Source organism: Brachyhypopomus gauderio, chromosome 14 (genome assembly GCF_052324685.1).
Source record: "Brachyhypopomus gauderio isolate BG-103 chromosome 14, BGAUD_0.2, whole genome shotgun sequence".
Classification (NCBI taxonomy): Eukaryota; Metazoa; Chordata; class Actinopteri; order Gymnotiformes; family Hypopomidae; genus Brachyhypopomus; species Brachyhypopomus gauderio.
The window spans coordinates 11766109-11838197 of record NC_135224.1 but is presented as its reverse complement, the minus strand read 5'-3'; the positions used below and the strand labels follow the sequence as shown (position 1 = coordinate 11838197).

At 42.1% G+C, this 72089-nt stretch overlaps 3 protein-coding genes across 4 annotated transcripts; 1 reads left to right on the top strand and 2 right to left on the bottom strand.

Annotated features, from left to right (window-relative positions):
• The first annotated feature begins 7977 nt into the window (after positions 1 to 7977).
• Positions 7978 to 11475, top strand: cd248a (CD248 molecule, endosialin a). The gene has a single exon (XM_076972749.1). It carries the CDS (start codon positions 8178 to 8180, stop codon positions 10260 to 10262), a length of 2085 nt encoding a protein of 694 aa, XP_076828864.1. The 5' UTR covers positions 7978 to 8177; the 3' UTR covers positions 10263 to 11475.
• Positions 11476 to 38009: 26534 nt separating this feature from the next.
• Positions 38010 to 51221, bottom strand: sstr1b (somatostatin receptor 1b). The gene is made up of 3 exons (XM_076972687.1): positions 51068 to 51221; positions 50186 to 50498; positions 38010 to 40623 (listed from the first exon to the last, which is right to left on the bottom strand). Exon 3 carries the CDS (start codon positions 39937 to 39939, stop codon positions 38824 to 38826), a length of 1116 nt encoding a protein of 371 aa, XP_076828802.1. The 5' UTR covers positions 39940 to 40623; positions 50186 to 50498; positions 51068 to 51221; the 3' UTR covers positions 38010 to 38823.
• Positions 51222 to 55701: 4480 nt separating this feature from the next.
• On the bottom strand, positions 55702 to 60236 carry znf16l (zinc finger protein 16 like). Of its 2 annotated transcripts, none has more exons than XM_076973214.1 (3): positions 59464 to 60236; positions 58958 to 59155; positions 55702 to 57593 (listed from the first exon to the last, which is right to left on the bottom strand). In XM_076973214.1, exons 1-3 carry the CDS (start codon positions 60203 to 60205, stop codon positions 56878 to 56880), a joined length of 1656 nt encoding a protein of 551 aa, XP_076829329.1. In that variant the 5' UTR covers positions 60206 to 60236; the 3' UTR covers positions 55702 to 56877. The 2 variants fall into 2 exon arrangements, with proteins under 2 accessions (XP_076829329.1, XP_076829328.1); XM_076973213.1 differs by having other exon boundaries at positions 55703 to 57593; positions 59401 to 60233.
• Positions 60237 to 72089: the final 11853 nt, after the last annotated feature.

Sequence of the window (72089 nt, the reverse complement as noted above, 5' to 3'; positions counted from 1 at the left end):
GCAACAGGCTACTTCAGCAGAGTGCAGAGTTGAGGTGCAGAGTTTACAGTAATCATTTGTTATAAATAAAGGATTTACAGCTGTGGATGTTTCTGGGGTTTTGTTTGTTTGTTTGTTGTTGAAAGCAAGTCAGAAAGCATGATGTGGAGACTGTATGATAGTCAAATAAGTCAAGCAATTATACCAGCATAAGCCCACTGTCCTCAAGTCATCATGGAAGATCGTGCTTGAATAGTTTTGCTTGAATATTGCCCTTTTATACACCCCAAGGCTAAATCAAGCACTTCTGCTTGAGATCTAAGAATCACCATATTTATCACTGAGATAAATATAATGAGTGAGCTGTTGTGTAGCAGATGAAAATAACTGGCAGGTAATAGCAGATTAAAGCAGTCCGTATAGAGTCCATTATATAAACAACATAAGTGAAAAAAATCTGAGAAAAGTGAAAAAAACCACCTTCCCTCTCCAGACAGTACGATACAATGTTTCAGAGTGAGTCATCTAAAAGATCTCTGCTTGGTGTTTCATAGGCAGTAGCAGGGGTGTGTATGGTCTGAAGTGGACATGGAAACAGAACTATTGTCCTGCTATGTGGAGAACTCATTTGGAGCTGTGAGATCAGTGTCTTCAGAAGGCCAGCAGACACATACACACACACACACGCGAGCGCGTGCGCGCACACACACACACACACACACACACACACATACAAACAGAGAACCATTATGGGTGAGGGAGGGAGGCTGGTGAGAGAGGGAGACAGGTCACATGTCTTGCTTTCCTGGACTGCTTCTCCAGGCTGAAGATAAGCAGGGGTTAACCTCTGCAGACACTCACTGTGTACTGATCTGAAAGCCAGACGCACAGGGAGAGTGCAAGGGGAGCAGAGGTAAAGCAAATACTTAAGAGAGACTGTGTTCAGCTCACTGTGTTTTTACAGCAAGGGTTAGAAGGAATTGTGTTGGTTTGTGTGTGTGTTTATCTGTGTGTGGGGTGTGCTCTTTTCCTCCTATCTGAAAGCTAGTGTCCCTTAAATGTCCTTTTGTTAAAAATCGGCCTTGTGATATGAACACTGTTAAGACACTTATTTCCTAACAATGACTAAGACCTCATGATAGCAATATAAAATTAAAACAGATTATGTGAATAGTTAGATGATAAATATTTTGTTAATTTAGAATATGTGACAAACATAGTTTTCATATTTTCACTCCTACATACTGTTTCACCACATTTTGCAGCACCTATATTGAATACTTTTGTGTTAAGGAATTCGATTTGAAGTCATGAAGTAATAAATCCATTTGTAGTTTTAACGCTTTGACTGATGTTACTGTACTGTAGTCCTCAATAAGAAGACAATAAAGTTCAAATAGCAAACTGAGAGCTGAGAAGTAGAAGGTAGCTGATACTGCCTTGATGTCTGGCAGCTGTTGTCGTAACTTCCAACCAATTTCAGGAAAATCTGAAGAGCAAATCATTTTGATGATCTACTGACAGCTTTGGTCAAACCCTAATGGGATACCCATGTCTAATGTTCAGGTGTCGTGTCTACTGTTACAGCCTGTGTGAGCCACTTTGTCTCAGCGAATGGAGTGATTAAAACAGGTGGATTCGAAAACGTTTGCAGACTCTTCGTCTTGCACAAAAGCACATGGCTGAGACTCAGAACAAACGCGTAAATCTTATTTTGCTCTCATTTAGTTTGGCTATAGTTGCTTTGCTTTTGTTCTCTGGCTTCTCTCCCTTTTGCAGCTCCAAATTTCTGCCCTTTGTGTATGGGTAAAGGTGCTCTCTCCTCATTTTTCACAATGTCAAACTGATAAGAGATCCTGACCTCACAAAAGCTTGTTTCATAGGCGATTTTCATCCTTGTTAAGAATCAGTTAAATAGCTGCAGAAATGATCTGGCACAACCTTGCCACAGGATTTCATAAATTTCTGTGTTAGGGGACAGGCATGAATGCACATGTATGTGCGTGATTATGAGTGTATTTATATTACGTAAAGAGCAGAAGTGAGATTCAAGCTTTCTTTTATTGCAGGACATCTGGGGACGCATCAGTCAGAGTGCTTTTGTATTGCTTCACTTGGTTGTACATGTCCCTGTGGTTTGCTGGATAACTGCATATGTGCAGTAGAGTTTGATATTTCCCTTACAGGACTTAAAATCCAGAGGTGGTTCCGTCATGTTGAAAGAGGGCGGGGCATAAGAGAATGTCTTTCTTTTTTTCCCCACCAGTCATTACGGGGGCCCCTCCTCTCTAAAGTATGTGGAAGAAGTACTGGCTTAGGTCAGTGTGGTGTTGGGAACCAGCATGGATGGAATAAAGATAAGCCTGTCTACTACCAAAACATGAGAGCAATTATCTTAGAGGGTTAATCATTGTTAATTTAATTGATTTAATGATGCATACTAACGATAACACGGAACACTCGTGGGAAATTTCTTTATTACTCTCCACTTTTTCTTTAATCTTGGGCGTACCAGCCCCAGTTGTTCTGGACTGTAATCAGGAATCAGGATAGGCCATTGGTTTATCCATGGGAAAGGCATGCTTTTCCAAAATGCTTGACAGAAGTGAAAAATTACTCACATTTTAATTCCACATTTATTTTAATAGCTACATAGAATGAAGCAACGAGGCTCTGTATTTATTATTTGTAGTTTTGGTTTTCGTGGGTGGGGCAGGGTTTTCATATTTTTCTTTACATCTGCTTAGTTTCCCTATTTCACTGCATAATCATGGAAAGACTGCATATATCAAAGGAATTGCAGATTAATTTAAATTCATCAGAATTGTTTGACAAAATAACATCCATATAACTGTTACATATAATTCTGATCCTCTGATAAACAATCATTTTGGGAGTATGAATGAGGAATATTGACATGAACACACATCTGGTTCATTTCGACAATTGGAGAAATGACTGTGGAGTAATTAGAATTAAAATGTCTGTGGATTTTCAGTGGAGAATTCATAAAGCTTAAATGGCCAATCTTAGCCTACATCAAGGAACCTGATTAGTATTCCTACTTCTACAATACTGACAAGTATGAAATATAGAGCAGCTCTTCAGAATAATGTCCAAGGCCACTGTTTGACGTGACTGTTTGTGTGACTGTACATGCATGTGGGTTTGTGTGTGTGTGTGTGTGTGTGTGTGTGTGTGTGTGTGTGTAACTTTGTGCGTGTGTGTGTTTTGGCTGCTGCCCATAAGACTGTCTTCCTGCTTTGGCAACTGTGCAAGGTGAGGGGCATAGGGGACAGCCCCAAATCATTCTCCAACAATCTCCCCCACTACAATCGAACTCAGTATGAAACATTTGTGCTTTCAATGGGACATTGTGTGACCAAGAGCATCCTGAACCAAGCTTTGTATTCCCTTGTCAGGGTACTCCATGACTCCACCTCTGGGTTGCTTTAAGGTTTCTTTAACTCACATAGTGCAGTTATGCAGTGGCGGCTGGTGCTAAAAGTTTTCAGGGGGGGGGCGCAAACAAACAGAAAAATCAAAACACATACAAAGGCACACGAAAAAGGCAACACACATATCCCAGCCATATATCCCAGCAAGATTGTACCATGTTTAGTAATAACAGAAGAGTATTTGTATTTCATAGGCTTGTTGGTGTATGTATATCCCGAGATGAGTATACATTCTAAGCATAGCTATTAGCTGGAATACACACACACACACACACACACACACACACACGCACACACACACACACACACACACACACACACACACACACACACACACACACACACACACACACACACACACACACACACAGTGAACCACACCCAAAGGAAATACATATATGGACATGACCAGACGCAGTCTACACACAACCGTAGGGAGGGGTCGCCCAATCTTAACGTCTTCACGTTCTCTCACTTCTTTTGCCCTGGAATTACAAGAGGCTTGTATTTGTAAACGTAATACAAGCAAACTATTCAGTTAGATAGCAATTGTTGTGAAACTAAATATAGTTAATTTCAAGCATTTTTCAAGTACTTTAGCCAAACGTCCAGCACGTTCAGACTTGGAAAAATGCAACATTAAAATTCAAACCTTCCAAGCATCCGTACGAACCCTGGAATTCTGTCTGTAATGCTCCAAGCTCCTTTATTAGCAAAATGCTAATGGCAATCTTTGAGGATAATCCAATCACATGAGGAAAAATAATTAACTATACTGACAGGATACTGACCCCTACCCCTAGCAAACTTTAAGGCAACCAAGTAAAGAGCTTCCCCAGATCATGTGCAAAAGTTTACATAGACACACATTAATCCACACACACAGGACGTATACGGTATGTAATGTCACAGGAATTCGGTAGATACAATTCTTGATCTTTAAAAAAAAAGATAATGGCCAGTATTACTAGTTTCATAATACTTTTGCAATATATAATTTACATAAGTGCATATATCTAAGTAGCATTTATTCTCCTGATAATTTGATTGGACGGCGCCCCAGCGCCTCCTGCTGATGAGCCGCCACTGGTTGGATGTGGTATGGCAGTCTATAGTGATACCTGTAAGGTATACCTTACCCCCCTCCCCCCCCCCCATTCCTCTCCCCCAGGATAATCAACCTCACTCTTACATCCTTATGGTTTCAATGGGGCGTTGTGCAACCATGGCAACCATGGATAGATCAGTGTTATGACATTTTAGGAGGTGACGGAGAACTGGTTTGCATTTATGGCAGCCTCCTCTATGTAGTAACAACAGCTAGTTAAGAGGAGAAGAAGAGGAATATGTAATGTGATGTATGTAGTATATACAGTCTATCTTGTTAGACTAATAACAGGAGCCTTTTTGCTTGGATCAAAAGCTTTGAAAATGTGATATTTCATCGAGGAGACAGACAGATGGCCCACATAACGTGTGGACTATGACCTCCACTGTGTGTGTGTGTGTGTGTGTGTGTGTGTGTGTGTGTGTGTGTGTGTGTGTAGTTTCTGACCCATGAATGCACTGTGCAGCTTACTCATACCAAATTATATGTTAAATGTTCAAAAATACACTACTGAATCCTGCGTTTGAAGTCTTAGATAAATAAATAAATATGCAGCTTGTAGCTGATCAAGGAGAGTTCAATGGCTATGTTAAAGTATTCTAGAGTAGTCTTAGTAGTATAGTATAAAGTAAATTGTGAAGAAAATTAAATGCTATTTTCATGGTTCTGTATGATATTCTCAATGCCAGATCATTATAGTCTACATTCTTCTAGAAGGTGGCTGAAATGTTAAGTATTCACATAATCGTATTTTTATGCATTAGGCATCTTCAAAACACAGTGGAATAGGTAGGTTAGCCGATTGCTCTGTTCGTTTTTTGCTAAACTAAAGGCTGGTGAGATTTCTCTCCAAAAGCCGAGTCCTAATTGTCAGGTTAGAGGATTAGGACCTTTGAGAAATGTCCTCATGAATTGCCAAGTAAGCCAAGTAATTGGGTTGTTGCTTTAGAGTCTGCCATTGTTGTCCTTAATACAGGCTAAACGTTTCAGTCTGTATCATCATCCTTTCCTGATTTGTTCCACGTTCTCTTGGGGTAAGAAAAAAATGCTGCAACATTTGTCACAGATTCTTTTTCTTTGGCCTGAGGGATAGGGAAACTGGGTGAAAGCTATTTTGAAATACCCAGACGGCTGTGCTTTATTTTACAACAGTTATTTTGAATGAAGTACATTAGTGCTGTCTGTAAAATGCCTGGTTCTAAAGCAGCTACATCCACAAGACCAAGGCAACAGGTGAAGGTGTATACGTGGCATCTGATCAATGAGATCTGATCAATAGCAACAGCATCAACGACTGCTGTGTGAACATGTAAAACAACAAGATCTCACAAGATCTAAAACAAGATCTCTTTGATCTGGCTTCTTGATACGTGTGGTTACCCTTATGTCTGACAAAGCCATTGTGCCTCCTTCAGCAACTCAGCCACACAGAAAGAGAAATGTTTCAGAAAATGAGGTGAACACGCTCAGTTTCGTGAGGAACTGAGGAGACGACAGGGAGCAGTTCGATACCCAAGAGAGATTTTGAGTGAGGGATCATGGAGAAGGACAGAGAATGAGAGAGAATGAGAGAGAATGAGAGAGAATGAGAGAGAATGAGAGAGAATGAGAGAGAATGAGAGAGAATGAGATTAACAGGCCACAGGTGGAGAGCTCCAGGAAAAATAAATGCACAGTGGTAAAAGATTACCTTACCGACTCCTCATGCAGGCTGCAGAACTATAGATTTGGAAACTGCAGAGCTATGGATTTGTTGTGCACAATAGGAAGGCAAAGTCAAAAAAAGCCAAACAATGTGTACCAAATACATGTGAAAACCAATACAACACTGACGTTTGTGGTCAGTTCTGTGAGTACTATCCTATTTTTTCTGAGGACTTTTTGATTTTCTAAAAAATCTTGTATATATCAGGCAAAAAAGTTTCAGATACAAGATACAGTGCACCGCAACTTTTTTGGGGGTGAGGTTATTTTTTTGGGGGGGAAGCTATGTCCCATTAAAAACTATATAATCCCAAAACATTTACCAAAAATGTTCATAAGGTGAAGTCATTGTTTATTATTGCATAACAGGGTATCAGTTCTGCGCTAATACTGTTGTGCTGTCTCAGATATTGCACAACAAAGTACATCAAGATAGTCTTTCTCTCACACATTGACACACACACACACACACACACAATTATAGGCTGGTCCTGGTGAGTTGGCTTTATATCACCAGCTTCCACAAATACCACATGGCATAGCTAGAAGGGGATGTTTAATGAGATTTCACTGATACAGCTATTTCCTCTGCATCCCAGTTACCCCCCATAGTCTCAGACTTGTAGGGTTCATTTGGAAACCGAGACCTTACTTCAGAGACAAATCAAAACAAATCAGGACCCTGTTTTCATACCTAAAACTGATGGCAATTTATATTCTCAGCTAACAAACATTACTATATTCTCTGAATGTTACACACACACACACACACACACACACACACACACACACACACACACACACACACACACACACACACACACACACACACACACACTATCTTTATGAAGGATTTATACTTTTTGGTTATAGTTTCTGTATTTACACTTTAGTTTGTAAAAAGTGAAAAAACACAATATAATACTGCTTTAGTCACTTATATCTCAGTAATCAATTGTAAAACCGTTTAAATCTTTAATTAAATCTGCATTTTCAACATGATAGATAGATCACAGTTTTCTTTTTTCCAATCTTGTGCAGATATTTGGCCCACCTGTAGCTCCTGAAGAATACACCCACATTCATTAAACTTAAATATACTTAATGAAATACATATACTTTCACTTCAGAATTCTTAATATCAAATATTAAGAATATTTTTTATTAAAAAAGCTGCAAACCAAAGAATGTATGCAAAGAAACATGTAATGTTGAAAGATGGATACTTGGCACCAGCACTCGGCTTTGTCCTATTCATAAGACTTCCCTTGACTTTTGTTATTAATGGAAGAAACAAAACTGGGTGTTATGGGTGAAGTTTACTGGAGCTACATTAATAACTTGGTGGGGGAGAGAAACTGTATGGGTGGAGGGAAGATGGGGGGTAGTGGCAGGGTCCCAAACCACTTCCATACATGAACTTATGAGAACCATACGGCATACTCAGAGAAAAGGGAGACTGTTACACCTCCCCCAGTTTTCCAACACACACACACACACACACACACACACACACACACACACACACACACACACACACACACACACACACACACACACACACACACACACACACACACACACACACGTAATCCCTCCCCCATCCCTGCCTACTCTGAAAACATACAGTTCTTTTTTTTTTCTTTTTTTTTGCAACTCTTCCTATTGCTCATGCCCCCTCCCACGAACCCTCCTCCTCCTCTCTGGAAAGTCAGGGGACAGACTGCAAGTACTCAACCCAGGCTCAAACCTCTATTAGACAGGGGAGAGTGAGGAGGGCTGACCAAAACTTGGATAAAGCTGGAGCCTGTAAATGTGGAATAGCTTTGGATTTCGTTAAACATTCACAGGAAGCAAAAGTAAAAACACTGGGTAAAACAGACAGAGAGAGGTAGAGGGGGAGTGAGAGGGAGAGAGTTTTGAAAAGAATGGGCTCTCCTGTGCTCTTTGCAACTCTGTTGTCTGTAATGCTGCATGTAAGCAGTATACAGACTCAGGATTTGAAGGATCAAGATGTGCTGTGCAACAAGAACAGTTGTTTAGTGCTCTACTTGCAGCGGAAAGTCTTCCTGGAAGCCTGGCGCAGCTGCAAAAACCTGGGGGGCAATCTGGTCACCATCAAGGGTCCGGAGGAGGCTGACATGGTAGAGACTCTCTTCTCTAAAACAGAACTGAGGGACGGTGACCGCGTGCGGGTGTGGATTGGTTTGCAAAGGCAGCCCCGCAAGTGCGCCCCAACCCGCCCAATGAGAGGCTTTGCCTGGATCACCGGAGAGCGTGAAACCCTGTACACCAACTGGCAGGACGAGGACTCCCCGGCCACCTGCTTAGCTCCACGCTGTGTGAGTGTGAGTTATAGTACTGATGCTCAAGAACTCCAGAACAACTTGAAATGGAAGGATGGCCCTTGCTCAGTCCCCGTGGATGGCTACTTGTGCAGGTATGCTTTTCCTGGCATGTGTCAACCTATTATGGGTGAAGGAGATGGGAATACACTGTACAATACTCCCTTTCAATTTGTTACTGCCTTCCTGAGCCAAATTCCTTCTGGATCATTTGCGACTGTGCCCTGTATTACTAAGGGTGACCAGACAGTGACGTGTATGCAAGATGAGGATGGGATTGTGACTTGGAACAGGGAACCTCCTTACTGCTATGATGCTCCCAAGACAAGCTGGTGTGATAAAGACAATGGTGGCTGCCACCATAACTGCATAGAGGACGGAGAGGACTTCTACTGTGACTGCAATGAAGGATTCCTCCTGGCAGAAGATGGGATGACCTGCTTTCAGATTGACCCATGCCAAGGAGCTCCCTGTGAATTTGAATGCCTGGCAGTGATGGAGAGCTATCGCTGCGCCTGCCCCGAGGGCTACATGCTGGCACCAGATGAGTGGAGCTGTGTGGATGTGGATGAGTGCCTGCAGAGCCCGTGTGAACACATCTGCATAAACGCACCAGGCAGCTTCGAGTGCCTCTGTCGCGACGGCTATCGGCCAGAGGAGGAGGGCACTTGTGAGGACATAGATGAATGTGCGGAGTCTCCGTGTGAGCATGCTTGCGAGAACATAATTGGTTCACACATTTGCCACTGCCATCTTGGATATGATCCTCTGCCAGAGGACCCAAGTCGCTGCCATGATTCTGATGAATGTCAGATTGAAGGAACCTGCGAGCAAATGTGTCACAATTACATTGGGGGCTATGAATGCTATTGTGAAGAGGGTTATGAGCTCCAAGCTGACAATTCATGTAGAATCACTGATGTTGATGAACAAGATCCCACAGTAACTGCTTCCTATCCATTCATCACGCATCTTCCTGACCGTATTTGGGTACCCAATGGTGAGGATTACTCCTGGTCTGAGGATTGGCTTTCTGTGCATACGGTTCCTACAAATTTCCCATGGATCAACAATGCTCGCCAGCAGGAGACTGAATTCACCCCACCAACTGAAAACACTCCTCTGGTCATTAATGTGGAACAAGAAACCTTTTTACCTTCCACCACAGCTCCAGTGCCTGACTACGATGACGATGAGAGCACAACAGAACCCACAGCACCACCCACTGCTACTGTGGGAGGTGGTGCTTGGATATGGCTGTGGACCAGTCCTACCCCAGACGCGCTGAATGAAGTGCAAACAACTGAACGTCCTGTCATAAATCATGACTCCTATGACCTGGATCCTGACTTTGACAGCACTGACTATGAATCAAACACCTTTGTCCAAGAACTGCAAACTCCTACCCAGTTTATCTTGTTCACTCAGGAACTAGAGGAGCTCACTAAGGGTGGCAGCAATGGCCAGAACACTGAAGGCAGCAGCTGGCTGCTGATTGGACTGCTGGTCCCACTCTGTATCTTCATCGTGGTGATGGCAGTGCTGGGTATTGTCTACTGCATCCGGCATATTGCCAAACCTCAGGACAAGAAAGCCACTGACTGTTATCACTGGATTGCCGGTGCTGGTGACAAAGCAGCAGCTGATATGGCAGTTGGTAAGGTGTAACCAATCTGCACCAGGGGAGGGATATGAACACGGACATAAAGCTTTCACAGCAAAAGGTGGGGCCAAATGGCCAAGCTGAAGAGTAGTACCACTCCAGTACTCACAGAGATGTATTATTTGTGGATATTTATATTTGAACGTGTAACATGGCAAGGGGAATTGACATTGAGGAATTGGAAATCCTCTGCTGTACCTTTAGAGATGACTGAATCTGTTCTCTTTTTGCCCACCTTGATCCAATAATACTGTTGCTCATTCATTACTTTCAAAAATATCTAATAGGAAGAGACTTTTTTCAACTTTTTCACTTATTTATTTTTGGTTTAAAACAGCATTCCATCAGAATATTGCTGTTTTTTCTCCATACTAAAGAAATATAGCCTCAGAGAGTCATTGTTATGAAATAATTTTTGAATAGGTCACAAAAATATTTTTACTCTTGGGTCCAGACCTGATGGATTATATGTATGCTGTGAATTATCTGTAAGCATCCCATACATACTGAATAAGGCTAGTGAGATGAGGATCTAGAGCAGTACTGTAAAGTTTCAAAGGCATTTTTATGCATTTTCCACAGGAGTAACAAAGTTTATCATAACACCCCCACTGAGTGTTATTCGATAATCAACTATTAGTTAGTGGTCACATCTTAAGGTCACAATTGTCTGTATTTTGGCTTCATTAGCTTGATTTAAAATAAATCAAACTATCATAGCATCTCCAGGGAATAAAGTTATGTCTTACTGTAAATTGTAAATTTTACTATACTTACTGTAAAATATGCTTGCAAGAATGTAATTGTGTCAGAATCCTAAAGAGTAATTCATTGTGAACTTATTTTCACTCTCAACTCAATTGTGTTTTTAGACATGTAACTTATGATTTGCAAACAAGCACAAACTGCCTATTGACTGTGACTCTTTTACGACTAGAATCACCTGGCTTGAAAATTGTCATTAGTTAAAAACACCTGTAAATGCTGAAGATTTTGCTTATGAACAGTCCTTGTTGATCAAAAATTCCCATTTTATTAGCTTTTGCAGTTTCTGCTCATTAAAATGCAATTCCACTTTGATGAAGATCTCATGGTGACCTGTGGTTTCAACTATTTTTTCATAACTTGTATCATATTTCATAAAATCTGAAAGGATCAGTTGGACAGCAGTATCTCTAGCTTGTCAGTACTTGAATATCTTTAATCATTATACTAATACCATACCATACCACTTTATTTATAAAAGCACTTTAAAAACAACAATAAAGCTGACCAAAGTGCTGTACACAATACAAAGCAGAGAACAGGGGAAAGTAATTAAAATGACACAAGGATATAAAACAAACACAGTTAAACAGTCTGAGTCATTATGCTGATTTAAAAGCCAAGTCATAAAAATATGTTTTTAGATGGGTTTTAAAAACACTGAGTGAGGAAGCCTGCCTGATGTACTGCGGTAACTCATTCCAGAGTTTTGGAGCTATGCATGCAAACGCTCGATCCCCTCTAAGTTTGCGATGCGTCTTTGGAACAGTTAAAAGCATCTGGTCAGCTGATCTAAGGGACCGAGATGGAACATATGGATGTAAAAGTTCAGATAGGTAGCATGGGGCAAGACCATTAAGAGATTTAAAAGCAAATAGCAAATATAATAAAAATAGCGGGTGTATTACAGCCTCAAGTTTAGGAAATCAGCAGTCATGTCATGTGCATCTTTAAATGTGCATTTAGACTGCCTGGCAATAGGTGTGAGCTCTGCCTGATACTTGTTACTTTACATGTTATAAAGCTGGAGTGAACTTCAAACTCACAAATGTCATGGTTCCTTCACTGCAGCAGACCACCTTAGTGGTGGACAACACTCTCAAACAGACCTAAAATCCTCAGGTGATTAGGCAATGTCACCAAATGAATTAAGATCAAATTGTAAAATTGTGAAAATGTGAAAAAAACTAAGTTTGAGTAAAAGTCCTCACATTACTAAATAGAATCGGATTTCTACAATAGTAAATTAAACCAACAACCTAATAAAAAAGTGAACCCTGACTTGTGAGATGGACACAAAGATAGAAGTGCTATTGTGACTAGCTGTAACAAAGACCCATGTCAGAACACAAGTGGAGAGGCACTGGGTGCAGATATTCACTCCCTCGCAGTGTAATGGGGACCTGACTGTAAATCCCCCATGTCCTTTACTCTCCTCAGTCACATGGTCACACTGCAGCGATATGCACAGTGACATGTGTGTTTTCATTGTGACAGCAGTACTATGTAAAATTTCTAAGGTCTCATTTTAGCAGGGCATGGGCTTTGCTTGGTTTTTAGTACTAATTTGTACTGATGTGATATTTTGGGACAGTACATGCAACTGCATTTGTGACCATCAGGATTTTAATCTCTCAGTAACTAAACCACATCAGATGTAGATGGATACAGTCTCAGGCTGTTATTTTAAGTATGGTACCAAAATCTTGGAAATGAATCATAAAAGAAATAATAATAATGGAATAACCAAACTATTCTGAAAAAAGGTGGAAATGGAGCAGGCACCGAGAGGCAGTGTAAACACAATATTTTTAAATGACATACTTAAATTAAAAGGAGCAAATGCAAATTTTCTAAACACTGGTAGGACATATCTCCTATTTCTCTGATGTGTTTTAAAAACACAGCGAAATATTTTCACTCAGTGTCTGCTGGGCCTCTTCGGCTTACTAATGCGTTGCCCTCAGGTGATTTCTACACCCAGCTGTTCAAAGCAAACTATAAGGCCAAAGACTCAGGCTATTTAATCACTCTATTTCAAGTATTAACCACTTTGCCTTGGTGTTTGAAATCTCAGAGGACCGCTTCACTCATATAGTTCCTTCAATGACATTTTTTGCTGAATTTCTTATGTGTAGGCCACCTGAGGTGCACTCTCGTAACTGAAATGTTCTGACAGGAAGGCATTTAATTAAGATTTCTCTTACAAATAATGGTAAGTAAATGTTTGTAACTTAACCTATCATAAAACACAACGTAGCCACATTTGTTTTAACTGCCTCACTTGTGTAAAAGCTCTGGCTCCTAGGTTACTGCCTGTGGCAATATTTGGAAAGTCTTGCTTCACTGCTTCCTGGATCAGTTTTGCTTTACTGGTTTCTGATTCAATGATACTGAGATGACTGAATGAGTAAAACAGTCTGACTTTTTATATATATAAAACAATATATATATATATATATATATATATATATATATATATATATATATATATATATATATATATATATATATATATATATATGCCATAATGCTCTATTCACTTGACATTAAGCTTTTGTTGAATATATATATATATATATATATATATATATATATATATATATATATATATATATATATATATATGCCATAATACTCTATTCACTTGACATTAAGCTTTTGTTGAATGTTAGATGCTCTTTCTCTTCATATTTATTAACAGTAGTTATTCAGCACCTCTCTTACGGCTCTGCGGTCAGATAGGAGTCATTAAAAAAGGCCCTTGACTTCAGTTGGCCTCTCCATTTCCTGTGAGACTCAGGGGACTAAGATTGGTGGGAATTTAACATGCTTGAGTGGAGCAGAAAGGCATTATTTTCACTGTTTCTTATCTACCACTCTTTATATCCCCACTGCACTTATAGCATTTGTCTGAATTTAACTTCAATGTTATTTAAAAAGCAGTGTGACACTGATACAGTAGTTTGGAGTGTTGTAGTTGGTACTGACCTAGTACTGTGCATCCTCTCATATTTCAAGGCTTTCAACATCTGGGATTCTTCATCTCTGAGGCGTGTGTAATGTGCAGACCAACCACGCTTTGTGTATTTGTTCATTCAGTGCTACCCCTTCTGCCTTCAGCAAAGCAGTTTCTGTACTGGTGTTACCATCGACATATCCTGTGAATGAGAAAATCTTAGCACATTATAGTGTCTTCTGTCTTAATTTCATTTAAAGATGTTGGTGTCCTAATTTGGAAAAGTTGCATAATAATTTGGTTTTCCAGTCTTCTCCTTAGAAACAATCCAAGCACTGCTTACACCAGGGGTGTCAAACTCATTTTCACGGCGGGCCACATAAGCATAATCGTTGCCCACAGAACTTATAAATGTAACTACTTTTTAATTTTAAATACCTCTGAATTTATTACTTATTCAAGATACAAATATTACATATATATTTACATAGATGTAAAAATGTTTGCTTGTTGCTCTATTATAACATAAATCCTTTTAATTTTTAGGTCATGAAACCCACATTACTACATCAACACCACGATCAAACTATCCAAGTGAATAAAGAAAAATATTAAAGATATTACATATACTTTGTTCAAAACTTGAAATAGGCTAACTGTGAAAATAGCAATTGGGCTTCAAAAATGCTCCCTCTGAAAAAGATTTGTTGTTTATTCTTGATGCCTAATTTTGGCATACTTAGCTCCATGTTTGGGCTCAAAATGCCGACGTTGATTGTATTTTTTGACATCCGCCTCTTAGGCTTGTCACGATACTAAGAATTACAACTTCGATACGATACTTTAAAAAATATTGAAATTCGATACCATTTTCGATACCAAAGTCAGATACTATGCTCATTTCCATTTCCAAAGCCTTTTTATTATTTTTTTATGAACAAACAAATGAACATTGTATTTTATTTCACAAATGTCAAATAAATAAAAGATGTAGTCCTTACCACATTAAAACAGAAAAATAAATAATTGCACATTAATATAAATTAACATAAATAATAGTAGTGCACTCTGGAATTCACATTTAGAAGTCTAGGCTAGTGCAAAAAGGCTAGTGCAAAAAGTATTTTAAGTATACTTTAAACAACTTTAAGTAACTTTAACTTCAGTATTAGAGTAGAGTTCAGTATTCATAGATGATTAATCCGTTGGAGTACGATCACTCTTTTTTTCTCTTCATATGCTGTCGCAAATACGGCTCTTAAACTAAGAATATAACTAACATTTGCTAGGATACCATAATCGGACACATACTACGTATGCTGTAGTAATACTAGAAATGGGAATAATCACCAACCTCTTAGAATTTTTTGTACAAATCTGGGTGCCGGTCCTTCAGGTGTTTGGCCAGATTCGTTGTGTTCAGCTAGGTTTATACTTTCGCGAGTGACAGTAGCGCGCGAGGCCACCGCGATTACATCATTTTCGCTGCGCGGACCCTCGCGCCTCTCGCAGCTGTAGAATAAACCAGGCTGTAGTGCCCTTTGTTGAAATGTTCCGAAAGCACCGCTTGGTTTTCCATCTGTATCTGCTTCGAATCCAAAGTATTTCCACACAGCACTTCTGCTGCTTTCCTTGCTTATTAAGACGAGCTGGGAACACACTGCGTTTGCTTTAGCTGCCATTTTAGCATTACAAATTGTTCTGTGCATTACGGAAGCTTGGGTGGGTCAAACGAAAGCGCATTTTATGTAAAAAAAATCGATACTTGGAGAAACTAGTATTTTACCGTTTCAGAATGTTCAGTATCGATACGTATCGATATATCAATTTTTTTGACAACACTATTGCCTCTACATTATAACACAAAAGACATACTGGTTTTTCTCCTTGAAGCACAAACGTATTCTCTTTTCCATCTTTCTTGAAACACCCTTCCATCTGCATCAATATTTCTCTTCCTGGACATTTTGGTATCATTATTTATATTTCTCAATTACACTTATTTGCATCGAAAATTGCATCGATATAGAAACACTTCAGTGTCTAGATGCCGTCACTTCGCGGGTAACAAACATAATTGAGGGAAATGTAGTTTTTGGTCACCGCACCTATTTTATTTATTTTTTATTAGGCTTTTTAAGCTCTCGCGGGCCACATAAAATGACGCGGCGGGCAACATTTGACCCACGGGCCTTGAGTTTGACACCTGTGTGTGACGCTGGGGTGCTGGAGCAAGGACGAGACACGAGTCCAGGTCTCCGGTCCAAACGACACGTTTTATTTGTGAAGTATTGCGCAACGGCGCACAGAAAACAAACACACACACACAACATGCAGACTATAGACAACGACGAGCACAGGACACTGCACGAGCGCACATTAAATAGACAAACCACATCAGCCCCATGTGATCACTAGACGATTCACAGGTGAGACTTATTAATCACACAACAAAACCCTAACCACGTATGTACACTGACGCAGACAAAGCACGTGGACAACGTTGACACACGCCCAAAAGGGAGGGTCCTCAACATGACAGACGCCCCCTCCAAGGGCACTACCCGTCCCGGGGTGCCAACAGGGCCGAGTGCCCCGAACCCACGACGATGGGCGGATCCGACGCGCTCAGTCCTGTGTCTGGGAGGTGACCGCACACAGGCACGTTCACACACATTGGCACAAGAGGGAAAAACGGGTTTGGTACACAAAGGGGAAGACTGACAAACACGGGAACACACACACGACATAGGTGCCAGGCTACGCGCCAGGAGAAGGGCGAGTAGGGGAGAAAGACCGGGAGCTACTGGCGCGGCAGGCGCTGCGGTGGGCGGTGTTCCTCCTGCCCCTGCTGCATACCCTCCACCGGGCGCAGCGCGGCTGGCAGACGTGCCCGGCGCAGCGCGGCGGGCGGACTTGCCCGGCGCAGCGCGGCTGGCGGACGTGCCCGGCGCAGCGCGTCTGGCGGACGTGCCCGGCGCAGCGCGTCTGGCGGACTCTCCCCCCAGCTGGTCGTAGGGGACGTCCTTCTCGCCTCGCGACCGCTCTCCGGAGTCGGCTGTGGGCTCTTCCACCTCCATCTCTTCCGCCTCGCTGCCCCGGCTCCAACTCATGGGCTGCTCCGGGCTGCCACCCCGAGAGCAGTCCATGTTCTCTCCTCCGGAGCGACCGGAGGGTGTACTCCACCCTCCCTTTACCGTCCCAACCGAACATTCAGAGGGGGGTGGACTGACCTCCTCCTCGGAGTACATGTCGCTGTCCGTGCACTCGGAAACGCCCGAGTGCACGGACAGAGGACGATCGTCCTCCTCATACCCCTCTTTCTCCTCTCCGTAGTCAGTGGGGTGTGCAGAGCGCTCCGACGGCGGGTAGTCCTCGTCGTCGTCCTCCTCCTCCTCCTCCTCTACGACGGAAGAGGGACCTACGGGCGGAGGGAGGTAGTCCTCTTCCTCTGACTCCTCCTCCTCCTCCCCCCCGTAGTCTATGGTGGACGCATCGTCCAACGAGGGAGCGTAGGCCTCCTCGCCCTCCCCACCGTAGTCTACGGTGGAGGCATCGCACAGGGACGGAGGGTATGACTCCTCCCCTTCGTCCTGCTCCTCCTCGGAGTCCCCCTCCCCAAACTCGTTCTCCGGGGTGGACTCGATAGCACCGCAGACGCAGGAGTCCACCTTCAGAGAAGAGCGGGCGCGGGACGGAGGGGAGTGTCGCTCCCTCCAAATCCTCACCGCGCCCTGGCGGAAGGTCTCCGCCAGCTCGGGGTCTCTCTCCTCTAGCCCCTGGGCTGTGGCCAGCTGGAAGGCGCACACCGGGTCCTTCTCCAGCTGTTCCTGCGTCGGGGTTCTCTCCTCCTCCCCAAGCTCACCCTCTAGTGGCGCGTCCGTCCCTTAGAATGCCGGGACGCTTACGCGGACAGGCGAGCTCTCCCGGGAAGACGAGGGGTGCCTCTCCTCCCACACCCGCGCAGCTGTCTGGCGGTAGTCCTCCGCCAGCTCCGGTATGGAGGTCTCCCGAGCCGCGCACAGCAGGTATGCACACTCGGGGTCCTGCATCAGCTGTGCCAGCGTCGGCGGGGCTTTGCGGCGCGGAGGAGAGGAAGAGGAGCGGTGCTGCCGCTTGCAGGGTTTCTTTCCCTTTTTCGGTTTCGGCTTGTAGCCTGGCATATTCTGGTGTCTCAGGTCGGCTCGTCGTTCTGTGACGCTGGGGTGCTGGAGCAAGGACGAGACACGAGTCCAGGTCTCCGGTCCAAATGACACGTTTTATTTGTGAAGTATTGCGCAACGGTGCACAGAAAACAAACACACGCACACAACGTGCAGACTATAGACAACGACGAGCACAGGACACTGCACGAGCGCACATTAAATAGACAAACCACATCAGCCCCACGTGATCACGAGACGATTCACAGGTGAGACTTAATAATCACACAACAAAACCCTAACCACGTATGTACACTGACGCAGACAAAGCACGTGGACAACGTTGACACACGCCCAAAAGGGAGGGGCCGGGGTCCTCAACGTGACACTGTGGCTTATCATCACACACCAAAATCCAATTCTACATCAAAGATTCATTAAGTAATGTTATATATTTTTATCTTATAGGCTATTATTGCCTGTCAGTTCTATGTCACCAGAACTGAAATAAATACTGTTGAAATAAATTATTATCCCAAAAACCCTACAGAAAATACAGCTTTCCTGGACATGAAATCATCACTTAACATGAACATCTCAGTTTAAAACATTGAGTTGTCACAGTTGAACTATAAAATATCCTTATAGATATCCGACATTCCTTCTCCTCTTCTGGCCAAGTCAAAGCATTTTGCCCTTTTTTTCTCCACCATGTGGATTACCCAATGGTGGAGTCCCCTTTTCTCATTTGCTTTGATCCAGCTTGTCCCCCTCATCTCTCTGTAGGTCACTGTGTGGGTCATGGTGGGTTTTATTCCTTTTATTTACTCCTGTGAGCTAGCCTGTGCTTTTTATTTTTGAAATGCTGTTAACTCGATTCTGGAAGACTGAAGAACACAGCAATAATAAGAACTCTCAAACCTTTCTTTCATGCAGCAAAAGGATTTTGCGTGACGTGATACTGAGTTGTTTGCTTTCCCAAGCCGCAGCACAGGTGAGCAGGTCAAGGTATGGTGATTTCCCAGGACGGCCTTTTCAATCTCTAAGTCGGTATTTTGACATTAAGGCTGGGCTGCCCTTTGCTCTCTGTCCATGAGCCTATGCAAACAGGGTAAAGAGCATTCTGTTCTAAGCCTGTAATTTAATGTAGTTCTTTAAAAATATATAAACTGAATTGATCTTGGTTCCTGGAACAGAGATAACTTCTAATGTTGCGCTGATTTTGACATGATTTTGTCATAGCCAACAAATATTCATTGTCAAGCCATCATATAAGTGTCGGGAATGCGGAACAGGCATCGTAGTGACATAACTGAAGAACTGTGATGTGGCATCTGGGACGCCACACGGCTCCCCAACGAAAAGTCTAAGATGTCATGTTTTTTTCAGCTTGCTGCCTAGTTTGAGAACTACGTGTTCCTTGACATTGACAGGATGATAGAGTGCTCTCTGGCTCACGCATGTAAACATGGTGAGGAGAAATAATGACGCTGCTCTTGCAGCTGTCAGGTGTAAAAACAAAACAGAAGAAAGTTCACTGATCTGTGACAACAATCTCAGCCCATTCTGACCTCCTCATGACACCCAGGGATGGGTCCACGATCGTTTTTTTATTGTTTCTCTTTTCAGAACATCACACTTCCAACATCACATTTCTGTAGCCATAGCTGACAATTTCTTGATCATCCTCCCAGATGACCTATGAACCTATGCAAGGATGTGAACAATGATAGGTTTTTGTTAAGTGTGTAGTGTTGCCAGTATATTGACCAAGATTTGGCATTAATTTATGACACCTGACCAAGACATAGCACGATATTGTGGTTGTTTAATTATAGTGACCATCGTGAAAGAAAAAATAACATTTAGTATTATCCTGGAATAAGGAAGACCTATATGAAAATGTTCTCTACAGGATCAGGTATATAAAAAATGCCCTGTGCTAATATGTTATATTTAAAAAAAAAATTAAATCTTAAAAAGTATAAAATATATAAATATAAAAATATAAGTATATTGAAAGGCGGTTTTTGGTCAAAGAATCTCCACATGCCAATTACTTTAAGGACCTGACTGACCGATTGTCATGGTGTCCCCAGTCCTCTACATGGTTACCTGCCCCTGTCTATTCTCTCACCTAAACCACATGCTTTTACTTTAGTTTTAGATCTGTGCTTCTCCCTGTCTACCTGCTCTTTTCGTCCCCCCAGATTGTTCTGGTTCTGCCTTGTTCCATTACGTCCCTGTTCCCCAATGTCTCCAGTCAGCACTATACAGTCTGTAGTATTCTTAGTTGTGCCCTACATTGTTCTGTTCTGCTCTGCCTTTCAGCTTTCTATAACTTTCTTAATGTTAGGATTTAGTCCTAGTTTTGTTCTTTAAAACATTTGTTTACATTTATTTCTTTTGAAGAACTCCCTATATGTCTTGGCAATGTTTTAGGCATTTAGCTTACAGCATAATTAACCATTATTATTTGAGTCTGGATGCATTTTCAAGAACATACATACAAGGTATGCTTCTGTGTACTTCTAAAGTCACTGTAGTGATGTTTTGTTACAAATAATTAGTTTGTTGATTTTTATTATGCCTCACAATATTCATTTTTACAGCTTCACAGGATTATCACCCCACTTTTAGCCTAATAGCCTAATCTTATACTTAAACATGCATATTGTATCTTGTAACTGCAAGATCTAATTAGCTTATGAAATAACAACAGCAGGAGAAAGAATAGTTTGTATGAATAATGCTCACAATCTGGTTGTTTCATTATTATCTGAACATTTTAATAATTTTTCACATACTGTATTCAAATATTTTATTATTACTTTTAGACTACCTTGGAAAAAACCATCGACTTTTACTTCATAATAATTAACTCCATTTTTGGACCTTAGTTGTGGGCTTAGTATAGGTGGACATGGAGAAACATAGCTGGTAGAGTTTGATATTCTCTGCAGTACCCTTGGTATGATGCATGTGATTCATGTCTGAGGAAGGTGGACCGACTCACCTGGGCTGAGAGAAAGCTGACACGCTGCTGAAACCCCTCAATATCACAATTTGTGGAAGTGTGCTGGTGAAGGCAAAACACTTGCTTTGCACAGAGCTTTGTTATTTTGCATCACTGCACAAACAAGATGTCTATGGGTGTTTTCCATGCTCAGAAGGTAAATGATGCTATTTAAATGTTAACCGCATCCTTAGCGATAGTCAGCTAGCCATTTCAGGGTCCTTTAGTTTTATTTTCTGGATTGTTAATCATTTGTGCAGTGGAGAAGACTGAGGCATTTTGGAGGCTTATAAAATGCCTATAGGTGTCCTGCTGATGTAGTTCTGAGCTGTTAAAGGATTTTCACAGGAATACTTCACAGCTCAAGTCACCTTTGTGCTAACTCTTGGCATACATACTGTTACCTACAATACAGCCTTTAATGCTGATAAGAGACTTACAGAGCAAAGCGGGTCAAGTGGTGTATTATATGTATGTTTGCTTGTATCTACCATGTAAACCTATACAAAGGTTTATCTTTTTTTCCCCCTATAGCATTCAAGTCCATGTACAGCTCTTCACACAGCTTAGACTGATGACACTAGTTCTTTTGGAGAGACTGATTTCCACTGTATTTGCTACATGAGTCTTGTCATGTAATTCTTGCTGTGATTCTATTCTATTAAAATCTCACCTTTGTATGCAGCCAACTATTTTTTTATCGATGGAACTTGATGAAACACTAGTTACAAAATATTTCTGAAACCTTGTAGATACATGTACTTCATTACTTGTGGTAGAAGTACTGAAAGCTATGATGAACATCAGAAAACACTAAAATATACTATATGCTGGTGAGAAAATATCAAGATAGCAATATATGTGAACTAGGGGTGTATTCAACGAAGGATTTTCATAGTCGAATCTGATTTGTCAGCTTTCCCCTTTAGTCGACTAATAGTCGAATCAGGTTAAAACATTTTTTTTTTATTTAGAGCACCTTAAACGGGATCCCGTTCTCATTCAGGACTTTTTTTCCTCTTCAAAGTAAAAACCTAAAACACTCAGATTAATGAATAAACACGGTAGGTTGGCTTTATTCAGCTTTTATTTATTTACTTATTTATTTTTTTATGAAACGTTAGAGAACATTAACTGTCAGTGCGCATTGCGCATATCGAACTGTGCAAAATGTCAAAAATATTTTAAATAAAAGATGCCTGCCTGAAAATATAAAAAAATTGCCACACAACAGCAAAAAAATATAAAGAAAGGTTCAAGTAACAGGGTTTAAAAGCAAACAACAATAAAAAATGTTTATAGGCCTACTTGCCGGCACCGTGACGAGACGAGATGACACGACCGAAACAACAAATGGCTGAACTGTTTTTTTTTTGCCTTACGCGTTTTAAATGGTATGCCATGTTGGTTGTTGTCGTGCGAAATGAAAGACGTTGATGACATAACTTGCACTTTACTTTGTTTGATTCATCTTTATCTTTTTCAAAATAGTTTTGAAGCTTTTTAGTAGCCATTAAAAAAGATGCTGATCCTGTAGCGTGTTGTAGCTGGATCCTTGGGCATCCCCATGCAGTTAGAATGGTACATTCGACTATGACGTTCATAGTCGACTAGGGGGTATAGTCGAATATAGTCGAATCAGCGACTATTGCAGGCCACCCCTAATGTGAACCCAGATCCTTTTTAACCTTTACCTTTAAATATTTAACCTTTAAATTATTACTTTACTAATATTTTGATATCACTTTTGTTCTGTATTTCTTTTTCTCAAATATAGTGTATTTAGTTCCAGCCCATCAGAGAACTCTGACAACAGAGAAGCAGTCTTAGAAACAGTGGGAGACAGAAGGTCAACAGATATGAGAACCAGATGTGGTTAGAGGAGCCAGGAGCCTCCAAACACCACCAGTTACCTTCACTCCCAACTCATGGAAAAGAGAAAGCAAATTAACCATTGCTGGATAAAAGGCACTTCTGTTTTTGTCTCTGCTCAACTCCCTTTGTCTTCTTTTGTGTTGAGCTCTGTCTGCATTTAATTTTTATGAATGTCTTCACTTTTTCTCCCCATCATCCTTTGTGGTTGTGATGTGATTAGTGTTATTGGCCCGTTTCACTCCAGTTGTCCAATTGTGAGCTTTTCTGTCTGCCTGCTTATCCTCCTCAGAGAGCGTGGACCCCGCTGATAGTGGGACATAATTGGAAAAATCAATGAGCCTGAAACGATACATATTTAACATTCAGCTTCATTACTCGTTGCCTCTCATGCTGCTTGAGTGTCTTCAAACAATGTTATGACATTCCTGCCTGTGGCCAGAGATGCCAAATCCACTACACGTGTTATCTGGGCGGGAGCTCATAGGAAGGCACTGGCACATCCTGCCTGTCCTGCCAACCACAATTGGTCCAGAGCTCATCCCTTTGCCAATTATCCAGTCACCTCTCGTACCCTTACCTTTGCACTTAATACATACGTTAGATTCTTTAATAAATGGGGTTTTTTTGCACTAATGGCCTAACCCATTAAATTGGTCTGAAATATTTCCTCCATGTTCCTTTTTGTGTGTGTCTGTATATATGTGCGTTCCTGTCTAGACTGTCTTGCACTGGCGTGGCTGAGGTGGATGAAGTGGATATTATTTTGTAAGGCATGGAATGCTGCATGGGTTCCTTCTCTGCTCCTGAGTTCCTGGTCTGACCCTCTGCCACTCAATGTTGAAAACAGATGCTGCTTCTGCATCCCAGGGAAGGAAATGAATAACGAAAAGACAAGTTGCTACACTTCAGGGTAAGCTGCTTCTAAAACTACAAGGCTCTCTTGAAAATTTGTCCTCGGGCTAAAACTCCTTCTACAACATCAAACAGTGGTGTACAGTGGGGACCAATGAATCACTAATGGATTTCAAGGCGTGCAACAGACCAAAAACTATGTTGACTCACTTCACTTAATGTAATTTGGCTCAAAGCCGCTGTATTTATATGCACTTCAAGAAGCAGACTTGCTTACTTAGCTTAGAACATTCATGAGGTACAATCTCCCTCATTTTACTGTCATTAAGGTAATGCAAATGACATGGGAATATGTCAGTGAAAGCAAATAATGCAAGGGTCTGTGAAATACAATGTTTATATAAAGGACATTGATGGCCTATGCTTGATTCATGGTAAATGGTGATAAATTAGCTTTTTGATTATCTTTAGGGGAAAACAATTTTGCCTTTCCCATGCAATTTTGTTTATCTTAGGAAACATATTTATCATCATTATGGGTATCTTGTGCATTGATTTAGGTGGTAGACACGTATAGGTTTTCTATAAGCAGGAAGGAGACTAAACACATTTGAGAACTGTAGCCACAGTGAAAGCAGACATGTTCTGAATGTGGTACCAGTGTTGCTGTGTGTGCACATGCATTTTTTAACAATCATTTCTGTACTGTTCTTTATGTGACTCTTTTGGCTATTAAAATTTTTGAAAACAGAAGTATTACACTGAGAAGGAGTATGTTTGACAGAGAGGGAAAGAAGATAAGTGATTAGTTTATAACTTCCTTTGCAGCTGATCATTAAGCATTTTAATAGATTTCTCCTGAAAGCAATGTGTTGTGTATCTACCCAAACTCACACAAAGAAATTCCTCTTTGGGTTCATAAGAACAGCGACAGCATTTCTGTTGTTTTATCCCTGTACTCCAGTAAACTAGGTTTCAAGTGAAAAGCCGATTGCAAGGTTGAAGTTCAGACTATCTGCTTTAGACATGGTCTCCCTTTTCAGTAGATCACTAGTGAAATGGACAGTTGACTGCTGGTTTTTCCTGTTTGCATTTGAGTTGCATTGATTAGTTCATGCAAAAGGAAGTTAACAAAAGGTCGAGAAAGGTCTGCCAAGATAACTATTTTTTCTCCACTATTCTTATGTTGTAACTGCAGATTTAATTCAGTGTACAGAGGCATATTGGCCCTAAGCAAAATGTCTTGGAAATCAGTGCAAGGCTCTTTGTCTCGACATAGAACAATGAGCTGAAATGCTGAAATCCTTTTGTGAAGTTCCAAAGAATAAACCAGTGAATCAAAATGATTGTTAGAGACATGTACTGTTTGATATTAAAACCTTATTTATATAGCTGAAATCCATATTGTACTATCTCAGTTTATGAAAATGATTTTAATGTCCTTACTTATGAACCTTGTTTATTGTTATGATTGTTATAAGATGTATATTTTGTTCCAAGCAAAGTCCATGTGATGTCACTTAATTTGCTCAATTACAGGGTTGCCAACTCTCACGCATTGAGCATGAGACACACGCATTTGACTGTCTTCACACACTCTCACGCCACACATCCGATTTCTCAAGCCGAAAAAAAATCTAGTTTATTTACATCCGATCCATATCTATGATTCAATGAGTTACTAATTCGCTCTGGCGCAAATCTCACTCCAAGTGATCTTGAAAAGTTGGCAACCCTGGAAAATACCTGTTGACTCCAGTCGTGGAGACACTCCTACTCAGCATAGGCATAGGTGTAAGGAAAGAAATATACATTTTAAGAGTAGTTTTAAAAGTTTTACATTCTCAAATCTACACACATTTCATTCAGTAATTGGAGCCAATTGGTAGGATGCTAAGATGCTAAGATTGTTACTGTAACTCTCAATAGCACAATTCTCATTTTACTCTGATGTTGTTGCCAGGATAACAGTAGTCTAGTACCAATCCTAAAGAGTACTAGTTTGCATTATTTTATTTGGCTATATCACAAAATATCTTTCTGAAATGCCTAGGCAGTTATATCGGTGATATTTACGTGTGCCTTGGCTCTCACTGCTACATATACTGAGAAGTGGTTTAGGAAGTTGTCTAGCATGATTCATGATTCTGTTGTCAAACATTAATGCACTGAAAAAAGTGCAGGCAATTTGGTGATTACTTTGTGATTAGTATAATTTGTGGGAATGTTCTGGAGCTCTTGTCCAAGGTAATCAGACATTTTAGTTTTCATGACATTTATGCCAAGGGTCTGGATGCAAATGCCAACTGTGAGGCTTTTCTCTCCTGTGGAAGCTGCATGAGTGTGAGAGAGAAGGTGTCAAAGTGCAAAGAACATCTGACATCATCACAATTACAAACAAAGACCGACAATGAAGGGCAGAATATGAAGCTTTAATTAGACACATTAGCGAGGCTAAAACAAGAGACAGGTGAAAAAGAAGGCAGGCTAACAAGTTTTCTTTATCTCTGCTCCTGCACTCCCTTCCTTCTGTTCAGCTCAGCTCTCTGTCTCGTCTTAGTGCTCTGACGCCGCTCTTCAAATTTTAACAAGAAAATGGATTTGATCAGGCGGTCTCTCAACGCAGTTGATACTATTTTTCCACGAGGAGTCATGGTGCGGGAGAACCCACATGTCCGGATGGAACGTTCTCATCTGGATATGTGTTTGACTCATGGGGGCCATGACGTGGTTTGTGTCTTGCGCCTCTGTCCCTGGAAGATGTTGAGGACGTGTTCTTATTTGGAATGTTGGTCACTGGGTTTCTGCTGATTGAATTAGGTGTTGCCCTGGTGTATCGGAAAACTGATAGAGTGGGGTCAGTTATCGAAATCCCACGCCAAGTGCCCAACTTGATTGATGCGATGGGTAGAGCTGTCGGAACACAGACTGTGACTGTTAGTAAAAGCTTGGAGTCGATCGTGGATGGAATCAATGCTCTACGTGAAGTTGGATCAGTTGGGAGACCGCTGACTTTGGAGGTGTTCGTGTGCTCAAATGCCCAAGGATGGGCTCCTTGCTAAATTCTTCATTCTGCTTATCTGCATTGGCGCCCAAACAAATCTCTCCCAGAAGATCGTCGTCTTGGTTACCTGCTCCTACCACACAGAGACTGTCAGAGATGGCTCTCGCCTTCCACCGCGAACTTTGACACAAAAACTGTGTGCCAGGCTTCTGGCCCCCTCTCCCCATCTGAATGAATCATGCCTCTCACTGCTTACTGTCTGTGTTATCAATGCTGTATGTGCGATGGAGATTTTTTGCATGCACACAGACTGTTGAGAGAATAATCTGTGGTCATATTTTTTTCATCTCCTCCTGATGTTATCTCTCGTCGTTCCTCCTCCATTCTGTGGAGCCGGCGGCACACTACGTTGCAGGGGCCGCTCTGGGTTCCCGGTGCTTTAACACTGGGCCCCAGGGAACCTTCATTTCATCTTGTACTTGTACAATGTATGACGAATAAAAACTTTCTGAACTTCTGAAGTAGGTGTGGCAACACAACAAACAACCACAAGTGAGTTGAGCCTATATGGGTGTAAGTGTGTCATACCTTTACAGTACCCTTCCCCAAAGGCGGTCTCCCAACACACCTCTCGTGGGCACAGCTTACCCCAGGCTCATGGTCCAGCAGAGCCTAGGGGCCAACAAGGAGTGCCCCATACACTTGGTACGCAAAACAAAAGGATGAGCCACGGTTATTTGCGGCAGCAGATCTGGGGGTGCTGCCTGAGGTAAAGGCACGGCGGCAGGTCTGCTCCCAACATTTAACAAAGTCTCTTTTGTCCTTGTGCTGCGGTGACCGATCAAGCCACTGGCGACCAGTCAAGCCAGCGGCTACCGAGTCAGCACCAGCCAGTCAGTCAAACCTGTCACGGCGTGACAGAGGGGAAGCTGAGAGCGGTGCAAACATAGAACACTTATTGACAACGTGACCCTAACCTTAACCCTAACCCCAGACCATCAACTGAGTTTTACATACACACATTAACAAGGGTAACGAGACAGGTGAAACAGAGGGCAGGCTAATAGGGCTAACAACCACAACAGCAACAAACACTACACTACTAATACACACACATTGGACCGTACAATAAATAGCGCAAACCTAACCTCTGTCACCCATAGTTTTGTATGTTCTAGTGTACTTGCACATTATTATGTACTGTATGGAAAAACAGTACAAAAGAGAGTGGAGCCCTTCTATGATGACAAACTGTTATATATAATATGATGTGTGTGCATATATATTACTTAAGAGTAAATCATATTCATTTTTGTCTGTATAATTATTATTGGGGTGCTGTGTACTGTACTGCTAACAAGAAACTCTATTTGAGCTTAATTGCAGTAATGTTCTTGGCAGGCCACAATCATTTTCTATTCCTGAGTGCTTACTGAGGATTCCCTGAGGCACATATAGTCTCTCTAGGGAGAAAAAAGCTGCAAAAGGCATCAGTCAGTGGAACAATAGTGTTTAGAACAATAGTGTTTAGAACAATATTGCTGTCCATATGTAATTGCTTATGGTTATACAATTTTTGTTCCATTCAGGATGTAATGGCTAGACTCTATTCAAGTAAAGGCACACTGGCAGAATAGTGATGACACTTCAAGAAATGTAACATTAGGTTGTCATTGTGGTTCCCCACAGTTGATGCAAATAAAGCAATTAGCATTCTGTCTATGGGCAGTTCTGTTCATGGACAAAACGAATGAGGTAAAAAGGCAGTTTTTGCATTTCCTACAATGTTTCATTTTTGTTACAGAGACAAAGGATCATGGAGACAGTTAAAAAGCTTGCCTAAGCTGTGACTTCTGGGCGATAAGATTTGTTTTGGCCCATGTGTGACTTCTGGGGAGTAAAATTTGTGTTGACATCTACTCCTGACGTCTGATAAAAAACACATAAATAAATAAATAAAAACAACTCCCTCAATAGCTATATAATAAAGCACAACACACAGAAAATATATTGCAATACCGCAATAGGGGAGTGAGGGTCTGAAAGAATTTAGCTATTTTTTGGCTGTCTGGTTCATTTTTTGGCTGCATGGATCATGCTGCCAGCCAACTACCCTGCCTTTCTGGATTTCAATAGGACTACTGCGAGTCCAGACAAACCATCTGGGCTCACAGATTCAGCCACCTAGTTTCAAAATACAAGTCTCTTTCATTCCAATAATTGGCATGCAACAACAACAATGTGAGGTTTTTTGTTTATGATTCTAGACCAGGCTTAATATGTTGAGGCGTCGGCATAGAAGAACAGCCAGAGAATGCCATTATCAATGCAACAAACATGTAGAAAAGACTGAAGATTAACAGGGAAAGTGGGGGGTGGGGGGACTGACATGAATGTAGACATAAATCTAGAGGGTGACACTTTGAAAGTGCTAATTAAATAAATGCACACACACACACACACACACACACACACACACACACACACACACACACACACACACACACACACACACACACACACACACACACAAATCAACAATTTTACATTGTACAGTACAGTCCACAAGGCACTCAAGTCATTGTCCCTCTGTGGTCCGTTCCACTGCTGGAGGGAGTCTGTTCCTCTTGGCCCAGCAGGGTCTCCTTTACCAAGTGCTGGCACAGGGTGAACCAGTACCAGTCCTGGAAGACCACAACAGACCTGTTAGACCACCTTGCATAGGTGCTATCTGATGATCCATGGTGACTGGAGCAAGTGACAAAATCCCTTTCAGTAGTGCAGGAGGATTCAGACTAGCTTCTCTGGTGAAAGCTACAGTCCCTGGAAGTGCATGTCAAAGGGCCATTTATGACAGGCACTGGTTTCACCCTGGTGGTCCCTGGTGAGCTGGTGACCAATATGTACATTTTGGTGGAGCTACTTGAATACTACCTGCTCTGTGTGTAATGTCCTCCTTAGTCACCGGTGGACAGTCGAAGATGAGCTCTGTGGACGTTTTGAGCTCACAGCCAAACAAAAAGTGCCAGGATCAAAGCCCTGTATGTCGGAGCAGAATGCCCACAGGACCAGGAGCAGGTGGCAGTTCCAGACACGCTGGTGTTTTGCGGTCTGCTAATGTAACGATCCATGCACCACTTCTAGTGTCTTGCATACCTCTTTAATTGCACTTCATGCTTCCTGCGTTCTCCCTCATAGACGCTGATGAGGGTGCTGCTTATGTGTATTGGCCTCAGCTCCACCAACCCGTGTGAATCCACCAACCACATTAGCACCACATGTTCTCCAACACTGGCAGCTTCACCTTCGAAAAACTGACGTGTCTGTACCACTCCCTGTCTACAGAGGTCCACAAATCGACTTTGACACTTCATCTCCAGACTCTGCAGCTTCCCCCACAGAGAATGAAGGCCACAGTATAAGGGAGTACTGACTCTCTGCCTTGTCTTTAAGCCCAGTGTTTCCTTCTTGAGGTCAAGCACTGTCCCAGCCACACGATGAAATCTAAGCCAAGTATGCAAGCATGCAACAGGCCAAGCCAGAATTTGTGCACTTGACTCAGACCACCCAACATGACCGGCTGCTGCTTCTTCCCCCTCATATTGACTTGGCTGCTGGTGACAGACGAGAGCTGGATGGTCATCGCTTCTCAGGCATCCACATCCCAGCACACCTGGCCATAGATTCATACACACACATCAGCCATTTTAAAACAACATTAAACATTTATTTTTGGCACACAGGCTGTAGGGAGGTGCACAGCAAGCTGGGAGTCATTGCAGTGGTTTTCTCAGCTCTCTCCCTTCTGCCACATCAGCCTTAGCCAAATGTGGTAATAACCTGAAGAACTGGTGCGTTTATCAATGAGAAGCTCTCTGTGGTGTTACCACAATACAGTGATACACAATAAGACTGGATTGCTTTTGAACATTTCCGTGGGACTTGTGATGGCTGTAAGTAAACTGTATGGAGTGTTTGGGCTGTTACTGATCTGACAGTTTCCACATTGTCTCCCTAATGTGTCTGGATGAGGGACAATATGCACTTATTGGCAGACGTGTGGACTCGAGTCACGTGACTTGGACTCGAGTCCGACTCGAGTCACTAAACTGATGACTTGTGACTTGATTCGACAACATCACTGAAGACTTGCGACTTGACTTAGACTTACCTTTACTGACTTGGACTTGGAATCGGACTTGAACTTTAAGACTTGAAAAGACTTGAAATCCTTATTTTAACATAATAAATAAGTAATATAGAATCACATAACTGGATCATTTTGTACTAAATGGTGCCTTAAAATGTGAACTGCTCAGCTCAGTTTATCCGTAACCAGTCGGGGGAGAGGGGGAGGGGGGCAGCAGCATTGAATTTGTGCAGAGAGGACAAGCAACATGCTCCCAAAAATTATCCTGTTCAATTATAAAGATTATGCTGTTGTGAATAAAAGAAGAACTGTGACAGGCAAGACTTGTGGAGTCAGGATAAGATATGTGTGACGGACGGGGGTGAGCAACAAAAAGGAAGCGATCACGCCAAGTCTCAGGGAAAAAGGATGGTTTAATAGAAAGTGTGCAAACCTAAAACCCGTGCACTATCTCCAAATTAAGGATATAATGACCAGCGGTCAACTGGTACAAAGACAAGACATATATAGGCAAACAAACGACCCTCAGGTGAGACGGATCACGGGCTCCGCCCACCTGAGGGACGCACATGACGTCACCAAACAACAACAACAACAGCCGCTGTGGACAGAGGCGGCCGGTAGGGGGCGGCCTCACCGTGACAGACCCCCCCACCAAGCCGCACTCCCCTCCACTGGGTGTGTGGCACACAGCGGCTGCACACAACATGAAGGGGCAGGAAGGCAGAGACAGGCAGGAACACACCTCCTGCCGTCCGGGAGCTGAAACATAAAACACAAAACATTACACAGCTCACCTCCCCGGGCGGGACCCTGGACCGACCGGGCCGTTAACAACACAAAACCACGCCCCGGTCGGTCACAGGGCCATCACGCCCTAACCGGCATTCAGCTGGTAAGCCCCATGGGTGTGAGGACGAGGGGCTACGGCTCCTCTCTCGTCCCTCGTGTGTGTGTGTGGGTGCGCAGGCTACCTCTCCAAGGTGTGGCTACTTCACCTCCTGGACCTACCTCCTCCCAGAGCTGACCCCTGCCTTCTGCTAGGGGTCACCCCAGCCTCCTGGGGAGCCAACCCCTCCCGGGGCCTCTCATCTCAAAGTGGACTCCTCCACCCAACCCAGGAGCGCCAGAGACCGAGGCCCAGAGCACCCCCGACGCGGGCTAGGGAGCAGCCCCAAGGGCCTCCTGGTCACCCCGGGCAGGAGGGAGGATCTCCATCCCCAGCAGGAGCTTTTCAGACCGGAGCCCCATGGTCCCCAAACATCCGGGGGCCCCAGCCCTCTAGGGAGGGGCTCTTCACGACCGGGCTCCGGTCACCCCACAACACAAGGGGGCTCCTGCCAGGTGGAGACCCCCACAAGGTCCAGGAACACTGCCAAGGAGAAGCACCTGCACAAAGAACACAACCTCACACACACACACACCACACACATATACAAACACGAAACACAAACGCGCCCTACCCTATTCAGGGCCTCCCTCGGGAGAGACGCCCTCCGTGCCACACCCCATGGCACGGGACCACAGCCGGTCCCCCCCCAAACACACATTTAAGGGGAGGAGCATGTGTGGAATTACATTTAACAGTTGACATCACGCTAGGACAAAACACACACGCAAATACTAGACAAACAAAAAACGGTGTACAAACAGACAGACGGAACCCATCACATGCGCGCTCTGCTTACACACACACAGTGACGCGCGCCGCTCAGAGCCGCAGTCGCTCCCCACATTAAACACACGACACACGGGGAGCGAGGCGACAGTGACGAGCGGCAACCGCGTCACACATAAAACATTCAACATAGAACATAACGAGCACGCACACTGGTCCACACGTCCGTCACCCGTACACACATACAAAACACACACGAGAGTCCACCAGGCAGACACCCTGGTGTTCGCCGTGCCACATACACACAAGCGCACGGCGAAACTCCCGCAACATACAACGGACACGAAGAGCTGTCTCAGGGCAGACTGCCCTGGTCCTCGCCGTGCTACACACAGACACACACACACACACACACACACACACACAAAACACAAAAGCACGGCGGAGCTCTTCAAACAAAACACCACGCAGACAAACACTTACCACGAGACCTGACCACGAACGAAGGAGAAAGAAAAAGAGACTCGGCGGCTTCCGAAGGGTGGCTGGTCATTCTGTGATGGGCGGGGGTGAGCAACAAAAAGGAAGCGATCACGCCAAGTCTCAGGGAAAAAGGATGGTTTAATAGAAAGTGTGCAAACCTAAAACCTAAAATCTCCAAATTAAGGATATAATGACCAGCGGTCAACTGGTACAAAGACAAGACATATATAGGCAAACAAACGACCCTCAGGTGAGACGGATCACGGGCTCCGCCCACCTGAGGGACGCACATGACGTCACCAAACAACAACAACAACAGCCGCTGTGGACAGAGGCGGCCGGTAGGGGGCCGCCTCACCGTGACAATATGTAGATGCAACCTCTTCAAACTTTGTTCAACATTTGAGATGGGCGCATGGGTATTGCAGGTGGGCCGCAAGCAATTGGAAGAAATTAACCTTTTTAAGTCTGTCGTTTTAATGCCTGTTCGTTTTGCATAAGCCCCGGATGTTTATTTAAAATGTCTGCGGAACAGCGTGAACCAGGGCTAGATTCGCCCCTTTAATGAATTTGTACCGGCCCCCCGGTCAACAAATTACGTTCGCCAACCCCCCCCCGTCAACAAATTACGATCGCTACCCCCCCCGTCAACAAATCACAATCGCCACCCCCCATTTGTATTTGTTTGGGTGATATGGGACAGGTGGGGTGTGGAATTTCCTGTTCTTCTGAGGGGGGGAATGATAGAAAAAGTTTGAGAACCACTGTGTTAGAGTCACACAAATATGTTACCATGCAGTCTGTATAATTGATTTTTTGGAGACAGACTTTAAGTCTTATTCAAAGGTGTAGAATAGGAACCTCTTGGGGTTTAAGTCCATAGTCTGAGGCCACTGGACGAACGACTGATTTCTGTTTTCATTTCTACTTGGTCAATATCATGATTTATTGTTTCTTGAATCATTTACATTTTCACTCTTATACAGAGTAAGTTAGTCCTATTTAGCAGATTTATCAAACATTTGAAAAATGTGAGCATGATAATTCCTGTGAGAATCTCAAGATGAGTGATGTAATAAATTAACACGACACCTGACAGGACCATCTGTCACATATATGATAGAGTGGACCCCTCCCAAAAAAAAAAAAACAAAACAAACTTACCTAAAGATTTTGTGTCTCCATATCCAACTTTTTCCAGCATCAGATGTGTTGTATGAATGCTCTTTAACAATCACACAAAGGTTATTTTAGGAACAAACTGAAAAGAAATCACCAGAGTCATTGGTGTAGACTATTTCATATATTACAAAGACTTGAATTAATTAATCTATTATTATAATTTTTTAATAATAGGAAAACCTCCACCAGTACCAAAATTAGAGTATGGTACAGGCACACAATAGCAATAGCATAATATTTACAAAGTTACCTTTTAGGGGCAAAGCAATTCAATTTCTTTATATAGAGAAAAGAGCAAACCAGAACTAAGTTCCCTAGTGTTATGGTCTAGGCTTAGATAACCATGGGAGCCTTTGAACATGTGATTAATACAACATGTTAGCAGGAATAGATCCACATAGGAATGTGACAGAGTTCCAGAGGTTATTCTTCCACGGGTGACATATTGTTGCGGTGCGATGACACTTCGAATTGAAGTTTGCTTCCAGCCGACCCCATGTGTACACCCAGCAGTAAATATACAAGCTCTGCACACGAGATTTCCCCTCGTCTTACATGGCACGATGAGCTAAGTGTCAGGCCGAGACCCTACGGCAGCGTCTCAAACTCAACAGGTGCTCAGGCTTGCATGGGTAGAACGTTTCACAATCACCGCTAACACGTGCTTTAAACGACGGCAATGCCACGCACGGTCCGTAAACTGATCCCATGATGAACATCCGGCACATTTTGTTATTGCAGTGAGAACACTTGAGAGCGTTGCACCTCATCCGCGCAGAGAGACGAGTCCCAGTCGGAGTCCCGGTGGCTTTTACATTTGCATGAATTTCCATGCATATTTAATTACTATTCAGACCTGAATGTGCAGGGGAACCTCATTTGACTTTATTAAATCCATATCTGCCCTGTAGGGGCCAAGTTTCTGTCGTGTCATTTCACTTATATTTGGATCAGTTTTCTTGGAAATACTTTGGTGAATTATGTTGACTCAGGGTGTGTATTGATTTTACATGGAAGATTTATCATCTGATACAATTTCATTGTCCTAGCAAAGAGAGTGTACTGTCAGGTGGGACTAGTCCCACCCTCTTTCAAACCGCAATATGCATACAAATGCATTTAATGTTAATTCTGCAGTATTATGTGGTTGTTTGTTCTGAGCATAAAGATGCATGTTGTAATATTTGCGCGTTTCAGTGATAGCAAATATCATAATGAAATAATTGCATTCAGCTACATTATGCATGTATGACTTCTTACCTCCACCCATTCACCAGTCACTGTCTCTATCTCCCTCTTCCAGATATTCCAACTCATTTACTGACTCATCTTCATTAAAGCATACACAGTAATGCCATGAACACTAACTCTGAATTTGAAGTCAACATGTACAGCCGGACGTTTCAGATGATTTACCTAACGGATTAATTGTGTGGCTGTAAATAAAAGTACAACATTTGCAAAGCTAATTAAAGGGGTGGTGTCCTATACTGCCATGGGGTAATGGCTTAAACATGGCTGCTATAAACCGTACATGCTTTTCCACCTTTCCTAACTTTCCTTACTCTCTCAGGAGCATTTATTCTTTTCAGAGCAGTGCAGTGGGTTTGTGGTTGGAGGGGTAAGGGAAAGGCAGTCAGCAGCATTGCAGTTTAAAGGCAAATATCATAGAGGTACGAGTTGCCAAAATAGTATGACTTGCCAGAGTGGTGTTTTCCTCAGTCACTGGGCGTGTTTTTCCGAAGACTATCGATTACACTGTGAAACATTCATTGATCAGTTCACTAATTGAAGTAATCTGTTCTGTTGAAGCACGCTTCTTGACATCCACATATTCCCACGAACACATAATTATTCTGCCACTCTCTTTCCATTGTCTTCATGGAAAGATGGAGCCTGAGCTGCAACATGTGCACTTGGTTTGTGTTTTCCTGCAGGCTGTGTTTTGCCCCTGTTTGTTGAGGGTCTATTTAATTGAAAGCAGTGACGCATATGGTAAAACTACCATATAAAACACAGCGATGCTTCTAGCATCTTTCTTCTTCTTAAGAACCCCAAGATCAGTCTTTGTCAGATGTTCTTCTGCTGAAACAGGAAATCTGATATGTGCTGTGCAACAAGCAGACACTGTAGATCACTGTGCTAGAATGCACTAGAAATTTTGTCTGATCAGTGATCAAAGGAATCACAGCTTTTAATGAAAACATCTGCTTGTCTGCATTAATGACCAATGTAAGTGGGGGGTGCATGTGTCACCATGTCACGCACAATGTTGATAGGATGTTTTGATAGTCTGCTGAATGCCAAAGAGACAGAATGACAGAGATAACCCACTTGTGTACTCTACAGCTGTACAATTTGCTTTGAAGGTAACTGGCAGCAGATTTTTAGTGCCAAGAGACATTTATCTTTGATGTGAGTAGAACTGACAGAGCACACATGGTAATCATAAATCAACTGAAATGGCATGATGATGCTAAGATATACAGTCACCACCCAGTTTATATATGTATATATATATGTGTGTGTGTGTGTGTGTGTGTGTGTGTGTGTGTGTGTGTGTGTCTGTGTGTGTCTCTGTGTGTGTATAAATACACTCACCAGCCACTTTATTAGGTACACCTGTCCTACTGCTCATTTATGCAAATGTCGAATCAGCCAATGTCGAATCAGCCAATCACATGGCAGCAACTCAGCAAACGGGATTTGCATGCACAACCATATCTAGGGTTTACAGGATTAAAAAAAGAGAAAATATCCAGCGAGTGGCAATATCCAGAGGTCAGAGGAGAATGGCCAGACTGATTTGAGCTGATAGAATGGTGGCAGTAACTCAAATAACCAGTTGTTACAACCGAGGCATGCAGAAGAGCATCTCTGAACACACAACACATCGAACCTTCAGGTGGATGGGCTACAGCAGCAGAAGATTGGCAAAGCGTTGCCTAGTCTGATGAGTCTCTGATGAGTCTCTAGATTCGGGTGGTAGGGTCAGAATTTGGCATCAACAACATGAAAGCATGGAGCCATCCTGCCTTGTATCAACGGTTCAGGCTGGTGGTACAATGGTGTGGGGGCTATTTTCCTGGCACACTTTGGGCTTATGCCGTCCATGTCCTTACCTTTATGACCACAGTGTACCCATCTTCTGATGGCTACTTCCAGCAGGATAACGCGCCATGTCATAAAGCGAGAATCATCTCAGGCTGGTTTCTTGAACACAACAATGAGTTCACTGTACTCGAATGGCCTCCACAGTCACCAGATCTCAATGCAATAGAGCACCTTTGGGATGTGGTGGAAAGGGGACTTGCATCATGGATGTGCAGCCAACAAATCTGCATGATGCTATCATGTCAATATTGACCAGACTCTCTGAGGAATGTTTCCAGTACCTTGTTGAATCTATGCCCCAGGTAAGGTGTTCCTAATAAAGTGGCCGGTGAGAGTATACAGCAGGGGTAATCAATTAAATCTTTCCGCGGTCCATTTTTGGCAGATAGCTTAGACCTTAGGTCCGGATCCACGGTGGCGAACGAAAGTTGTTGAGCGGGGGGGGGACGAACGTAACACTAAAATGGGTGGTGATATATATATATAAATATATATATATATATATATATATATATATATATATATATATATTCACCATTTTTCAATCAACACAGCAGTAACTAAGCTGAGATTTGTCTGCCAGCCCAAAATATCCAGTCAGTGGTCTGTTGTCATGTCGACTAATGCAGAAATTGACAATTTGTCAAGATGGCTTGTGAAGAGTACCAGCATGTGTAGCACATGGTGACAGATGGGCTAATGGCATACCTATAAAAAGCATTTTTGAGATGGGATTAAAGCCATTAAAGCCAAAGTCATATCTAAAAAAAATTATAATAATTCTAATAAAAAAGTAAGCATATGTAGGTTACATACTTATATTATGTTACGTTATGTTTCATAATGTAGGTTACATTAAGTTTGTTACACACACAAATATTTTTCATATTTCAAAATTTCATATAGTATGGTGTCTGTGGGATTTGTAATTCCAATAATTTCTAATATTTGAGGTTTCATTACATTCACAAATTCAAAAGTACATATTTTAACAAACATCGTAGACCTACAACACATTGTCCATGAACTCAAAGCTAGACAAACCTGACCAAGAAAAACTAAAATATGCAAGAGTTTTGGTATGAATTAACTTTCTGAACCTGGAGATTACTAAAACATTCACTTTTATACTTTCTCACTGCAACATAAATGTTCTAAATCGATTTTAGGGTTTTTAACACCTACAAATAACTATAACTAGAAACAAGACAGCTGTACCAAAACAAACAAGCAAAAAAACAAAACACATGAATATTTTGGAGATCTAGTCTGAATGTCATGAACACCCATGAGCATCTTATTGTTCCTCTTATTAATTCTGGGTTTAAATCAGTCAACCCTCCATTATTCCCATTTTCACCTAAAACCATCTTCGGTCAGGGATCAGTATAAAACGTGTGCTACTTTCACAAGGTGGTGGTGCGTGACGTGCAGGTCCCATTGCGGAACAACATGTCGGAGGCTAAGCACTCCTTGGGGAAGTCCTGCGGCCTGCAGGTAGTCTGCCGTCGCAGCGCCACGGCGTAGTAATCCACCTGCTCCGCGTCCAGCCCGTTCTCCAACCAGCGGAAGCAGACGATGCGCTGGAAGGAGCGCCGGAAGTTATCGGACACAAATCCATACAGGATGGGGTTTGCCCCGCTGTTAGCGTAGCTGAGAATGACGAAGAGCTGGGTCACCAAGGGGTCCGGTGGCTGGCGAAACACGCTGACCAGCTGCACGATGTAGAAGGGCATCCAGCAGAGCACGAAGACGGCCACCACCAGCAGCACCATGCGCGTGATCTTCTTCTCGGAGCGCCGACGCTGCATCCATCCTGCCTTCAACCCCACGGCACGCATGCGTGCCACGATCAGGCAGTAGCACAGGCAGATTGCCGCCACGGGCAGCATGAAACCGAGCAGGAATGTGTACACCACAAATGCCTCGGACCACGAGGCCTCCGGCCACCGGAAGTTGCAGTCCACCCCGCCGTCCTGCGCCGGCACCGTGTCTGCGAAAATGATGATGGGCAGGATGACGAGGAGCGAGAGTCCCCATACGCACACATTGACCACTTTGGCGACGGTGGGACGGCGGTAGCGTGCCGCCTTGATGGGGTGGACCACGGCGATGTAGCGGTCCACGCTCAGCACGGTCAAGCAGAAAATGCTGGTGAACATGTTGATGCCGTCCACGCTGAGGACCAGGCGGCACATCAGCGAGCCGAACGGCCAGTGACGGACCGCGGCCGACGTGGCCAGGAATGGAACGCTCAGCATGAAGAGCTCGTCAGCGATGGCAAGGTTCAGGATGTAAATGTTGGTAGCCGTTTTCATCTTGGCATACTTCAAGATGACGTAGATGACCATGGCATTGCCTATGATGCCCACGCAGCATACTAGCGCGTAAATGGAAGGGATGATGATCTTGCTTGTGTCGGACTCTGGCTGGAAATCCTCATAATCAGCAGTGGAATTGAAGGGAAGGCCAGTTGAAAAGAGAGTGCCATCGGTGTCATTATATCCTGCTAATTCTGCCATTTTGTGCAGGTTGTAGTATTATTGATTTGCTCAAACTTCCATTCAAAGATATCCTCCCTTTTAAACCTTTAATCATTTGATATATGCTTGTACTTTAAGGCACGTACAAATTGTCTCAATGATAGCACAGGTTATTTGGTATTTATTTTATCTGTTCGTCCATCAGATGTGTCCTTGACTGGGCAAACCAAACAGCTGATTCCTTAGGACCTGCTCCTAAACCTGCTTGAGCAAAGCTCAAGAATCTGTCAGATATTCAGCCCTTTTGGAAACGTATCTGGCAGCAAATTAGAGTGCTTTGACTAAATATAGTCTCCTCTGTGGAATTTTCATCTCTGGATATTTCTCATTAATTCATAAATAAACATATGCTCATATGGGAGCGTAGATGAGCATTTATTTAGCCTTCAGCAGTCAGGCCTGGCGAAGAGCACACATTCCAGTTCTTGTGTAGGAAACTATGTCTATGCATTAAAGTATTAGAGTTTACCATCTCCAATCATAGTCCTTGCTTCTAGGAAAGCTCTTTTGTGATAGCTGATAACTGAATTTGCTGCACTCTTTTAACCAATCATATATTGATGGATTCTTCTAAAGAAAAAGGCATTCTGTCAAAGCATCCACAGCAAGAGTCGTTATCATTCCCGGTACCTCTTACATGTTGTTATACTCCATGTGGTGTACCTGTAGAAAGCCCCCCCACCCCAAAAAAGCAAACTTTTAGTTTCATAGCAAATAAACAGTAAATACATTATTATTATTATTATTTTTGCATGAAGTACAGAATCAACACTTGTAGATTTATAATAAGATCAATACTTAAAGGAATTCTAATAATGTAATCACAATGTTTATCATAACAGTTCATAATATTTATCTACTAAATGCACAAAACACATACAAAACAGGGCTCTCAAGTTTTGGATTCATGTCAGAGTGTGAGAGTTGTTGACGGGGGGTGGCGAACGTTAATTGTTGAGCGGGGGGGGGGGGGGGGGTGGCGAACGTGAGTTGTTGGGGGGGGGCGAACGTAAGTTGTTGAGCGGGGGGGGTTTGTATATCGCGATCGATCGCCAGTGGAGGGCGACATAGATATGGATCGGAGGTAAATAAACTAGATTTTTTTTCTCGCCGTGTGAAATCGGAAGTGTGGCGTGTGAAGACGGTCAAAGGCGTGTGTCACACGCTCAATGCGTGAGACTTGAGAGCCCTGTACAAAATCTACACACACTACATTCCTCTGTGATCATGTGATATTGTGCGACATTGTTTGACACTTGGCGAATCAGAGGTGAGATACATCCGTCACTCTTGTCTCTTTGTATATCCGTCACACACTTTGCCCTTGTCTTCTCAGCCACCCATGTGTTAAACTGCAACACTCGGTGACCTTTGACACCAATTCCAAAGCTTACTAAAAGCAAGCACCTCATAGAGGGAAGAGGACAGATGTTTGCTAAAAATTGGTTTGTTGCGGAGCAAAATCAAGTGAAACGGGCTTCGTCTCCACCATCAAAAAAGCAAATGTGTCATTAGAAACACAAAGTTAATTGTATCTGTGGTTGGAATATGAAGAAGCGGTATTTGCATTCCTGGTGGATCGTAGGAGACGCAAATCATGCTGTGAGCAGAAAGATCAGGGGAGCACCAGACATTGCCAATAAATGTTATCATGCCATGTCCTTTGTTCTGACAGCATTTCTGTATTGTTTTATTATGTGGTGAAAAGAGCTCAGATAAGGTTTCTTTGGCCTGACAGATCTTATGTGATATCAGGGTCAGGTGGATGAGAGGCCTCAAAGAGTTTACTTCAGATTAGATAAGGGCAAGTACCAGGTTCTGTTATTGCTGATCACAATCTTCTAACAAGAAGTGTTTGTCAAAAGTTGCCAATTGACAGTTCACAAAGGACCACCAAAATTAATTACTGTTTATTTGGCTCCTTTCCCTTTCCTGTTTGTGTTATGTAAAGAGAGACTAATAATATTTCACATCAGTATAATACAGTACATGATATTGATATTGACAATGCTATTTTATGACTAGAAATGTGTAAAACATAGGGAAATAAAATATTATGGAACTGATTGGAAGGTGGATTCCAGACTCCATCAGACACGGCACTATGAGGGAGACACTGCCTTCAGTACAGCGACACATTGTACAGTGGCTGAACACAAGCAGGGAAAAGGACTGAGTACAGAGAGAGAGAGAGAGAGAGAGAGAGAGAGAGAGAGAGAGAGAGAGAGAGAGAGAGAGAGAGAGAGAGAGAGAGAGAGAGAATGAACAGGAGCTAATCGGAGGGTAGAGAGTAAAATAGTGTAGACCACAGCTGGACAGTCACCCACATGAAGCCAAAGTAAATTACAGGGCCAATGATGAAAGGATGGGGGTGAATGAGAGGGGGTGTGAATAAAGGTGATAATGGCTCCCTATGGGAAAGGAGAACTCCATCACTCTGATATGAAAGGCTCTGGGAGTTCTTTTACTCTCAATTTCCTTTTTGTAGTTGGTCACCGAGATCTGCACTAGAAGCGCACAATGCAGCTCCGAAACAGGTGGGAAACGAGCAGTACCTCTGAGTCAACACCAAAATCGCAGATATTCAAGACAAAATTGATTTCTGCAAAACATCACAAAGTCCATGGAGAGCTTGAATACATTGGAGTCCACATAGACCATCTGTATGGTATTCTGAGCACAGGGACTTTAGGTGTGTCTAAATATTCTGTTCTTCTAACAGAGAAACACAAACCAATCAAAAAGTAGATTAGGGTTTCATTATTTCTACTTTAAATGAGAGCATCTTTCCTCTCCTTTGTTATATGGTCTGAGGTTTAGGACATCTTGAGTTTCAACAGTTACAACAGGTTTACAATACAAAATCAGAGACCACTGATTTAGTCAAATAATTACTTGGTTTTAGTTTGCTGACAGGTTGTGCTTGGCTAGTTTGTTTACTGTAATTAACTGGGTAGTAATTTCTTTAATTAAGTCGACTCTCCAAACAGCCTTTTCTGTGCCATAAAATACAAACTTAATTTTGATTTAACAGCCATAATTTTATTCTATGTTCTGTCAGTGAAGGCAAACCACATCAACTGGAGCTTTATAATGACTAAAATATTGAGAAATACATTTGGAAAAGTAACTAGTTTTCCATTTAACTTTTCAAACTCAGACCTTTATAAATACTAATGAAGTCAGTCACACTTATGTTATCATAGCTCTGTCATGAGGTACTTGTTTTTTTTCCACATGCATACTTACATTTTGAAATAGCAAAGACACTAACTTAACTAAAGACACTAACTTAACTTCCTACTAACTTAACTAAAACCTGTCTACCCACACTGCTTCCCCATCTCACCATTCTTATTAATCAATCACTCCTACTTGGAGTGGTCCCTTCTATCTATAAAATAGCTGCTGTCACACCCATACTTAAGAAACCTGGTCTTGACCCTTCAGACCTCAACAATTATCGCCCTATCTCTAATCTACCCTTCCTGTCTAAGGCTCTTGAAAGAACTGTGGCCTCCCAATTGCAAGAGTATCTAGAAACCAATAATCTCTTCGAACCTTTTCAGTCTGGGTTCCGACCATTCCACAGCACTGAAACAGCCTTGGTTAGGGTTGTAAATGATCTGTTGGTAGCTGCTGATACTGGTTCCCTCAGCAATATCCTGCTATTGGACTTATCTTCTGCATTTGACACAATCAACCATTCCATTCTCTTGTCTCGTATACATGACCTTGGCATGACCTGGTTTACCTCCTACCTGACAGACAGAAAACAGTATGTCACACTCTGTGGCTATAGCTCCTCCACTTCCATGATTAAACAAGGGGTCCCACAAGGATCAGTCCTGGGTCCTCTTCTTTTTTATCATTTATATCCTTCCTCTTGGTCATATATTGCATCATTTCAACATAAATTTTCATTGTTACGCGGATGACACCCAGATTTATCTCACTACCAGTTCTGTCAACAATCCACCCACTGCTCATATTGAAAACTGTCTATTAGAAATCAAAAACTGGTTGAAGCAAAACTTCCTTATGTTAAACGGCAAGAAGACTGAGCTTATCCTGATTGGCACCAAGTCAGTCCTGAGTAAAACTCCTCCATTCTCTCTCAACATTGACGGTGTACATATTTCACCTGTTACCCTGGTCCAGAATCTGGGTGTGTCCTCCTCGATCCTACCCTTAGTTTCACTGCCCACATAAACTCTGTTGTAAAAACTTCATTCTTCCACCTGCGCAATATAGCAAAGATCCGGCAATGCCTCTCTCAGTCTGCTGCTGAGCGCCTCATTCATGCTTTTATTTCAAGCAGGCTAGACTATTGCAATTCACTGTTGGCTGGTATTAGTTCTTCCTCTGTTCATAGGCTTCAAATGGTCCAAAACTCTGCTGCTCGTCTCCTCACTTTCACCCATATGCATGATCACATTACACCTGTTCTCCAGGATCTTCACTGGCTCCTGTTAGATACCGGATTCAATTCAAGATTCTCTTACTGACCTATAAGGCTCTAAACAACATGGCTCCTCTTTAACTGTCTGACCTCCTACTTCCCTACAGACCTTCTAGATCTCTTAGATCTTCTACTGTTGGACTTCTAAAGGTACCATCATCTAAACTCTGTAGCTTTAGTGATCTGGCTTTTTCTAGACTTGCTCCTCAACTTTGGAACCCCCTTCCAACTGTGATCAAACAGGTGTCTCCCTCTCTTTCCACATTTAAATCTAAACTTAAGACTCACCTCTTCTCTCTCACCTATGATCTCCCTGCTCCATAGTTTTCTTTGTACTGTTTTGTATTATATGTTTCTGTTTCCTTATGTATTGTAAGCGTCTTTGGGTTTCAGAAAAGTGCTATATAAAAATAAAGTATTATTTATTATTAGATCTTCTTATCTTGGCTGGAACAATTTATACCAACTGCCCCTTTGACCCATGTTCATCAGTAATACAGAGAAATTATCTGCACAGCTCATCTTCTGCAAACTGTGACATAAGGACCCTGTACGTATGGAGGATATTGTTATGATCCCTGTGTTTTCACGTGTCCATATGGATGTGATCAGATCTAACGTCACCCAGAACTGCTACTAAGAGGCTTTGTGGATGCAGGCCCAGGTCTAAGAGCCAGTTGTTACCAGTGCTTTTTCCTGTTTTGTCATGCATAACCTGAGAGAATAAGAAGAGGGGTGAGTCAGAGTATGATGTAGTGGTTCTGTGTGGGAATGAGAACCAAGATTGCTTAGAATCTCACATTTTTTTGCCAAGGCAATTCCTGTAGACTATACCGGGAAAAAATGTATGGTAGTACATCTTCTGTGGTATGCTTATGACAGAGAAGAAAAAAAAAAAGAGAGAGAGAGAGAGAGAGAGAGAGAGAAATATACTAGGACTAATTGAATCTAGTATTCCCTTTGTGCAGTTAAAGAATACAAATACCAGGAATACAAATTTCCAGGACTATTCCTGTGCTTTCAATGAGTGTATTCTGCTTTCTTCACTTTCCTGACTGACTGAATCGCCACTAGACATGTATCTGTGGATGGGTAAATTTTACTTTGTACATGTGTGTGCACTGAGCAGTGTTTGAAATGTTTCTCTTACGGTTGCAGTGGACAATCATGTTAGGAATGAAGCAACATCAATCCTTTCTTCTGCTGCAGTGTGAAGACATCTGCACATGAGGGTATAACACACAAATACCAGCCTAGTACACGAATATGTTCAGTGTATTGGGCTTTTAACAGTGCAGAGTACCAATATCACTATTTGATTACAGTGTTCAGAGATGTACCTTTGTAAAATGGACATGTTTGCCTGATGCTGGACAATTGTGCAACTGTGCTAGGTTTTCTACAAGTGCCGCATGACCGTTGTGCTGTGGTGGCACTACTACCATCATTGATCAAACCAAGATTCCAGGCCTCCATTAGGTATCTTGCTTGTTCTCTCTCTCCTCTCTCTCTCTTTTCTCTCTCTCTCTCTCCACAAAGAGGAGACATTAGTAACTGTGGAGAGTCTGGCAGGGAGTCACTTTGACCAATCAGCACACACTGAGTGACCATTATGGTAGTGTAGGTAACAACCAGTCATTTCACAGCAGCAGCAAAACACCCCCGTGCCTCTGAAGTCTTCCAGTACATTTTGTCCCATGTCACAATTGTTATTACAGGCATTAAAGGTGTTATGGTTTATGACAGTCTGTGACCATTACTTTACACGATAATAATAAATGTCAAGGAAAAGGTAAGCTCCTCTGAGCTATATAACATTTTGTAAAGGTGGTTATAAAAAATATTATTTTACTTAAGTCTTAAGTCTTACTTGGGCATTACTTGGAATATGTGGTATGTGTGCTTTTCTATTTGAAATTTAAGCACTTGAACCGCAGAACCTCCCCTCTAACATAAACAAATGTATTCGGGAACTTGATTGGTGGCTTTGATTGCATAGTCACTTCCAGTTGCATTAACTGCACACACAAAAGAGAGATGTGCATTCCTAGACTTAATCTCCACCTAATTTTATATCCCCCTTTGGGGTGCATGAACATAAGCAAAGTGTCTCATCAACTGACTGCAAAACAACCGCAAGCAATTTGGATGCTTAAAGAATGTATCGGTAAGAGTCATGGTGCAAACATTACAATACCCAAAGACTTCTCCACTGCAAAGTGCTTGCTTGTTTTTTTTCTTTTTATCATGGCCAAGATATATATTGATACATTTGCCAATGAGTCTGTGGCATTTTAGTGCAAGATGCATGTTCTGTCTTTAAATCGTTTCAGCCTTTACATCAGCGATATAGACAAGTAAACTATTTCCAGAGATTGCTCTGTGTACTTTCTGCCAGCTTGTAATCTAGTCTTTTCCTGCTTGGTGCATTTTAGACCTTAATAATTATGGTGTTGATGTCTTCTGATTATAACTGTGCCTTATGGATTATAATGTCAGACATTTTAAAGACTTTTCACCTCCTGTCATTTTTATGTAATAAACAACAGAGGATTTCCTCAGCCAATTTCGCATGTTGCCAACTTCACCAGCGTTGTCTTTTTCCAAGTCCCAGTATGTTTCTGATTTTTTCCACGCTGATTGAATTACACTTTTCTTTCAAAATCCAAATAGCTTGCCTTCCTTTCAGAAGGAGGTTTAGGCTCCCGGACTCCAGAGCAAAATGTGGGATGAGAGGTTAAATCAAACTACGATGTGCATGTGAAGTAAGAGCCACAGGACATACATGTCTAGTATGAAATCTGTGGAAATAACCCTGGTCAACTGTTAAAGCTGAAGCTGTAAGACCAAGTGGAACTGCAACACAGGAAGGCTAAATTATGATCTGTACTTTTGCCTCATATCTGTCTCAAATTCAAATTGTTTATGAAAAAGCACTTTTGACATCACTGTTCCAATTATTACAAAGGACACTGTTGACTATGCTTGAGAGAGAGAGAGAGAGAGAGAGAGAGAGAGAGAGAGAGAGAGAGAGAGAGAGAGAGTGAGAAGCACACACACACACGCACACGCACACACACACACACACACACAAACAAACAGAAAAGGCGATAAAGCACCTTCTGACATGCTGCTGTGTTATTTATTGGCTTAACACCATTTGACATATGACAACACACTATGGAAGCTGGACAGGGCATTAAAAGATTGCATTCATATGCCTCTCATGTCTCTTCATGGTGGATTACATTGGAACCACATTATTATCCTGCCTTGCTTTATGGCTGCAGTTCACACGGGTGTCAAAAGACACTGATCAAAGAGCAGAGGAGCACCAACCTAAAGCTTTGTGTCACCAGTGGATAAAATGGTACAATACCACACAATATATAAATTAATATGTTTTAATGTTTTTCCAATTATATTTTATATACCTTAGATTTTGATTGGGATTACCATTTCGGAGTGATGATATTAACACCATGGTTTACATGAATCAAGGAGGAATTACTTGGCTTTAGTTTGCTGACAGGTTGTGCCTGGACAGTTTATGGTGACATTTTAGCGTTATTTATTGCTTTTAAACATTACACATTTTTTAAGATAAAGAAAAAAATGGGTGAAGAGCTAATGACAATGCAGGAATCCATATTCAAATAACTTTCCTACTAATACAAGAGAGATCATACACCACCTTGTGGCAGCATTATAAGGTCTTATAAAAAACACACACCCACCTTATAAATGAAATTGATGTGCAATTTACCTGTTGCCATGTCTGTTTTGCACTATCCATCGTCCAACATTTTCTAAATGTGTCTGGAATAATATATTAGACCCATAATAAACCCCCCCAATGGTGCTGCTGTGTCTTACACCAGTGCAAACCCCTCAACCACCACGTCACCATCACTGATGCATGAAGGTATCAGGTCAGCAATGGGTTTCAGAGTGAGAAGGTGACCAGATAAGGTGACCAGTGATGAGTCTGGAGCAGCTGGGGATGGAGAGGCTGCACTCTGAAACCGCAGATTTATACACTTTACCTACAGACAAGTGCACTTAATAATGTGGCCAGTGAGTGTGGGTGCAAGACAGGTGCTTCCAACAAAGTGGGTGGAAAGTGCATGGCCCAGATATTGTTTTCTGATTTGATTCAAAATGTGGAGTGGATATGGAATATCTTGGTGCACTACTGTATATTACACCTCCTTCCTGGGTTCATTATGCTGGCAAAAGAGAAACACAGTGATACTGGATCAGCAGGTGCTGCTTTGTTACCTGCACCCGATATGGAAAAACAAGAAAGAAACAAACATATGTTCTCATTAGAACGAATGCAATTAATTATAAATTTAGAGCTTTATGTTTACAATTAAAAGAGACATTGGAAGTCATCTGTTCCTCACACAATGTCACTAATATTAAAAAAGACTTTTAAATGAAATTTAGTAGAACTCCAAGGATATTTATAATTTTTTTATGTTAAAATTTCATAAAGTAACATTATTAAAGTAATTTTAACCAAGCAATTGAAATACTCTACAACCCAATAATGCTTTTTCTAGTAGAATTAATGTTAGCTATCCCACAATGTCTCCATTAACAGGCACAACACCTAAAAGGTTTCTGAAAACTGCCTCCACGTGCACAATATAATGACTCCTGAGCACATCCACTGGCTAGAAAAAAGCAAGTTATATTCAGCAGCTTTCCTAAAGATGACCCAGTCACTGCTTCCGGGCACATCCAGAAGACAAACGCAATGACCAGTTTGCTCTCCCATACTATAACTGCAGTAACGCTGTGTGGGAGGGATTGATGCATTGACGCAGGTTCGCTGAGGACAGTAAACATCACATTCTGAAACCTGTGCTCCTACTCAAAATGCCCAAAATGCTTCCAGTGGGTGGTCATATCTTTCCATATCCTCACACTCTGGCCTTCCATCAGGGATATATAAGTTTAAGGCTGTAGCACAATTTGATATATACAACTGTGTACCGTGCAGGTGATATAGTTACTCCTAACATGTAACTCAGTAAGAGGTAATGTTAACGTCACCTGAATCCTTACCCAGATTGTCATTTCTACAACAATTAGAATGCATTCTAGGTCCTAATGACACGTGTGTTTATTTTGCTGCTTAAAAACTGATTTTATCAGGCTTTATCAGGCTTTGAGTCCACTAAGCACAGATATAACAGTTTTTTTTCATTTCCTGCTTGTTTCCAGGAACATTGCAATTGGTTTGAAGTTAGTAGGCTACTGGATTTATAAATAGTCTTTTGTCCTTTTATAATTGTTGGCAATGGCAACGGAGTCACTATTATTTCAACAAAATCTAAATAATCAAACAGCCAAAAACAAACAAAAACAGCCAGTGCTTGAATATGTTTGCTTGCATGTCTGCACAAGCATGTGTACATGTCGTGGTCCATGTGCACTCATTTTCTCTTTTTCTTTCTAGTCCACTTTCAAAGTAATATTTTTACATTTTTGCAATCATACTGTTTCCACCCTTGTAAATGTTACTATTTTGTAAGGCATTTCTCATAATAAATCATATCATTATTTATTCACTTGTGCCTCAGAGATGCACATTTTGAATATCACTTTATGCTAAAAAAAAACAAAACAAAACAAAACATAATTTATCCATACTCCAAAAATGGCTGAGATGTAGTAAGTCATTTAAGACTGAAACACACCGAATAGGAGCAATGTTTTAAGTTTACTGTAGACATTAAAGAAATGCCCTACCTGGATTGATCCTGATTGGAGAGGATGGTGAAGGATCCAGGTTGGGGGGATGTCGTGAGAGTAGTGTGGCAGCAGTGGCTGTGTGTTGGTTTGTTCTCTGAGGATACGGGGGAGTCAGGTTGTAGCTCTCTCCTCCACCCAGCCGCCTGTCTTCTGTTGCGTCTGCCTCTCACACCTGCTCTTCCACTGCCCCCATCTCTCTCTCTCTTTCTCTCTCTCTCTCCCTCCTCCTTTTCCCCAGCACTGTTTTCACTGTCTCATTTTGCCCATTTCTCTCTCCCTCTCCTTCTCTCTCACCTCTTTCCATCACATGCTTACACACACACACACACACACACACACACACACACACACACACACACACACACACACACACACACACACACACAAATTAATCCAGTGGGCATTTTGTTCAGTGAAGATGTCTTAATCGGTTATATTACTGATCGCTCAGAATCACGTGAAGACCTTCTAAGTGGATGAGAAACTGACATTTTTTTAGATCAATTTTTTTCCAAAGCAACCAAATTATCTCCTAAATTCTTTTGCATGCCATTTCATGACAAGATGAACATAACTATAGTCACATTTTTGGCAAAGTTAATATGCAGTTGGAAATAAAATAAATATTGCAATAATAAAAACAATTTGCCAAGCAATGAGGTAAAAATGTTTCTTTTTAGGACTCAAAGAACATTTGTACATTAGGGAACATGTTCTAGAAATATAAGAAATGGCTACTCTTTACTAGTTCATAATTACTGTTTAATGTCATGTTCTCCTTGAATATCTGAGTAATGGATACAGAGGATATTAATGCAATTTCATTCATTTTCTCTTCATTATTTTCCTCTGAATTTAGCTGCTGCCAGTGGTTCTCACCCTTATCACCTGACAGCCATATGAAGTCTACACCTTCCCTAGCCTGCCCCAGCCAATCAGTATTTGCGATCCTTTCAGTTCCAGTCTACTGCAAGTCCATGCATCAGAGCGGAGAAGAGAAGAACCCAGTTCATCTACTTCAAAGAATGTTGCATCTTCATCAACCCCATGACCTGTGGACAGCAAATGGAAAAATCTGAGATGCAGGGTAGAAATCTGGGCATTTCAACTTATTTTATAGTGAAACAGTAAATATTCTGTATTTGATCTGCAGCAAACACATGTCAAATGAAAGCCACTTTCCCTTCTGTGCTTTGACTCATCTTGTTCTAGATTTCAAATGAAAGTGCAGTAGGCTGAGATGATCGATGAATGGAACAAGTGATAGACATGCAGGTGTTGGCCAGTTCCCAACAATTTGCCAGCTTCCCAATGTAGCTGACAGTGACTTTAAAAGGCTTCTGAACCCTGGAGAAAGCACAAGCATCAATACAGCACTAATATTTTATCCCCTGTGAAAATGGACAGCTTCAGACTGCACGCCAACAACAAACACACACAAACACACACAAACACACGCGCACACACACAGGCACAGACACACACGCATTCATTTGCCACCTCTAAGCATGGTCACGACTGTAAAGCCATGTTGTTATCCTCTGTGTGGTTGAGTCATCTTGTCTCTGCTTTTAGGTACAGACAGTGTGCCCAGTACCGACAGACTGAGGTCAGCCTACATCAACAGCTAGATTGCATGAATCATGATAGAAGAGTGTGTCTGGAATAGCCAAGCATGGATCCATACTCAAGGCAAAGGGGCAACTTGATGCAACAAAGCTGAAAATAACACTTCAAGAGAATCATGAATTGTGATTCAAATCGTGAATAAGAAGAGTATCATGAATCATGAGTAAGAATCATGATTCCTGTGATTCGTCATTTCAAGTATTTTCAAACATTTCATCAACACGAGGACATCAAAACAAGAGGAACTTAATAAAAAGCAATAAAAGAAGCATTACGATTATTTTTACAATTACAATATTTGAGAATTTGTAATATCATTGCCATAGAAAAGATGCTATAGTGGCCATTTAACCTATGTTTAGTCTCCATTAATAAACATTAATTACTGTGAAAAGCTGCTCAGAAAATTTAAACTACAAGAATGCTACATTTATATAATGGTAAACATATGCTAACAAAATATGTCTGTCATGTAATTATTCAGTATTCTGAAAGCTGTAAACTCATGTTAATATGAATTATTGCAATGGACATCTGCATGGCATTTCACTGTCTGAATGTGTGGTGAAGATTATATGCTCTGTGTTCAGTTGCAAAATTAAACTATGGCATAACTCTAAGGAGTGATTGAATTTCACACCCATTAAAACATATAATAAATACCTTCTTAATGCAATTAAGATTTATTATCTAGCCTCTAATGGGACCAAGCAATCAAACTCATTTCATGAAATTAATAAATTGCTATGCATGGAATATGATAGGCATGGAATGAGCCAATTGCCCTTGAAAATCCATTGCCTCCTTCTTTGATAAGCTGCGTCTTACTGGATTTAGTTATTTGTAAAAATGAATTGTTGCTATTCTACTTTATTTGCACTGTGAAAACCTTAAAATGAACATTAACCTTAAAAAAAGTGTTACTGTTTCCTCAAAATGAATCAACAAAACTTGCAAGCTACAATATGTGGCGCTTCTGAAATAGTCAAGCTGCTGTAGATGAGTACAGGGGGCTCTTGGATTAGTTTTAGGCATGAGTTCAAATTCATGTTCTCTGATCACTGCTATGGGGCTTTTCTCTCTCCAGGTGTAAGTCATGGGTTGCAACTTACCTGAAGACACATCCATTTACATATTGCCCATTTTCCTTTTCTAATGGCCTACATTGCCTCTTCCTGCATGACATTGTTTAAATGATGCGGTTGCCACAGCAACGGTCTCTGAAGAGGAGCAGCGGCAACAGGGATGAAAATGGAAGGAGCATCTGCTGCCTCTGAGGTGGGAGGCTGGCTCTTCGCACCTTCCGACCTCTCCACAGGCAAATGAGCAGGCGCCGGCCACGCCATAACAAGACAGCAACATTGGCAATAACACAGATAATCTTCATGTGCTAATAACCCCTGCAAGCTAGGGACTCTCGATATGGTTATATCTGATGTATTGTTCTGGTTGTCCATTCTCTTGAGGACTTGTGACTGCTGTGGCCCTGTCTTTCTCTGCGCAGTAGAACTGATTCTTCACTTTGTGGGAGCCCATCTTCTCTCCATGAGGCGGCTAGCAGCAGGTGAACGGGCCTTTAATTACTGTTGTTGGCAGTGACTGACAAATATTCTGCCAACCCATTGTGGCTACCCCACATTCTACTCAAAGGGGAGTGCAAGGGTTTCTATATAGTCATAGGTTTATGGTCTCCTTCTGATTATGTTGATGTAGTCTGTTTGTATTAAGGATGCTTGTGTAAAGCAGATGCAGTCTATCACTGTGACTTATGTTTGTTTTTCACGTGGCGAAAATCCACAGTGTTAACTGTTAATAGGGCACATTTGAGTGCACCCTTCCTCAAACAAGCTCAAATTACCCCTGTAGAAGTTAATTTAGTGCTGGTGATTTTCATGTGTACCAAAAAGGCTTCGGGGTCACATCTGGGAACTCCTGATTAGGTTAGCACAGAAAAGATTCAGGCTTTTCTTTCCTATAGCACATCATATCACATGACCACACTTCATTCAACACTCTGAAATTAACAAAGTTTGAAAATTGTTTTCCTTTTTCAGTCATGTGAAAATGTAAATAATGATGGTCAAAAACAGTGATGGCTTTCAGTGATGCGAGTATGCTGTCTGGAACACCATTAAAAATGTTTCCCCAGGTCTCCCTCCTGAGACGTACTGATTAAGAAAGAATTCGGGCAGTTGATGCCCTTGGGAATAAACGGAGACTAAGACGGACAGAAGGCATGGAGCGCTGGCATGGCATCCAAACTGAAGTCCTCCTTTTTGCATTAAGCACAAATATTACACGAAATAGTGGTTGATGAAAAATATATCTGGGGGGTGGGGGGGGGGGGTGGGCTGTTTGTGAGAGTTTCAGCAACCATTTCAATATAAGTCGACACAAAGTACTATTGCTGTGAAATAGCCAGTAATTATTTGTTTGGCATAAAAAAAATCAACCAAAAATCTAGGAACAAATGACAATTATCATTAGTTGCAGTTCTAAGATCTATAGGACAGTAGTGAGACCTGCTATGTTGTATGGACTGGAGACAGTGGCACTGACAAAGAGACAGGTGAGATGGAGGTGTCTGAGATGAAGATGTAGAGATTCTCATTTGGAGTGACGAGGAAGGATAGGATCAGAAATGAGTGTATTAGAGGATCAGCACATGTAGCATGTTTTGGAGATAAAGTTAGACAAGCGAGATTGAGATGGTTTGGACATGTACAGAGGAGGGAGGCATCGGCGCAGATGGAAATTCTGAAGTGAGGGGGACCAAGCTGTACAATATATACGTTTATGCTTGTAGATGCTAGATTTCGGATGGGGTCAATATAAATCTGGAGGGCACAAGTCCCCCCCGTCCCCAGTGCCATCTGCGCCCCTGGAGGGAGGAGAGGTATATTGGTAGGAGGGTCTTGAGGAGGGAACTTCCAGGCAAGAGGAGGAAAGGTAGACCTAAGAGGAGGTTTATGGATGCAGTGGTAGAGGATATGAGAGTGGCTGGTGTGTCAGTGGAGGACACTCAGGACAGGGCCAGATGGAGGAGTTTGATCCGCTGTGGCGACCCCTAAACGGGAATTGCCAAAAAAAGAAGAAGAACCACTAAATCAGCTATGCAACAAGCTGATAGCTACACAGGTTAACTGCGTTTAACAGACCGAGACTACCACAGACAACAGACTACTATAAACCAAGGTTTCACTTGCACTGATTGACTAGAGTTGTTCTGCGACCTGTTTCTTGTGTCAGCAATTGGTTGTGCTGCTGCTCTGACAAGTCAACATTTCTATAGCCCCAAAGCGAGGGAATGAACCAGGAAGCTATTTTCAAAAATATTAATATTAAACGTTATTGTGCATTTTAGCATATGTTTACCTAAAATTAGTAGCTATTCAGCATTTAAGAAACGCTTATTTTAAAAAACTTTTAACAATTTCCACCAGGAAAAGCAGCTCCAAGCGGCCTCTATTGGCCACTGATTGCAAGGTAGATGGACAGGAAAACAGCAGATTGGGTGTGTGTGTGTGTGTGTGTGTGTGAGAGAGAGAGAGAGAGAGAGAGAGAGAGAGAGAGAGAGAGAGAAGACACTATGCTTTGCACATAGTGAAAGTGAAAATTTTACATTGAAGAGAATTAGTGGAGTGTTCACCATACTTAAGTCCCCATCACTAATTCATACCTAACCTGCTCTGTAACCTGGCTGGAAAAACTCCAGAAAAACTTCCAGACTTGAGCTCCACATGAAAGTATGTATTAAAAATCCTTCTTCAGAATGTTTTATCTATGATAGAAATATTTTCAACATGCATTAATAATCAAAATAATATTCATTTAGTACAGACATAAAAACACTTGTGCTCCAGATCATAGAACAAGAATGTTTATTATAGTTATAATTAAGTTGGCAATGACTAGTCAAGACCAGTCAAATGTGTTATTTGATCACTGTCGAACTGTACCTCATCTTATTTAACAGTCATACATTTGAGATACACTGTGTATAGATTTTGATAAATCCTATAATGTTCTTGTTTTGTAACTTAAATGAATAAATGATTTATTTCTTCATAGAATGTAAATAACTACATAACAGTCTTTACATGTTTTTAAAAGTCATTTTAACAGTTTTATTTTCCACAGTTTTTTTTCACATTATTGGTTAAACCTAGTTGTTAAAAAATACATAAAATAAGGTGTTAATAGTGTGAATTACATGACTACAGTTAAAGTAGCACACTGGTAAAGCTAATACTTACAATTGCAACAGGCAGTTCAATGTATTGCCAAATTAACCAAAAAAGTAGTTAATGCAATAAAGCATAAAGCCCAGTGGGTGGCACTACTGGTCGAATGTGTGCTCACTCTCGCAAGGACACCCATAGAACAACAGGTGACACTGCACTTTAAACTAAGATGGTTTGCAGAGTTGAAACAGAAATCAGATTAAATTAACTAGCAATACATTGTTCTAACATTAAAAATAGGACATAGAACAAACTATAAAACTTTCAATATTAATAGCAACAGGTGTGCAGTACCCTCACATAAGTATGGTTCTCTCAAAAATGAACATGCGAGCTTTCATGTCCATGTTTGGCATATACAATTCATATTCAATGCGAGAGTATTTTAATACCGCATGTCTCTTTGATTACTGAACCAGTGTTAAAGCAGCATATGCAGTTTTCTTCTAGTGAGAAAATAAACAAATAATTCAGTCAGCTAAATTTGTTTGTGCTAGTCAAAAGTGTTTGAAGCTTATGCGCACCAGAAAGAGAAGAGGGACACTTCCTCCATTCCTTTCCATTCTGCCATTCATCCTTTATTAACATCCTATGTCAGTCCATCCATCCTTTATTAGTATCCTATGTCAGTCCATCCATCCTTTATTAACATCCTATGTCGGTCCATCCATCCTTTAATAACATCCTATGTCAGTCCAATCATTCATAACCCATAAGCCTTCAACACTAATGACTCTGGATTTTTTCCCCATACAGCTGCCGGACTGATGCACCTTGGCAGTACCGTATTGAATGGGACATGCCAGCACAGTTGTGTTATCCAGTCTGCACCTTGTCCTCTTGAGCCCATGCTGGGTTGTGTCCGCTGGGCAGCTGGGTGGCAGGTGTGCACCGGTGACTCTTGTAAGTCCCCAGGTGGCGGAAGCTGCGTCCGCATTGGTAGCAGGAGTAGGGCGTGGCGCCGCTGTGGATGCGCATGTGTGTGTACAGGTTGCCCAGCTCCTTGAAGCGCCGGCCGCACTGTGGGCAGGCGTAGGGGCTCTCGCCCGTGTGCACGCGCTGGTGCCGCTTGAGTCCGGACAGCACGGGGAAGCCCTTGCCGCACTGCGGACAGGGGAAGGGGCTCTGCGCACCGCTGTGGCTGAGCCGGTGGCTCTTGAGACGGGCGGCATGGCGGAAGCGCTCGCCGCACTCGGGGCAGGCGAACGGCTTCTCTCCCGTATGGATGCGCTGGTGCTGGCGCAGGTTGCCCAGGTAGTTGAAGCGCCGGCCGCAGTCGCCGCACTCGTAGCCGCCCTCCGCTTTCTTCTCGCGGGCTGGGCGAATGGGTGGAGTCTCCGGAACGGCCCGCCCTGGCCCAACCTCGTCAGCCTCCCTGCGGGGGGAGGAGGAGGAGCCGCCTGGGGTGGACTGCAGGGTCTGGGAACTCTCGTCCCGGTGCATTAGCTTCAAGTGCTCCTCCAGGAATAAAGAGTCAGGGCAGAGAGATCCGCAGAACGGGCAGATGAAGGTGTGAGCAGAGAAGTGTTGGCCTGGAACACAGAGGTTATATAGGATGAACAATAAATAAGATGAATAATCTTAATAATCTTATTTATTTATAGTAACTACAATAGTATCTGTGCCATATCTCTTTATTTTATTGACTCCGTAATCTCTGTAAAGTCATGAAATGATACAATGGTTATGAATATTCAAAAATAATGTAAGTATTATCTAGAATTTATATCCAAAAACGTGACCCTGAATTAAGGTTGCAGATCAACACTGCAAAGACTTCAGTGTAACGTTAGATACCTAAGAGACACAGAGCTTTATGGAGATCCTTATCCACCTACAGAAAGTAAATGCCCGCATGGCACACACATCTTTTTGAGCAAAATATAGTCAATTTATCAAACAATCTTTTGCCAAGTTTTGCCAAACAAGTTTTGCCAAGATCAGTTTTACAGGCATTCAAGAGTGTTGTTTTATGCAGTTGGTAACACGTAAAGATGATGTCCTCACAGGTTTCCTAACAAGGCTGTTTTTTATGTAGCAACATGTCGCGGTACATCCCCAGACTCCGCGCTTGGGCGTATCTTTGTGTGTTTGTCTGTCTGGGTCCACGTGTACCAGTGTTTGTATGTGTGCGGTCCACATGCTGTAATGTGGTATGAAATGAAATGTGCCATATTTTGTCAATTGTGATTTTTACACCCCAATCGAAATTTGTCCTCCGCTTTTAACCCATCTGTGCAGTTAGAACTCACACACACTAGTGATTACTAGGGGGCTGTGGATCACACGTACCCAAAGTGGTGGGCAGCCCTAGCCCGGCGCCCAGGGAGCAGTTAGGGTTAGGCGCCTTGCTCAAGGGCACCTCAGTCATGGCCTGTCTGGGAATCGAACTCACGACCCTCCGGTCACAAGAGCAGTTCCCTAACCGCCAGGCCATGACTGCATGACTGTGGTGTGGTATGTGTGTCGTTGTTGTTCATGTCAACTGTCCCCCGTCTCGTCAACGTTATGTGTTGCACATGTCTTGTTTGTGTTGCACATGTCTTGTTTGTGTCTGTATATTTAAGTGTGTGTGTGTCTACGTCTTTGTCAGTTCTTGTACGTTTGTGTTTGGCCGTGTGTGCTATTTGTTTCTACTAGCACTAAATCCACTATTTTGCTGAACAGACGAATACATTTTTATTTTACTGCTTAGCGTCTTGGCTTTTTGCCTCACTCTTGCCACACTGTACACACCATTTCAACAATCTCCTCCCCACAATACGTCACACAAAATCAATGTCTTGTTGTGACATGTCATTTAGAAGGACCTTTGTAAAAGCATGTGATTGTGTCTACATTTAGTGAGGAGGCTCACTAGAATCTCCAGCACCAGTCAGAGGCTGGCAGGACTAACCTGGATCTAACCGCTCCATGCTGTCACCTGCAGGGCTGCTCCTGCTCTCTGCTGGGGAGCCATGGGCATCCAGAGCAAATGGAGTGGAGGGGGTGTTGGGGACTGACCCCAGTCCCTCCCTCCCATCATCAGGTCCTTCCTCTTCTTCAGCTCTGTCTCTTGCCGCTGTGACATTCCCACACTTTGATTCAGATTCACCTGTGACAGCAACGAAGATTTAGGAAGGATTTTTTTTTTATCCCCCACAGTTTTCCAAGATTAAAAATAAAAACTACCAACGCAAATAGATATCATTTTTATTACCAAGTTTCATGGAGTCAAATTTTCACAATTAAGGTAGGAACAGCACAGCGTTGCAGGACTATATTAAAAAGAATTGCTAGAATGCAGGTTTATATTCTATATTGCATCGCATAATCTTGCATTTCGGTCTAGACCGTTACCTTTAAATTCAGTGGAGTTCAGTTCCACTCCTGCCATCCATTCGTAGTCATAAAGGCGCTTACTACCGGAGGGAAGCATGCTGAAGATGTCCTCTGCTGCCGTGTCAGTCACCGAGTCCCCAGAACCCCCACCACCGATACCGCCGTCTGTCCAAAGGCTGAGGGACGCGTGCGGATGCGGGTCATGACGGATGTTTCGATCAGGGTTATAGGCCTGGTTGTTTTGGTCGCTATCCACTTCAGCACCACCCCGCGAATTTTTGTCCTTCATCAGATAGTCACAAATGGCATTGATGTTTTCCTTTTTAACAACAGGAGCGCCCAGTTTTGTTTTCTTTTGATCGACGTTGTGCTTTTGACCGGGATGAAGATCTGATTTCCTTATAAATGTGGAAGGCTCTGTTGTCAGCAGGCTTAACTCTCTTCCGTCTTTTTCCACCGATTCAAGTCTCGCTTTAAGAAGTTCAATCTCGTCGGTTTTCTCTTTCAGTTCCATTTTAAGAACCCTTATTCGCACACTTACTATTTTTCGTATTTCGGAAAGGGCCGCTTCGAGTACCACGGTTATGTTTCTACCGAGGTGCTCAGTTATTTCGCTTACGGAGCACACCAATTCCTCGTCGGAATCGAGTTCGGAGAAATTCTCGTCGGAACGAGCTGAGGGTCCAGTTGTATCCATTAATGTGTTTTGAGATTCGGATGACTGTCCCGTTTCCATAAAACTATGGTTCCTTTTACGGCTCATATTTAAAACTCGAAATCTAACGTTAAACACCAAAAGACGCCGAAGGTGCTCCAGCACCATAGAGTTCTGATACAACTTCCTTCTACACAGGAAGTTGATTTGCCTACCAGCGCCCTCTTTGCTCGCTGTTTGCTTTGAGTCATTGTTCCTTCAGTAATGCATAATAATTTGAAAAGAAACGTAACTTTAAAAATCTGTCTGTGCTCTTCTTTATGATTCTTTATTGCAATCATTCAGGGATTTGTGTTGTTCATTTTAAAGCTTTTATTTCAAAATAGCTAACTTGTGGGTTTAATGTTCAGAAACTAAAAGTGCTGTTGCATTGAATAAAACATAATACATGTGGACTTTATCCTCCTTTAACTGTTTTCATGGCTACTCACATTTTCCAGTTTTCAGTAAAAAAAAAAAAGAAACACGTTCACCCTCAGGACCATGTTTAATGAATGTCTGGATGACTGAGGAAGCTGTTGCTAGGCCACATAGGCGAGCCAAGAACTCATCATGGCCAGAAGCACTGCTACCCCCACTCTTCCTATAATACAAATAATGTTATAGGTGTTGTGTGAATACTGTTTGGTGTTCTGAGTATCTCTCGGGGAATAACGGATAAAGCCTTCTCTGTCTTTGTAACACAAAAGGTGCTGGCCGAGGCAGTGGGTGTTGAGGGTGTAATGTAACTCTGAGCTAAAGCCTCTGTTTTGTGCTTCTCCATTCCTTTGTTCTTCTTTTGTGAGGGGGGGGGGGGTCAGGTGTTGTTTTACGTACTGTGCCAGTTGGATGGCACAATACATCTTACTGAGCCTCGATGCATTTTCCTAACCAATTCACACTAGTGCAGAGAGTGTCATGTCCGATGACTATACCCAGTAAGCTCAATGTCTGTGCCAGGCCTGAATCCTCACTGTGCTCCTTTCTAACACTTTTATATTCTGTGACATCGTGCGCGTGGAGGAATGTTAAGCAAATAGTGTAAAAATAAACACAAAAAGAAGCAAAAACCAAAGCCAAGAGGGCTTGAATTGAAAGAATTAACACCCACACTATATATTTTCATAGCCTTTGCGCTGTATTAACGCCAGTCTGTAAGAACATTTGCTGGCAGAGATTGTAGCCAATGCAACTGCAAAGGAAAATCATACATTTTGGGGGATTCTTTTGATTTTTGCAATAACCAGATCAAATACACTTCAGTTTATTCTTCAAACATGTTTTTCTTTTACAATCTGAACTGTCACCTCAGTTTAATGAACCTTCAATCCCAATGGGCCTTGTGCAGCTCCTTTCATGTGTGAAGGTATACCATCCACATAAAAACACAAACGCAAATAGCATTATTTTTGCACACTTACTTTCTCCTATGATACACTTTCTAAAATGATCTCATTGTCATACTAAAACCCCATTGTTTATACTGTTTTAAGTACATTAACCATCAGGAGGAAAATGAAGAAGACCCAGAAGTGATGAAGTATGTTGCCCTCAATTTATCCGGCAAGAGTACAAATGGAAGCAGGCCTGTGATGGGCAGGGAGTGTGAAATAAAAAGGAAGCGATCACGCCAAGTCTCAGAGAAAAAGGAGGATTTAATGAATAAAGTGCGCAAACCAAAAATCCCGTGACATGATCCAAATTAAGGGACGAACACAACACAACAACAACCAGCAGGGGGAGCCCCGCGTACCGTAACAAGGCCAAAACAGCTGCAGGAGAAATAAATAATCTATTCTTCTATTAACAGTTATTGCCTACAGATGATTTTAGTGTACATTATGTGTTTTATATTTGTAATTAACATTGCTTTTTTAAAAGCAACATTGCTTAACATTATGGCATTGCTGAATGTGCATGGTCTAGTGTTTCCTTTAAATCCTTTCAATGTAGATCTAGTTCTGGCTGTCTGTTGTGTTCTTTGGTTTTGAGTGTGAAATCTTAAGTGGAATAGATGGCTGACTGTGTCATTTCATTACACCTGACAATAATCAAATCCAAAATCCAGAATAGGTCAAGATAACGTGAGATCATATTTTCCAGGATTGTAATGCCACTTGCACCTAGTGCAAAACATTTATAAACTTTATCAATGGACAAATTAACCTCTAATGTCTTCCACCAGTAGTAAAGTAATATAGCAAATACATTTCTACTTTGTTCCAATATGTCTAATCTAATGTATATGTGTATATCTGAATCATGATATCACTGGAAGTTGACTCCAGAAAGTAATTGTAATTCACTCAATCAAAAGTAGAGTGAAGCATTGCACAGATTTGATGATGTGCTGTAATTAAATTCAATTGCTGTAAATTAATTCAAAGATATAAATACAATATAAATCCATGTAAATACCATGTACTCAGATAATGAATGTTTTAATTTTAAGGAAAAAAATAAAATGTAAATGTTCTAATAAACTTCAGACTGTTGTAGGCTTTTGTAGTGCTGTACTTTTGTGTGTTCTTGTTATTTTTTTACATCAGTGAGAAAGTCTAGACTACATAGAGACACAAATACACAAACAAACCTGCCATGCACTGGAAAAATAACAGGTCTTTTCATAAAGAGGTAAAATTCCCCTTTATGGCCCTTTGACCGTGTGACCACAAACACCCACCCACACCTCGTGCAAGCGAGGGGACCTTGCAAGAGCATGAAATGTGAAGGCATTTTGGTGGCTTGCTGTGTGCACTGCATCCTGACTGTTCAGGCTAATTAGGTTCAGTGGCCTCAGTTAACATTTCGCTTGTTCTGTTTGTGAAACCATTGTTGTTCACAACTGTTGTTTTATTTGAAGCAGAATTACCTTGCTCTTTGCACTAATTGACAATGCCACAATGGTTTTGTTAAGCAACGCTTCTTACTCTGCTGTCATTTACAGTGATTATGTACTTTAGATAATATATTGTAAGCCACTGAAGATCTGATCACACATGGATTACTTTGTTGTCACACATTTATGACATTTGCTTCATGCATAAATGTTTTGGTGTGAAGGTTTTGTAATTAAAAGTCAGGAGAAAAAGTTTAAATCAATACCAGCTGCATTTAGGGTGTACAGAAACCCAGTTCACTGAAAATCAGTGTAATGTAATTATGTAATTATTCAAGAATTATTAAGAATGTAATTATTTTGGAGTACCGGCACTGGCAATCCACCTTCTCTCCTGAGGAGGTCACTCTTTCCTCAGTTATATTATACATTTTTGCTATCAATGCTTATCTGTTAAGTATAAGCTATGCATAAGCATAGTTTTGTGTGGATGAGGGAGACATGACCCCCCAAAAAATTCCTGCTCACAATACTCATGTAATATGTTAGGTGGAGTCGTGTGAGCAAAGTCCTTCTTCAAAGTTGAAGTGAAATCTGCCAAGTCTAAGTGAAGTCTTTGTGAGCCTGTATTGAGCCTTCACAGAGCCTTCAGTGACACTGCATTGAGTCTGGTGTTTGCTGTATTATTAGCATTTCACCCTTTCTGTCTTTTCCTCTACGATATTTTGGATTTAGCCTTCGGATGCTGTTTGCTTGTGTACATCTTTATTCACTACACTAAACCGACAGTAAGCAATAAATATACACTACATTAAATAAAACTATATTTGTATTTCACCTGTCCCTAGCCCATATGTCTAAGTGCAAAGCATGTCTTTAGAGGTTTGGGTCTGTGGCATTATACAGAGGGCATAGTCTTTTGATGAACTGTTCTTTCTGTGATGAGTAAGCTACCTCTAACCCATAGAGGTAACCCATAGAGGCATCTGATCAACTTGCTGAAACCTATGACAAACTTGTGGCAAAGTGGGGAATGTGAGGTAAGTTAAGAGGTTTATAGATTAGGTACAGCATGTATCTTGCTTCACAAATGCATTAAACATGATTGCCAGAAAGTCACTTGGCAAGATTTTTGATTTTGTTGAATTTTCTATATGACTGGATTTTCTGTTTATCTAGGTATTTAAAATACACACACTTGGTCTGGACAGAATTATACATTGGAGACTGGGTCAACCCAAAAGTGCTCTATCCACAGCAAATAAACCTGACCTCCTAGTAGCTCTGCACATCATCTTCTGTTGTGACGGAGGGAGTAAAGGAGCAAGCGAGGTAGACAGTGTCTCAAACTTAATGTCCATAGAACGGGTAAAGACTCACAAAACACGAAAAGCGTGTAAGCGCTGTAGCAGTAAACAAGGAGGCGTTATGCACGCAGACAATAGACTCTTAATGACGATGGCACAGACAACGGAGTGCAGATGTGCGTTCTTCCTCCTATTCCTCATAAGACTGAGCAATGTCCAGCACTGGAGGACAGGAAGGCTTAATAACAGTGATTACAGTGTAATGTGGAACAGCTGATGAGGAAGTGTCAGTAGGAGGGAGACTGAGAGAGAAGGAGTGAGTTGGGATGAGTGGTCATGTGCATGGGTGTGTGTACGTGTGAGCATGGGTGTCTCCCTCATGGCTGGGACCGGCCTACTGTGACATTTGTGTTGTGGGAGCTGCTCTTTTTGAAGGATGGTGTAACTGGTAGCCTCAACAGAAGCCACCTTAAGCCCAGCATAGTAATACTGTTACTATATATAGTAATACTGTTATTGAATAAAATATTGTTAAATATACGTTCATACGCCATTTAGACAACATCTTGCCCTTTCCCAACTGCATTACTGCCTGATTGTTATTTACAAATTATTTTAAATTTTAAATTACAATTATTTTTCCTTACTTTATCCTTCATGCTTGGGTCCTTTACCACAACCCTGGCAGCCCGAGGGTCCAGTGGAGTATCTCAGCTGTTTCCAGGTCTCTTCTGGAAAGAAATCTCTGGTGTTGTTCACTAGGATCTGTTGGAGACTCTGCCCTAGATTGGGTGTCACAGCTGCTAGTGCTCCTATTACCCCAGGAACCACTGTTGCCTTCCACATATTTTCCTGCTCTGCCTTCAACCCTTGATATATATTATAGTATATTATTACAAATTATTAGAAAAAAAAAAATTCAAAAAATTCTAGAGTATTCTGATACCAGGGTGTCTACAGGTTTGACCAAGGGAAAATTAAGACATTTTAAGACTTTTTAATACCGTTTTCCAAATAAAATTAAGACCAACTCGCAAGATCATACACGTTAAAATAAAGCACAAAAACCAACTGATTATTTACATTAATTAATCTAGCTGCTTGAAAACTTCAAATGTTAATGCACAAGACGGACAATACAAGACACAAACATTACATTTTTTTCACTGTACAGTATACACAATGAAACTTTATACAAAACAAAATTCAAACACTGACAACAGCATCATACCATACACACACACACACACACACACACACACACACACACTAGGCCATTTTCCTGTTTTTCTGATCCACACTCCAGCTCATGCTCAACCCCTTTCAGTTCTGCTACTTTTTCTCTGAAACTCTTTCTAAGGATGTTTGATTTTGTGATCACTTTGGCCATCAGGGTTCCTGCTTTCCCTTCGGCTTGTTCAGCAAGTAAATTATTATTATAACTGGTTTATACTTAACCTTGAAAGTGACGTACAAATGATTTAATTCCATCTTGTTAAGGTGTATGAACCCTGCAAACATGACTTGGTTAATTGCGCTGAAGCGCGGCGCGCGCGAAGTTTTTACAAATTTCGAGAGGTGTACGACAGCGCGCGAGCCGCTCGTCAGCCGCTGCGTCGAAAATGACGTAATCGCGGTGGTTTCGCCCATGCGCAAGCGGCTTGCAATTAACCAAGTCATGTTTGCAGGGTTCATACACCGTAACAAGATGGAATTAAATCATTTGTACGTCACTTTCATGGTCCATTTCTATATATCCCAGCACATTAAACTTAAATAAGTAAAATATTTATACATATACTCGAAATAATTCGCTTTTTTATCACATTATTTAATGGTTGTTTATTTTCAAAACGCCCAATCTTAACGTATTCACGTTCTCTCATGTTTCGTCCTGGAATTACAAGAGGCTCGTATTTGTTAACGTAAAGAGAACTGTTCAGTCAGACAGATATTTGTTGTGAAATGAAGCAGTTACAATTTCAAGCATTTTTAAGTACTTTAGCCTAAATTTCAGCACTTGTCAAACTTGGAACACAAAGTAACATTAAATTGGTCAGGTAAATGTTCCTTCCCCTGTTTTGAGGAGTGTTTCTTTATACTAACACATATATCGTTTCGGACAACACTGCAACGGTCCCGCCGTTCGCGGAGGTTCACGCGCTACGGTCACTCGCGAAAGTATAAACCAGACTTGAAGGCGGCATCAGGGAACATGGTTTTAAACAATGAGTCAATTCCTTCGTTGGATCTGTATGACTGGTGACTCTTAACTGTTTTTAGCGCCCATATTACCTAAGCCTTCAAAGTATTGGTAGAGCCGCATAGCCTACAGCGTGAATGCGACGTTGAGCAGAGCTCGACTGAATGGTTCTCTTGTTGGGCAAAACGTAGATATTGCAGGCTGCTGCTGACGAGCCTCGCTGGTATCTGTGACAGCTCTGAGCCACCAAGAATATGTCGGGTCTTCCAACCATTTCTGGCTAAGTTTGCATTTCCCCATCTCTCCGAACAGACGTTAACGTACATACAGCCCGCATGAAATTATGATCCCGCCAGTCCAACAACTACCGGTGCTCGTTAAGCCCGAAATACTTGCGAGCAATATTTAAGTTCAACACACCGCTAACGGAATTATTCATCCCTAAATTTAGCTCCGCAAATTTAAGACATTGTGGTTGAAAATTTAAGACAAAATAAGACTTTTCAAGGCCTTATTTGACAAAAATGAAATTTAATACCATTTAAGACTTTTTAAGGACCCGCGGCCACCCTGGATACATGCATACAGCATTACCACAACAATGCCTTTGAGATATTTCACAGGACTTGAGAAACTGTAATGCTAGGAGGGGGAGGCCATAACAAACCACACAAAAATTACCAGCTACCAGTTTCTTTTTTTATCATTCTTTGCTACAACATCAGGAAAGGTTAAGTTCATTGTCATCTCAAGACAACACCTGCAACACACTCATGGCAAAACAACATGTTCTCAAGTTCTTCCACAGTACTCCATTGATCCATTTCCCTCAAAGTCTTTCTGTGTGTCTATTTGAAGACAGTGTCTTGCAATTTTATACATATTTATGCACACTTTTTAAATCATCGAAGGTAAAGATAATGCAGCCACCAATGTTGTGGGTCAGTGGCGTGCACAGACATCTTGGAGGGCAAGTGCTCAGGGGGGAAAAGGGTGCTTTTTAGCACACGTGGAACACTTCATTATATAAAAAAATGACACGCATATGTTGAATGAAATTTGACTTTTATTTGTAACATTCTCTAAACGTGAGTTTTCAACGGAAAAAAGTCACACCACCAACTGATAAAATCCATATCCAATATTAACTATATACAGTCCTTGTTAAGTTCTTCAGTTAACTTCTGTTTACCCTCCACTGTCTGCAGGCTTTGTTGCATATATTTTGGAATTATTTAATCAATATAGGCCTACAATTAAGACAATAAAACGACCAAAAAGTAGGAGAAGGAGTTATATAGAGTGTTGTCATTACATGAATGCAGATGGGCATTTTTCACAGGTAATGGGGAACTTCCCGTTTCTTCTTTCACAAATGAATGTGTTAATTTATGTTGCCTAACAAAACCTATACAACAGAAAACGTTCAGCTTAACACATAGATTTGCAAACTCTACCTTAATTATTTGTATGTGGTCATCCTCACGTTATCTATCATTGATTTGGGCTAGAGCGACTAGTTTATCAGGTGACCAGTCGGCTAAAAATGCTTAGTAGTTTGGTGCTGTATGAGACATTTTACTGCACAACAAAATGATTTCACCTGGCTGGTGGGGCACGGGAGAAGAAGTCTATCTGTGACCGTGCGTGCTGTGCTGAGGACGCTTCCTTCCACTCGCTGAACTGAACTGCTGCTGCAGCGCATCTGGTGTGACAAAGGAAGAGAGAGGTCGGGTGTGTGCGAGGTGGTGGCTCATTTCAGGGCATTGTTTTTAATCGCTCAGGTTTTCAAAAGATCAATTCAAACCGACCTTAGTAAAATGTTAATTATAATTATAATTTTTTTTTTAACCGAAGTTTCAAAGGACACTTTCGTTGATAAAGGGCAGAGTTGGTGGTGTTTTAGCACCACCTGATGAGAACCAGTGGATTGTTAATGGATACACTTGTATATTGCTGTGCAATCCACAGAAAGTGAGAAGGTGTGTAGGTGTGTGTGTGTGTGTGTGTGTGTGTGTGTGTGTGTGTGTGTGTGTGTGTGTGTGTGTGTGTTGTGCTACAAGCTCTAGAACCTAAGGGAAAGAAATGCGGAAGCAGTCAGTAAAAGCACTTCATTTAAATTTGTCCTGTTTTGTAATGCTGGATGTTGTTTTCACTTAATAAAAGAAGCTTATGTGTTATCAATCCTGCCTCTTGAATGTTCTTCCTCTCAATACAGGGGAGTCATTACAAATATATTTAACATAGTATTTTCTAACTTAAAATGAGGTCTAGGTGTAAAATATAGCTAATATGTTTTAGTAATATTTACTTTATTGAACGATTAGCGCTCAACGTACGTTTATTTAACCACACTAAACACACAGACATGTAGCAGGGACTAGCCTCTAACAAAGATAAGTGACAAGCACAACATCGACACACATTAAATAATATTATCATTTACTATTATAACAAGACACAAGTGAAACAAATAACGACACCAGCAACAGGTGACAAATGGCAGATTAACACACACATACAGAACCTCACCAACAAACACACATGCACATAGACACAAACATACCCAAGGGAGGAGTCAAGGGTGGACTGTGACAGAGTCCCGCACTAAGGAGCGCTTCCTCCCAGCGCTCCGGGAGCCCCAATTGGTGAGGGGCTCTGAGTGTGTTTGTGGGTGTGGTCCTGTATGGGTGTGTACGGGGGAAATCCAGAGGGCCGAGTGCCACAGGGTGTTATGAGCAAACTCTGCCCATAGAAGCTGATCAGACCAGGAGGAGGGGTTGGAGGAAGCCAAACACCTGAGCGTCTGCTCAAGGTCCTGGTTAGTACCAAGCCTTTAGTCTGGGGATGAAATCCAGACGACAAACTGACTTTGGCCCCTAGGAAAGCACCCCAAAAGCGACTGGTGAATTGGGGTCCTCTTTCGGACACCACGTCAGTAGGAAAGCCATGGTGCTGGACTATGTGATGCAAGAAAAGGGAGGCGGTCTCACGGGCCGAGGGAAGCTGAGGTAAAGCCAGGAATCTCGCAGTTTTTGGAAACTGATCTACAATGACTAGAATGGTGGTGTTACACTGGGAGTGAGTTAACCCAGTGACGAAGTCCAAGGACACATGAATCCAAGGCCTTGAAGGAATGGGGAGCGGGCGTAGTAAACCGGCAGGTTTGATATGAGTTGCCTTGTTTCTTTTGCACGTCTCACATGCAGAGACAAACCGACAGACCTCCTGCTCTATCGCGGGCCACCAAAACCTACCCTGAAGGAGCTTAAGTGTACGACGTGACCCAGGATGAGCAGCAAAAGGTGAGTTGTGACCCCACTCCATGACTTTCTTCCTTAACCTAGGGTGAAAAAAACGACCGGAGGGACCACCACCAGGCCCAGGATCACGGGTAAGAGATTGTTTCACCTCGGTTTCCACAGCCCACTATACAGGTGCCACTATTTTGGATGCTGGAAGTACGGTGTCGGGCTCAGAGGTGTCAGGGAGCTACTCCCATTGGCAGGACAGAGCATCAGGCTTAGAGTGTAAATTCAAAGCGTCCAAAAATCAAGAACCACCTGGCCTGTCTGGGGTTCAGGCACTTAGGCTGCTGGAGGTAAGCCAGGTTTTTATGATCAGTCTAGACAAGGAAGGGGTGCTCGGCCCCCTAATGAAGCGCAGGAATATGGCTGGGGCATTCATTAAACCAGAGGGCATGACTCATAGTGGCCAGACGGAGTTATAAAAGCGGTCTTCCACTCGTCACCCTCTCTTACCCTGACTAAATTGTAGGCGCTCCTCAGATAGAGCCTAGTAAAAATCATGGCCTGGTGGAGGGCCTCAAGGGAGGTAGCCATGAGGGGTAGAGGGTGACGGTCCTTGACAGTTATCTTATTGAGCCCCCAGTAGTCAATGCAAGGTTTTAGTCCCCCGTCTTTTTTCCCCACAAAGAAAAAACCCACCAGGGCCTCCTGTATGTACTTTTCCATGGCTCTACGTTCCAGAATGACCAAAGAGAAGAGACGGCCCCAAGGGAGGCTAGAACCCGGAAGTAGATCTATGGCTTTGGCTTTTTTCTTGCTAAAAACCTCAACGAGGTCGTGGTAATCGACCGGTAGTGGTTTTGAGGCCATTTTTTAAGCAGGTTTCCTTGCAGATGGCTCCCCAATTCCGGACAGTACGGGAAAGCCAATCCACCTCAGGATTGTGGCGTTGGAGTCAAGGAAAACCCAAGATGAGACGCATCTGCAGCACAATGATAACATAAAGGGTAAGTTGTTCCCTATGACCCCCCAATGCTCATATCAAGCGGTATGGTCTGCTTGTTGACTTCACCTGATGTTAAGGTACGTTCATCAACAGCCGCCACAGACAGCGGTTTATCTAGGTTGGTGAGTGGAACCCTAGTTATTTGGCTAAAGAAATATTTATAAAATTGGCAGTGGCACCTGAATTGATGAACGCCAACTATCGCCTATCTTCCTCCCCTCACCAGGTAAGTGAAACATGGATGTATAACCCGTTGTTAGGAGGGTTTGAGACAGGACCCGCCAGGACCTCCCTTGTTACTGGTGGGTCGCTCCTTTTCCCTGTAACTCGGGGCATCTTTCTGAAGCCAGTGTTCAAAATTCTGGAGAGTAGTCAGCTACTGACATCTTCCCTTGACATAAGCGCAAGAGGTGCAGAGCCACTACACCCCCTGAGGAGGGATGGTAAAAAGCTTATTTGGGAGCTTGAGACAGTCACGTCATTAAGCTGCTTCATAATCTTCTGTAGAGCTTGGTTGTGGCTGCCAAGCAATGTCCCTGGTTGGTGAGGGCAGCTCTTAACTCTGCTGTTTCCTGTTTAGTGGCTGGATCTATGTTTTGGCTGAATCGTTCTGTAATGTGGTGAGTTACAGAGATGTACACACCGCGTATATAAACAGAGAGAAGGGTGGACTCAAGTGCTGGTTAGCTACAGAAATGCGTAAGGCAGAGCCAAGGAGTGAACACACAAACAGCCCTGAGTAATAAACAAAACAACACGTAATACATGATGCGCAAAACGAAAAGATGCATGAAAAATGAAACTACCAATGCCAGGGGAAGTGACTGGCAGCAGGCAAATGCCTCAACAAAATAAAATCTTCCCAAAACAAATTGATAGAAAGAGAAATAGCTTGGGGAAATAGGCCAGATAGTGGCGCAAGAGATAGACACACCAATAAGTAAAGAGAACAAGAGAGAGAGTAAGAGAAAGAGGTGGCAAGACACCAGGCAACGCAACACTCCACCATAGACAAGAGACTGGCTGAGAATGAGCCAGCATGAGACCAAAACGATTCAGCAGTGATTCTTCTCCACAAGCTCCCTTGAGAAGCCAAGAAAACAGCTGAGACGAATCACTGTTGATTATGCCGATTAAGTTTAGGACTGACTCGGGTGCCTCCAGTGGCAACTGGAGGAACAACATCCGAGCCAGTCCTGACAGGGTGTGTGTTCATCTGCCATTTGTCGCACTTGTTGCTTGTTTCATTACTGTTATGTTGCACTGCAGACCTGCACAGAAGGGTGGGACACAGTCACGGGGATGAACATGGGCATAGTGACGGGAAGGGGCATGGGCAAAAATGGAAACACAAGAACATGCATACATACAGGGACAGTGACAGATATATATGCAAAATAAACATGCTCC

Excerpts from the sequence above, each read along its gene's own strand:
- cd248a (XM_076972749.1), top strand. The coding sequence starts at position 8,178 with ATGGGCTCTCCTGTGCTCTTTGCAACTCTGTTGTCTGTAATGCTGCAT.
- sstr1b (XM_076972687.1), bottom strand. The coding sequence starts at position 39,939 with ATGGCAGAATTAGCAGGATATAATGACACCGATGGCACTCTCTTTTCA.
- znf16l (XM_076973213.1), bottom strand. The coding sequence starts at position 60,205 with ATGGTGCTGGAGCACCTTCGGCGTCTTTTGGTGTTTAACGTTAGATTT. Across the intron at positions 59,156-59,400 it reads GAACTCCACTGAATTTAAAG|GTGAATCTGAATCAAAGTGT; the intron begins GTAACGGTCTAG and ends TTGCTGTCACAG. Across the intron at positions 57,594-58,957 it reads CATGGAGCGGTTAGATCCAG|GCCAACACTTCTCTGCTCAC; the intron begins GTTAGTCCTGCC and ends TCTGTGTTCCAG.